Here is a 72,089-nt window from a genome sequence, read left to right as displayed (position 1 = left end):
TAGCAGCAGACTGGGAACTGGGCTTTGGTGTGGATTTGTACGGGACGTTTCCAAACCGCACAACACTGGACACACACACTGGACGGCTGGTCATCGACAACATGACCGTAGGAGACATGGGGCTGTATTCTGTGGAGATCAACGAAAGACCTCACCACAAGGTCTACGTGCTTAAAGAGATGAGTAAGTATGACTCGTCATTGTCTCCACCAGGCCGAAGACATGGGGAGAGACCAGACTATGTTTTGCACTCCGTCCGAAGATCCGAAGTCCCGTTAGTCCGAACATGCACTGCTCCCGTGCTTGCGGTTAGGTTTAGGTTTGCTCCCGTGCTTGCGGTTAGGTTTAGGTTAGGGTTAGAGATAGGGATCGGAACAATGAACCTTCTGACTAATGACACGGCACCCTGAAAAGTCCCTAATTCAGCAACAGCTTCCAACAACAACAACAACAACAACAGCTTCCAACAACAACAACAACACAAGACGCTAACTTAAGTTGTGATCATCAACAAAAAGGGAAATGAAAAACTCGTCCCACACGCACAGCTGGGCATGGATTAGTTGATGACGCGGTCGATTCCCAACGTCTTTACCAAACTACAACAGACACTACAACTACTACAACTACAACAACAGAACATGTTGATTCCCTATACATGTTGATACAACAGACACTACAACTACAACAACAGACACTACAACTACAACAACAGACACTACAACTACAACTAGAAAAAGTGCCCTTCTGGGCACAGGTCTCCACCAGGATTTCTTCAGCCTAGTGGGAATATGCGTGCACAGTTTCATCGCAATCGGACGCTGCGTTGAGGAGTTGTGGCGATTTGTACAAAGCGGGCTACTCCTGAAAACTGTAGGAGCCAATCGTGGCCAATCAGGATGGAATATGAGAAATCAAACAAACCTCCCTTGATCACATGACTATGGAGATCATGTGTACCGATTTGCGTGAAATTTGGATAAAATCTGAAGGAGTAATAATAGAAAATGTGTTTTACATATGTCGGCCTCCTGGTGGCGCTATAAAGAGCAGATGTGAAAATTTCCAGGCAAAGGTTTTTCCTTGGCCTCTAGGGAGTTGGCATACAAAGTTATCCACAGATCCGTGCAGTTAGAGGTAAAAACACTTTTCGGCCAGTTATAGCGCCACCTTGAGGCTGAGTTGAAATTGTTGATGTGGCATTTTGTCCTCGACCTAGTGGGAATGTGGGTGCACAATTTCACGGAAATCACGCGATGTGTTCATGATTTGCAGCATTTTGTTTGAAACTGAGCACTCCTGTGAACTTTGGAAGCCAATCTTAACCAATCAGGATGGAGTATGGGAAATCTGAAAGACTGGTTTCGTTGAATGGCTCTAGAGAGACTGTGTACCAATTTGCGTGATGTTTGGACAAAATCTGTAGGTGTACTGTGCAAAAACTTGTTTTGCACAAAGCGGCCTCCTGGTGGCGCTATAACAGGCCGTTCTGGAAAGTTTGGGGCAGAGGTTCATCGTTGGCATCCAGGGAGTGTGTGTGCAAAATTTGGCATCGACCGGGTTAACGGTGGCCGAGATTAGCTGCTCACAGACACACGGACGGACGGACGGACGGACGGACACACGGACGGACGGAGTGCAAAACATACTCTCCCCACATGCCTTCGGCCTGGTGGAGACAACAACAGACACTTTAGATTATACAGAGCTTAAAATGAACTGAAACAACTGTGTGGCAGTGAGTGACATGAGGTATTTATTTTTTCCTTTTTTATGCAGACACAGGCCTGTAGGTTTACTTCTGTGTCTGAATGGAACAGTCTTGGGTGCGTACACACTATTCCAACACACGCTGTACAGCGCTGGAAGTGTCATGGACGTGCTTCCAGCGTGCCTGGCTATTTGACTTCATTTCCCCTTAGGCTTTGCGGGAAGTGGGCGGTGCGCTAGAGCGGAATGCGGAAAACAACAGACTCTGCGTGTAGTTCTTTGTGTAGCTGCGGTGGGAGCGGAGCCATTTCTTGTTGCTGCGTGGAGAGTGACAAAATGGTATTGAGCTGGAGAAAGAGGGCTTTTGTCCTTGCTTTGTTGGTGGCGAGAAGAAAGAGGGAGAGGGAGAAGCGCGAGAGACTGCTTCTGGCAAGGAGATTGAGGACAATGAGGGCCGAGCAGGAGAGAGTTCGTTTGGCAGAGGAGGAGAGAGTTCGCGTGGCGGCGGAGGAGGAGAGAGCCGCCGGGGAGATTGTCCCCCAGCCCAGGAGAAGAAGGAGGCTATGGGTTGATCCCATTTTCCAACCTCGGAAACAGCTCGGGGACGGTCACCACCTTTACTGGGAGCTACGGAGGGATGAGAGTCGGTTCCACCAGGAATTCAGGATGTCTATCCCCCAGTTTGATTTCCTGCTGGCAAGAGTGACTCCAGAAATACAGAAGCAAGACACGTTCTTCAGGGAGGCTATTCCTCCGGCCGAACGTCTTGCCATCTGTTTACGGTGAGTACAGTAACTATGTTTACGATGCTTACCCACCTATTCAATTCATCGCTAGCTCTGAACCATAGCTCTAATGCGTTGGGCAACGCAATATGGACCAGAGCTAATTCATCGCTAGCTAACAAACTCCAGCCAGGTTGATTTAAATGTGTTACTGTAAACTGGAAATAACAATAGCACCAGGAATGTAAATGGATTAGAGGATGAAAGATCAGATTCTTTAATATGTGATGAGTACATAGGATATTGATGTGGAGATCATGCGGAGAGAGCACCAAACCCTTTCCAATCTATAGCTGTTCCGGCCGAGCTACACCAGGCCATTCAAAGCGCGTGCGCGCGTAACGTATACGCACACACGCATTTTTAGATCCAGTCCTATAAAGTTAAGTTAGGGCTATTTTAGAATGTGCGGGGCTCGCCTATCCGTGCGCCTGCTCACCCTGGTGCAACTGCTATCACTGCATCAATTAGAGCTTCCCAAACGCGCTGTACGTGCGCAACATTACGCACGCTTTGAAAAGCCTGGTGTAAAGCAGCGGTTCTCAAACGTGTTCATGTCATGGATCACACATTAATATGAATTTGTGCCGAGGATTCCCATGTGTAAAGATGTGTTTGTAACTTCAACATTTGTGTTTAAATGTTCCAAAAATCTACAAGCCTTGTCACAAAGCAATTAGTCCAGTAATAATGTAATTTGACCTCTAACTAATTGCGCAAAAAAAGTTGCCTGGAATTGTCTGAGGGGAAAGTGTTGAAAATGGCCTGTACAGTATAGCCACCATTGACATCCTATTATAAGGCAATATTTTCTAGATGTCCTTTTGCTTTAAGTAACATGTCACATATCAAACTAGGGGGTTTTCATGATGCTGAATCCATTCCAAGCATTAGTTTTGCATAAAACACTCATTGGGCTAAATTTGGCCATAGCAACTTGCCCAAATGTGCTGACGTCATCACATTTTGGTTGCTATGACCAAAGTTAGAGGTTGATCCTGTATTTTCCATAGATTTCCTGTACTAAATGCTTTGTGAGCTTAGTTGTAGATCGCCTCTTTTTGAATAGCCAATATAGGGTTAAAGGGGTTCAGGTGATTCTGATGCTATATAAGGTAATATAGCATCATTACAAAATGTGTTAATATAGCTTGTGTTAATATAGCTTATATTAACACAGTTTGAAAGTAAACACACTTCTCCCTTGAGAACCACCACTTTAAAAGCAGTTGTATTTGCATACAGATCCTAATCCAAACATTTGACTAGCTACTAGTCGTGGACTAGCCCATTTGCTTCTGTAATACAAACAAAAAAAAATATATCATGCAGATGCATTGTGCATAAACCGAAATATATTTAAAATAAAAGGTTTAATGTTGATTGATGATACGGGCATGGGAAAAAAAACACATTCATTCATCATTCAGTCATTTCATTCTTCTCCAGGGCCACTATTAAAGTGCCATTATGATTACACATCCTATATACGATTATTGTCCTATTTTTTTCAGATATTTTGCCACTGGGAAAGACTTCCACTCCATCTCCAAAGGCTTCCGGGTTGGCCACTCCACTGTGGCTGGCATTGTGTCCACTGTGGCAGGTGCCATCTGGGACACCATGGTTGAGGACTTCATGCCTGTGCCAAAGAAGGATGATTGGAAAGCTATATCCGATGTATTTGGTGAGAAGTGGCACTTTCCTCACTGTTTGGGTGCCATAGATGGCAAACACATTGCCATCAAGGCACCCGACAGATCTGGATCGCTCTACCATAATTACAAAGGCCACTTTTCAATTGTCCTGCTGGCTGTGGTGGATGCTCTTGGCCTGTTCCGTGTGGTGGACATAGGTGCGTATGGGGGTGGCAGTGACGGTGGAGTCCTTTCAGTGTCTCATTTTGGTCGGGCTCTGGCGGGAGGTACACTGGACCTTCCCGATGATGCCCGGCTCCAAAATGCTGAGCACCTGGGGCCACTTCCGTACGCGTTTGTGGCGGATTTGGCTTTCCCTCTGCGCCGGAACCTGCTTCGCCCATACACACGTCTGTCTCTCCACACGGACTCCCACCGCATCTACAACTACCGCCTGTCCCGTGCACGGCATGTTGTGGAGAGTGCCTTTGGTGTGCTGGCGGCGAAGTTCAGGGTGTACCGCGGAGTCATTGAGCTCCCCCCGGACCACGCTGGCAAGGTTGTGAAGGCTACCACCGTCCTCCACAACTTTATCAAATGGGGCCAGCAGGCCGCAGCCCACATGCCTCCAGTGGAGCCTCCACATGCTGCAGGGGGAGCAGTAAGGAGGCACTTGGATGGTCAAGCTGTGCAAAACACTTTCACAGAGTATTTCAACTCACCAGCCGGTGCTGTGCCGTGGCAGTATGACCGTGTGTAAGCCCCTGTGTCTTTTCTGTTTTTTTTCCTTTTCTTTCTTTCTTTTATTTATTATTATTATTTTGTCAGGAGAAGATTGTGAGTTCCGAAGAACCTGCGAGCGATGCCGTCCAGGGTCACCCATGGCGGTAAGGTCAAGGGGGAGGTTCCATTTTCTTCTTCTTTTTGTTTTTTTCCTTTTTTGTTAGGAGAAGATTGTGAGTTCCGAAGAACCTGCGAGCGATGCCGTCCAGGGTCACCCATGGCGGTAAGGTCAAGGGGGAGGTTCCATTTTCTTCTTCTTTTTGTTTTTTTTCCTTTTTTGTTAGGAGAAGATTGTGAGTTCCGAAGAACCTGCGAGCGATGCCGTCCAGGGTCACCCATGGCGGTAAGGTCAAGGGGGAGGTTCCATTTTCTTCTTCTTTTTGTTTTTTTCCTTTTTTGTTAGGAGAAGATTGTGAGTTCCAAAGAACCTGCGAGCGATGCCGTCCAGGGTCACCCATGGCGGTAAGGTCAAGGGGGAGGTTCCATTTTCTTCTCCATTTAATTTGTCTTCTCCTTGGATCGTCACCTTGATGTGGTGGAGAAGCTTGTGCGTTCCAATGAACCTGAGAGCTATGCCGCCTGGAGCTTTGCTCCTGGTAGGGTCACCCATGGCGGAAAGCTCAAGGGGGAGGTTCCAGACAAAGTGCGATCCAACGAACACCTCTACGGAGGACCAGACACATGCTGACTGTCCAGGGGCATCACAACAGCTGGGAATGAGGATCTGAAGGCTGCAGCAGCATTGAGCCCCTTATATTGTTGGACTCTATGCAACTGGATCCGGAGACCCATCTGTTAAGGACTGTGTGATGTGTCTGTGCACCCGTCTCCCCACGTAACGTAAACGCAAAGGTATCCTCCAGAAAAATCTACACATGATATCCATCATTTCACCCGACAGTGGCTGACCACAACAAAAGAAGACTTTTCTCCACACTGCTGTCCGGGTGTGGAACAGCCTACCAGACAATGGCCTTCAAGCCTTTAAACGCAGAGTTCATATAGACATCTCCTGACCCCCCTTCACACTGACTATATCTCCTGACCAGCCCTCACACTGACTGTTGAAGCTGCAGTGAACAGAGTTCATAGACATCTCCTGACCCCCCTTCACACTGACTATATCTCCTGACCAGCCCTCACACTGACTGTTGAAGCTGCAGTGAACAGAGTTCATAGACATCACCTGACCCCCCTTCACACTGACTATATCTCCTGACCAGCCCTCACACTGACTGTTGAAGCTGCAGTGAACAGAGTTCATAGACATCACCTGACCCCCCTTCACACTGACTATATCTCCTGACCAGCCCTCACAATGGCTGGTGAACTGCAGTGAACCGTATGAGTGGCCAATGGAAATATATTGTCTTACTTGACATTGAGCAGTGTCACCATGAGCAATGAACACATGTAGAAGCTACAGTTGAGTACACACTGTTCCACAATCACCCTAACCAACAAAAGGAATCGCTAGTGCAGTGACAGAAGAAACTATCATCCCAGGTAAGGTCCCTATTAAAGCAGTAGCACCATGTGATCATCTGTATTCTAAGTTTCCCCACTGTCATTGCTCAGTGCAAACATTGCTCACACTGTGAGCTTGTACATCTGCTGTATTTGCTTAATGTCCACCTATCCCTGCAGAATGTTGGAGTCAGCGGAGAAGCGGAGAAGTTGCAGGCCAAGCTGCTCAAAGAGGCGGCCTTCCTAGGGTCCAGACCACCTCATCTCTAGAGCAAAGGTCAGAAAACGATGTCTCTGTCTGTGTAGCTCTGTTACTGAAGATTGGATATAGTGCTGTGGTTGGACACTTGAGCAAAAACACCCCTCACTACATTTCGTACAGTACATAGCATCATGTGCAAAAGAAAAATCTGAAAATCTACATCCTAGACAATATTACATACACAGGCATGTCAATCCAAATAATAGTACCAGTAAAACAAAAAACGAAACAATATAAAGCAAACAAATTGGGTTTTAACAACAAAGTGCTGTACAGCAAACTCCTTCAAAATATGAACACATAAAACAATGTTTCCTCGTTAACTATTGGCTATTTTTCTGTGCCATTTTTAACTTACTTTCCATACAGTACAGCAGAGCTATTCTTCGCATAAAGGGGAGAAGAAAAAAAATCGTAAATTTCTTAGACCTTGTTTTTTTCAACATACCAAATAATGGTTTCATTGACAGTAAACTGTTAAACTTATAATAATAATGTCTGGTTAGCTGTCACTTAGCAAACTCACAACAACCACAGCCAAAATATACCAGCATTTGGCTAATGGGATGAGGTGATATCTCATTCTCATCCTGTCCAGAATTTAGATTAGAACATAGTTAAAGTTAGTTACTTTAGATTTTCGGACTCAAAAGCTGCAGGAAACACCCGCCATCACCATTAATGGTCTGGTTTTGGTGAATATAGAAATTATTCCTGCTAAGGATTTTTGATGGGAGGTAATTAATAAAAATAACTAGAAAGAGATGAATCTGCCTGTTTAGACACGTTTTTTATTAAATGGCTTCCAACGCAAAAACTATACATTTAATCAACTCAGTTATTTTTTTCCCTTAAAGCAGACAAGTCCAGCTTTTTCTGAAGGTCTTTTGTTGTCGCACTGTAACAGAGAATTTTCAATAAATCATTCAAAAACGAGATTGTGCCAACTAAAATTTATTTCACTGAATCACAAAGTCAAATCAAACAATAATTCTGGGGGTCCTTGAAAATAAAATAAAAAGTTGAGAACCACTGACAGAAACATAGGTTTTTCCAACAAACAGTGGTGTCAACGAACCATGTTCAACCCAGATTCGGCACAAACAAGGGACTAAATTATTTTCGCTCCTATGCCACCAAAATGTGGAACGCCCTACCAACAGTCATTAAGACATGCGAATCCCTCAACTCCTTCAAAACCGCTCTCAAAGGGCACTTACGGATGGCTACAATTCGAAACTGGCCCCTGTAAAATCTGAATCCCTAAAACACGGACGCATGGACAACAAAAGAGATGGTCGCGGCCACACAGCCAACTCGAGGTATGGCCACGGAGCCGACTTGGGGACCTTACGCAGCTCCTCCAAAGAGAAAAAACAAAAGAACGGAGCTCAACGCGATCCCCCCCCCCCCCAAGTTTGTGCTTGAAATGTACTGTAATTCTGCAAACTGTTAATAAATATTCCAATCAATCAATGGTTTGGCGGGGTGGGGTTGGTGGGGTCTTGGTCGCCAAATTGCGCCTCCATCAATGTTTTCATGATAGCCAGTCGCACTTTGGCCTGTGTGTGTGGTGTGAGTTTCTCCAGTTCGTGGCCCAAAAAATTCACAAAATGGTGTGTGGATGGTTTCAGGTCCCGTCCCTCCCTGAGCTCGTGCAGAACGCTCCTTTCAAACCTATTGGGCTCTGTCCCTGTCCCTGCAGCTGGCTCAGTCCCAGAGGTCTGCTGCTGCTGACTGGATCCTATTCAACAAAGGTTCAACCATTTATTACATTGAGCTGAAATGGTTTTGTATTGGATTACAGAACCATCGCATCAAATCTGGCTAGAGTAACACAATGTTAAAGTCATATATTACTTTGAGTTGTTTTTGTCTTGGCTTTGCACATGTTAATGACTTGTCTGACTATCTTACCACTGGCTGCAACCCCCATCTGACCAACAGAGGCTGGTGGTCTTGCTGGTCTGGTGCTGGATCCAGGTGGTGGTGGGACTGGCAGATCCAAGTCTAGAAGCCACGCAGGAGTCTCGGCTGTAGCTCTGCTTTGACAGGCCACTATGAAGTAAGATGTAATCTGTCATATAGAGCTTGAGTTTTTTGGGTTTTTTTTTGTCAATGATAATGAGTTTTCTAAATATCTTACCATTCCCAGTAGCTGATGGCAGCACAGCAGTCTGAACAGCCGCACTGAGTGGTGGCGGTGGCCTCTCCACAGTGGACAATGTGGTCGAGCAGACCACACTGGACGACATCCCTTTCCCTCTCCCTTTCCCTTTCCCTCTCCCTCTCCCTCTCCCTCTTGTAGGTATGCTGCCTCTGGCAGCTGGGCTGGTCTGACTGGCCGCTGTGAAGTAAGAATTTATCATAATATGATGTACACCTTGAATTGTTATTGTGTTTGATTTGTAAATGTCAATGACTTGTCTGTACCACATTCAGCAGGCTGTGGAGCACGCTCCCTGGCTGGCGCTGACAGGATGTAGTCAGTGGGCTCGTCCTCTATTGGGTAATGTTGCAAACATGTCATTAGACCTTTTCTATTGGGTTTGTAAACGCTAAAGCTACATTTTGGATACATTGGTGGAATCTTTTTTGCTATGTTGATTGTGTGAAAGGTTTGCATTTGAGACCTCTTTCTGTAAATGGGGAGATGATTCTTGGTTCTCTAGCAACAGAGGAACTTTAACTCTCAAATGTTTGGAGTTCCGTCATGGCTATGTTACTGCACAACCTAAAACTCTAGCAAAGTGTAATTTAGTTTGGATATGTCATCACAATATGTTACCTGGTAGATTCAGGTATTCAAGCTCAATGACCTGTTCATCCCCCAGGTCAAACGCAGCTCCTTGGTGGTGGTGATGAGTGGGCTCTGAAATTGTATGTTGCCGATTAGTCTAAAGTAAGGTTTCATGTGTTACCATGTAGAGCGTCTGAGGAGCTGCTGCTGGCTTCCTTCTATGAAGTAAGGTTCAAACATTTTTTTGTATTTGTTCTAGTAAACGGTAGTTCTGATTAATATGCATATCTTAATCTTACCCCTTTCAACAGCAAAATGGTCCTGCCTGGAGCCTTGTGAAAGCTGAGTGTCATCTATTAAGTAAGAGTCAACATGTTAGTGTGTATAGCGTTATGGCTTGATGTTGACATTGTATATAGTTAAGTCTTCCTATTACTAATATGCATCATTAATTCTGTCACCATAGTAGGGGTGGGATCTGGACCGGTGGAGCTGCACACTTCTTTCTATGAAGTTATTTTCAAACATATATTGAGTCCAACATGGATTGGTGGTGTGCTTGTAAACGGTTATGATTAACATGCATTTATTACCTCTTTCAGCAGAAGACACCGGGCCATGCAGCTGATATGGCCCTAATGGCAGCAGTCTGTTGACTATTAGCAAATGGGAAAGAAATGGGTGGTTAAGAGTTTCTAAGTTACAAAAGCATGGTGTACCCATTAAAAAAAACACATTTCCGCAAATGTCGACATTGATAAGGTAAAATCAGGGCTATTAAAAGTGTACAGATGTGTGGAACTCAATCAGTATCATACTGTAGGATTAGTTCCTGTCCAGACCTTACAAAGGTCTTCAGGAATTTCAAGTGCACAATACTGCATGTTAACTTTAAATTCTCCAGCTCAGAAAAGAAACACCATGGTGGTAGGCTCAGGATGTTGGAGATGAGGGGATGCTACTGGTTTTGATAGAACTGTCTTATGTCAAAATCACATCCGCAGGGTGAATGTCTGCATGTAGAGCAGGGGTTACCACACTTCAAAATGACCAGCTCAACACGATCTACCCACCCAAAACATGACCTATCTTTATTATATTTATATTACATATATTTCTTCTAATAAAATATGTACTTTGATGTGCAACACTGTTGAAAAGAAAGTATTGGATGGTGGGTTTGAGCTTACTTAGCTAATCATTTTAATGTCAATCAATGAAGACACCTTAATTCAAGTAGCACATTCCAAAATATATATTATGAAGGCCTTTATAGTTGAAATATTTTAAGGTTTACCGTCCTGAGCAGCCTTTGATCTACTGGTAGATTGCGATCTACATTTTGGGCACTCCTGGTGTAAAAGAGTGGGTTTTTTTCCCATCTTTTTAGTTCTTGTTTCCAGTGTAATTGGTGTGCATATTGTTTTTGCACAGAGAAAATAAGGGAATGTTGAAAACATGAAGATATTTTATTGTATGTGCAAGGACAAATAATGGACCAGAGGGACTTCCATATGCAAGCATATGGACTGAATAGAAAAGCAAAACACTGTAATGTGTCATGCATTTATCTGTTCTATTTCCAAATAAAAATGTGAATTACTAAAAGAAAACAGTTCAAAATATGTGTTAAGTGTTTCATTTCTTGACACTCATAAGTAATATGCATCTTATTCTTACCACGGACAGCGTGATGGCTGGGACCTGCTGTGGCTTCCTGCTGATTCTGACTTTCATCTGAGAAAAGTTCCAAACATATTTTCTTGTGTACAATGCTTTAAGGGTTAGTGTTGAATTTGGAAACAGTCATGAGTGATATGCATTATTACCTGCACGTTCAGTAATTGCAGGTACCGGCAAGTGCTCCTGGCTGCTGTGCTGCGGATTGTTTTCTATGAAGGTTGAAAGAGTTATTGTAGAACTTTGGCCTGGTGTCTGCCACCTTTGGAAACAGCCCCAATAATAATTCTCTTACCAGTTGGAGATGGGTAGTTGGAGTCAGTTTTTCTCTCTTTCACGTGGGGCTCCAGAAATAACATGATGTCATAGAGGGCCCATTTGTGGGTGTCCCTCCCTTCACTGCCACTTTTTTTCTCCCGGAGGTTTTTCCTTGCCCTCATGAACTGAGCCCGGAGGTTGTTCCACTTTTCTCTGCACGTTTGTGCTGAAGTATAACAAATGGACACACAGGAAATGAGCTTTGTTGGGGCCTTTTTATAGATATGTACACTACACGCTGTTTACTCTGTATCAACAGGAATACAAGCAGAGTGGGCACCTTGATCAATATATAGGCTATTTTGTCAAATTCAGAAGAAGAAAATATCTATATATTAGGAAGATTACCTTAAGTAATGTAAAGGGTACATGACTTGGACATAGCCTAACTTGTACATCATTATCATCCTATATATATGATATATTATATGTATTATTATTTGCCCATTCTTCTGGTTAAATGGTATGGATGGATTTAATTTCTTTCTGATTCTATTAGATTTGAGACTCTCTTTATTTGTGGAAGAGCCATACGTGTAGGCATGGAGATGTCCTTAACAAAATACTTAAATCCTATATGAATAATGAATTATATTTGTGTCATTATATAGGCTACATACATTATGTAGCCTATAGTTTATTTGTTCATTCATTGTTCATCATCTGCGGTGATACAACAGCGGCATTGAAACAGCCAAGTGTTCTATCACGCGTGTAGGTAGGCTACAGGCCTAATGATATATGACAAAACTATTTTGAACTTTTCTTTAGGTCTATTGCGGGATTTTCCATGACACAAGCCTCCAATGAAGAATATCAATAACATTGTGTATTTCCACTATGTATGTCGCCAAATGCTAGAAATATTACACCTTATGAAGTTATGTATGCACTTCACTTCTATTTTGGAACAAATAGCAGAGGTGCCCACACTCTTGCTTGGTGCTCACCTATATATTCTATTACCCATATACGTGTAACGTTAGGCTCCATTTATCCTATATTTGACTTACCATCCACACCTAGGCAGACACCCATAGTGCGATATATAGCGTCGCGTTTTATTTTGTCATGATAGCCTGGGTCTTGTTTGACATATAGAGCGGGGTACTGGCTTGCCAAATGAATCAACCGTTCACTGAAAGACGCCATCCTCTTCTGAACAAACAAACCAACACACAGATCAGTGCTTAAATCTGGTACTGATTGTATAAATGACTGGAGACAGCCGTGCGTAATTTCATCATCATCATCATCATAACCTTTATTTAAGCGTGGAGTACAATTGAGGGGCAGGCCCTCATTTTCAATGTAGCCGAAATACAAAACACAACATTCAATACAGCAATATAAAATATATGAAATGGAAAACAGAAAGTATTCAAAAGTGAAAGAACTATAATAGATAGATGAGAATTAATCAAAACAGTTACATTGTTGAACAAAGGTGCTAGAAATCATTTCCCTGAATGTACCTATAGGGAAGGTATTTTTAGGGACTGCGATATCTTATTTGAGGTCTCCAAGTTGCGCACGGGTGACAGCTGTCACTCTCCAGTCGACTTTTCTGCGGAACTCTGGAGACTACAACTAAACTCCGCCTATTGGGATACAAAACAGCCCTTCTCTCCTATTTGTTGGTGGTCAAACCCCACCCTCTGTGCTGTGTGCATCACAGTGCATGTTGTGTGGAAGTAGCGCCTACAAGCAGCTGTACAGCAATTTCACGTGTTGCGACTGCCCCCCACACCCACACACAACACAAAGTTGTGTCCAACCACGTGACTCCCATCAGGAATGCATTGGAGCGGCCATGACACTTACAGATGCTGTACAGCGCTGGATCCAAATTGCTGGAAAGGTGTGTAGGCACCCTTGGGTGCCTACACACCTTTCCAGCACATGCTGTACAGCGCTGGATGGAATCTGTAAGTGTCATGGCCGCCCCAATGCAATCCTAATGGAAGTCATATGGTTTGTAGTCCACATTTTGGACTACAAGCAGCTGTATGGCATTTTCCTGTGTTTCGACTGCGCCCCTCCCCCGCACACAACACAATGTTGTGTCCAACCATGTGACTCCCATCTATTCCAACAGATTCCATCCAGCGCTGTACAGCATCTGTAAGTGTCATGGCCGCTCCAATGCATTCCTGATGGGAGTCACATGGTTTGACACAACATTGTGTTGTGTGCGGGGGAGGGGGGCAGTCGAAACACAGGAAAATGCCATACAGCTGCTTGTAGTCCAAAATGTGGACTACAAACCATATGACTTCCATTAGGATTGCATTGGGGCGGCCATGACACTTACAGATTCCATACAGCGCTGTACAGCATGTGCTGGAAAGGTGTGTATGCACCCTTAGGGTGCCTACACACCTTTCCAGCAATTTGGATCCAGCGCTGTACAGCATCTGTAAGTGTCATGGCCGCTCCAATGCATTCCTGATGGGAGTCACGTGGTTGGACACAACTTTGTGTTGTGTGTGGGTGTGGGGGGCAGTCGCAACACGTGAAATTGCTGTACAGCTGCTTGTAGGCGCTACTTCCACACAACATGCACTGTGATGCACACAGCACAGAGGGTGGGGTTTGACCACCAACAAATAGGAGAGAAGGGCTGTTTTGTATCCCAATAGGCGGAGTTTAGTTGTAGTCTCCAGAGTTCCGCAGAAAAGTCGACTGGAGAGTGACAGCTGTCACCCGTGCGCAACTTGGAGACCTCAAATAAGATATCGCAGTCCCTAAAAATACCTTCCCTATAGGTACATTCAGGGAAATGATTTCTAGCACCTTTGTTCAACAATGTAACTGTTTTGATTAATTCTCATCTATCTATTATAGTTCTTTCACTTTTGAATACTTTCTGTTTTCCATTTCATATATTTTATATTGCTGTATTGAATGTTGTGTTTTGTATTTCGGCTACATTGAAAATGAGGGCCTGCCCCTCAATTGTAGGCTACTCCACGCTTAAATAAAGGTTATGATGATGATGATGGTACAATCAGTACCAGATTTAAGCACTGATCGGTGTGTTGGTTTGTTTGTTCAGAAGAGGATGGCGTCCTTCAATGCACGTTTGATTCATTTGGCAAGCCAGTACCCAGGTTTATATGTAAAACAACATCGATTGTATTATGATAAAATCAAACGCGACGCCACATACATTGGACATAAGGTGTAATATTTCTAGCATTTGGCGACATACATAGTGGAAATACACAATGTTATTGATATTCTTCATTGGAGGCTTGTGTCATGGAAAATCACCGCAGACTGCAGCATATACGCAATAGAATGAATGAACAAATAAACTATAGGCTGCTACATAATGTAGGCTAGCCTACTTGACACAAATATAATTCATTATTCATATAGGATTAAAGTATTTTGTTAAGGACATCTCCATGCCTACACGTATGGCTCTTCCACAAATAAAGAGGGTCTCAAATCTAATAGAATCAGAAAGAAATTAAATCCAATTTCCATTCTCTACGGGCTTTTCAAAGCACATGCGCATTTACATCACCTATCAAAGTTATATAGCGACTCCACTAGGAGCGTATATATATATATAGGATGATAATGATGTACAATTTAGGCTATGTCCAAGTCATGTAGCCTACCCTTTACATTACTTACGGTAATTTTCCTAATATAGCCTATAGATATTATCTTCTTCTGAATTTTGGACAAAATAGCCTATATATTGATCAAGGTGCCCACTCTGCTTGTATTTTTTTTTTTACCTTATTTACAGATTGCTATTGAACACAGTGCCCTTTCAGTTCACAACGAACACATTACATTGTTTCAGCATCTTGTTTCAACATTTCAGCATGATCAATGATAAACAGTAAAGAATTGTTTCAGCAGTAATAACATAATTGTGGGCGGCGGAATTATTAGCTCTTAAAAGAGCCGTTGTGTTGGCACTGACAGTGCTGTCTGCCTCGGCAGCTATGGGCATCGCCATCTCGGCGGGCGCCGGGGCCGGTGTGGCGGCGGCCGTCAGCGGGGTCTTGACAGCGGGCGCTGGAGTCTGTGTGGCCGTTGGTGTGGCCACTGGGAGCGGGGTCGCGGCGGCGGCGGCGCCGCCGAAGTGGAGCATGGACTGGACGAATCTCTTCTTGGCTGGAGGAGGCTTCATCATATAGTAGTCGAATGGAAATAAAGCCTGTATTGTACTGAAATGCAACATTTATACTCTCTACCTGGCAGCAGAACAAAAGCCACCTTATTAGCATTTGAATTAATTATTAATTCCTCTCGCGAAGTTTCCGCGGCTGGTGTAGTGTATATACAGTGCATCCGAAAGTATTCACACCCCTTCACTTTTACCACATTTTGTTTTGTTACAGCCTCATTTCAAAATGGATTAAATTCGTTTTTTTCCTCATCAATCTACACACAATACCCCATAATGATGAAGTGAAAAAAGCTTTTTCAAATATTTAGTTAATTTATTAAAAATAAGAAACAGAAAAAACACATGTAGCCTATTGATTGATTGATTGATTGAAATATTTATTAACAGTTTGCAGAATTACAGTACATTTCAAGCACAAACTCAATACAAAAGCTGTTAACTGTGAGTGGACGACCCAATTAAGCATTACACTTGTTTCCAATAGGGTCCACAATGTTCAAATCATCAAAACATTTAGAGACGTACAGATAGACAATAGACAAATAGACACTTCTATATAGACAAGGAACAGATCATAATGGAGGTAAAGAGGGAAAATAAACATATACAGTGAGGGAAAAAGGGGGGGGGGGAATCGCGTTGAGCTCCGTTCATTTGATTTTTTCTTTGGAGGAGCTGCGTTAGGTCCCCAAGTCGGCTCCGTGGCCATACCTCGAGTTGGCTGTGTGGCCGCGACCATCTCTTTTGTTGTCCATGCGTCCGTGTTTTTGGGATTCAGATTTTACAGGGGCCAGTTTCGAATTGTAGCCATCCGTAAGTGCCCTTTGAGAGCGGTTTTGAAGGAGTCGAGGGATTCGCATGTCTTAATGACTGTTGGTAGGGCGTTCCACATTTTGGTGGCATAGGAGCGAAAAGAATTTAGTCCCTTGTTTGTGCCGAATCTGGGTTGAACATGGTTCGTTGCACTCCCTCTGGTGTTGTGGGTGTGGACTTCGTTAACATTAAGGAAGTAACTAGACATGTACATGGGTATCTTGGTGGTGTATCGAATCTTGTGGACCAGTCCCATTGCAAGATGCTGTACTCTGTCGTCGACCCTAAGCCATTCCAACCTGTCGAAGTGGGCAGGGGTGAGGTGGGTTCTGGGGGCGAGGCCAAGTAGGAGCCTGACCAGTTTGTTTTGGGAAGTCTGGAGCCTAGTTTTAAGGGCCTTTGAGGTGCTGTGGTACCAGGAGGTGCATGCATAGTCAAAGAAACCTTGTACAAGGGCTCCTGTTAATGTCTTCAAGGTGTTTTTGTCAACCAGTGAGGAGATCCTGTAAAGGAATCTTATACATAAGTGCACACTCTTGACTTAGTACTAAGTTGAGGCACCTTTGGCAGCAATTACAGCCGACTTTTTGGGAATGATCCTACAAGCTTAGCACAATTTGGGGTATTTCCCCCTTCTTCTCTGAAGATCCTCTCGAGCTTTGTCAGGTTAGACGGGGAGCGTCGCTGCACAGCTATTTTCAGGTCCTTCCAGAGATGCTCAATGGGGTTGAAGTCTGGGCTCTGGCTGGGTCACTCAAGGAGGATGCACAGGCATGAAGTCCTCAACCTTGGTGTCCCAGATGGCAGCTGCCACAGTGGACACAATGCCAGCCACAGTGGAGTGGCCAACCCGGAAGCCTTTGGAGATGGAGTGATAGTCTTTCTCAGTGGCAAGATATCTGAAAAAATAGGACAATAATCGTATATAGGATGTGTAATCATAATGGCACTGTAATAGTGGCCCTGGAGAAGAATGAAATGTGAATGATGAATGAATTTGTTTTTTTCCCATGCCCGTATCACCAACATTAAACCTTTTATTTTATATATATATATCGGTTTATGCACAATGCATCTGCAATATATGATAGTTTTTTTGTATTACAGAAGCAAATGGGCTTGTCCACGACAGTCAAATGTTTGGATTAGGATCTGTATGCGAATACAACTGCTTTTAAAGTGATTTCTGTAACATTTAAACCACACAAATGTAACACTAGAACGGCGGAGCGGTCCTACTGACCGAAAAATGCGCAAATGGCTTCTCCCCCCAATTCCTCACCCATTCTCCTGCAGCAGTTCACACCTTGCATTGTTCCAGATAATGAGTCATTTGCATTCTACTTCCACAAGTGGCCTGTAACTTATACATTACGAATGTAATGATAGTTAGACTAAAATAGACTAAATGTTGTTTTATAGTTCTATTTGAACGAATCATTGGAGCGAGAATGCTTGCCGATGTGTTCTTTTTTTCTCTCTCCCTCTCACTGAGAGAGAGTCAAAGAGTTACAAACACATCTTTAGGCTTTACATATGGGGACCCTCGGTACAAATTCATAGTAATGTGTGATCCATGACATGAACACGTTTGAGAACCGCTGCTTTACATTAACAATAATTATATAAAAAGCCAGTTGAACAGCCGAGCTACACCAGGCTTTTCAAAGCGTGCGTAATGTTCTCTCTCTCGCGCTCTCTCCAACATGCATGATCTCCACATTAATAGCCGATGTACTAATCACATGTGATCTTTCATCCTCTCACCCATTTACATTCCTGTTGCTATTGTTATTTCCAGTTTACAGTAACACATTTAAATCAACCTGGCATTCCTTGCTGCATATCTTAGTTGATTGGTGAGTTTGAGTTTGTTAGCCAGCGATGAATTAGCTCTGATCCATATTGCGTTGCCCAACGCATTAGAGCTGTGTGGGTGGGCTGGGGCACAATCTCCCCGGCTCCCCGGCTCTCTTCTCCTCCGCCATGCGAACTCTCTCCTGCTCATTCACCTCAATCTCCTGGTCAGAAGCACTCTCTCCCGCTTCTCCCTCTCCTCGCCACCAACAATTCCAGGACAAAAGCCCTCTTTCTCCAGTAATACTCTCCAACAATACATCGCTACTACCACCACCATAGAGTATGCTTCACAAAAAACTACACGCAAAGAAACGTGGGTCTGTTGATTTCCGCATTCCGCTCTAGCGCACCGCCCACTTCCCCCAAAGCCTAAGGGGAAATGAAGTCAAATAGGGAGGCACGCTGGAAGCACGTCCATGACACTTCCAGCGCTGTACAGCATCTGTTGGAAAGGTGTGTACGTGCGTACACACTTTTCCAATGAGCAGGAGAGAGTTCGCATGGCGGAGGAGAAGAGAGCCGGGGAGCCGGGGAGATTGTGCCCCAGCCCACCCACACAGCTCTAATGCGTTGGGCAACGCAATATGGATCAGAGCTAATTCATCGCTGGCTAACAAACTCAAACTCACCAATCAACTAAGATATGCAGCAAGGAATGCCAGGTTGATTTAAATGTGTTACTGTAAACTGGAAATAAATATTTCAATCAATCAATCAATCAATAGGCTACATGTGTTTTTTCTGTTTCTTATTTTTAATAAATTAACTAAATATTTGAAAAAGCTTTTTTCACTTCATCATTATGGGGTATTGTGTGTAGATTGATGAGGAAAAAAACGAATTTAATCCATTTTGAAATGAGGCTGTAACAAAACAAAATGTGGTAAAAGTGAAGGGGTGTGAATACTTTCGGATGCACTGTATATACACTACACCAGCCGCGGAAACTTCGCGAGAGGAATTAATAATTAATTCAAATGCTAATAAGGTGGCTTTTGTTCTGCTGCCAGGTAGAGAGTATAAATGTTGCATTTCAGTACAATACAGGCTTTATTTCCATTCGACTACTATATGATGAAGCCTCCTCCAGCCAAGAAGAGATTCGTCCAGTCCATGCTCCACTTCGGCGGCGCCGCCGCCGCCGCGACCCCGCTCCCAGTGGCCACACCAACGGCCACACAGACTCCAGCGCCCGCTGTCAAGACCCCGCTGACGGCCGCCGCCACACCGGCCCCGGCGCCCGCCGAGATGGCGATGCCCATAGCTGCCGAGGCAGACAGCACTGTCAGTGCCAACACAACGGCTCTTTTAAGAGCTAATAATTCCGCCGCCCACAATTATGTTATTACTGCTGAAACAATTCTTTACTGTTTATCATTGATCATGCTGAAATGTTGAAACAAGATGCTGAAACAATGTAATGTGTTCGTTGTGAACTGAAAGGGCACTGTGTTCAATAGCAATCTGTAAATAAGGTAAAAAAAAAAATACAAGCAGAGTGGGCACCTTGATCAATATATAGGCTATTTTGTCCAAAATTCAGAAGAAGATAATATCTATAGGCTATATTAGGAAAATTACCGTAAGTAATGTAAAGGGTACATGACTTGGACATAGCCTAAATTGTACATCATTATCATCCTATATATATATATACGCTCCTAGTGGAGTCGCTATATAACTTTGATAGGTGATGTAAATGCGCATGTGCTTTGAAAAGCCCGTAGAGAATGGAAATTGGATTTAATTTCTTTCTGATTCTATTAGATTTGAGACCCTCTTTATTTGTGGAAGAGCCATACGTGTAGGCATGGAGATGTCCTTAACAAAATACTTTAATCCTATATGAATAATCTGTTGGAAAGGTGTGTACGCACCCGTGCGTACACACCTTTCCAACAGATTCCATCCAGCGCTGTACAGCATCTGTAAGTGTCATGGCCGCTCCAATGCATTCCTGATGGGAGTCACATGGTTGGACACAACATTGTGTTGTGTGCGGGGGAGGGGGGCAGTCGAAACACAGGAAAATGCCATACAGCTGCTTGTAGTCCAAAATGTGGACTACAAACCATATGACTTCCATTAGGATTGCATTGGGGCGGCCATGACACTTACAGATTCCATCCAGCGCTGTACAGCATGTGCTGGAAAGGTGTGTAGGCACCCTTACTCAGTACAGTAAAGTACTCGGCCTGAACAAAGATATTTTTTTTAGATAAAAAAATCGGTATCGTAAAAAAAAATGCTATATTGTGAGTATGTCGTTATCGTTATAAAACAAATTCTATATTGTGAAATGAGATTTTGTCATATCGCCCAGCCCTTGATTCAGTCCAAAAAACCCACTTTTTCTAGTTATGGATCTGTCACTATATTGTCTTTCCTTTCTTGTGTTTTTTATTTTTTATTTTATTGATTTATTAGAGAATGTCACAGGACACCTCAGAATCAGTCTCAAGACTAAATAAACAACTACACTTTAGAAACGAGCCCAAATAAACAACTACACTTTAGAAACAAGCCCAAATAAACAACTACACTTTAGAAACAAGCCCAAATAAGCAACTACACTTTAGAAACAAGACCAAATAAACAACTACACTTTAGAAACAAGACCAAATAAACAACTACACTTTAGAAACAAGACCAAATAAACAACTACACTTTAGAAACAAGCCCAAATAAGCAACTACACTTTAGAAACAAGACCAAATAAACAACTACACTTTAGAAACAAGACCATATAAGCAATTACACTTTAGAAACAAGACCAAATAAGCTACTACACTTTAGAAACAAGACCAAATAAACAACTACACTTTAGAAACAAGCCCAAATAAACACTACACTTTAGAAACAAGCCCAAATAAACAACTACACTTTAGAAACAAGCCCAAATAAACAATTACACTTTAGAAACAAGACCAAATAAACAACTACACTTTAGAAACAAGCCCAAATAAACAATTACACTTTAGAAACAAGACCAAATAAACAACTACACTTTAGAAACAAGACCAAATAAACAACTACACTTTAGAAACAAGACCAAATAAGCAACTACACTTTAGAAACAAGACCAAATAAGCTACTACACTTTAGAAACAAGCCCAAATAAACAACTACACTTTAGAAACAAGACCAAATAAACAACTACACTTTAGAAACAAGACCAAATAAACAACTACACTTTAGAAACAAGCCCAACTAAGCAACTACACGTTAGAAACAAGTGTCGTATCTGGACAATAATTCTATAACTATAATCATATTATAATCAAACTACATGTCTGGGCTAAAGTCAATTGTCTGTATGTCTGTCTGAAAGCAGCCACAGTCGAGTAGCCTACTCTGCATTGTGACAGTTAGTCTCAGAGGCCTGTCTTTGATATCCAAAGTCAAGGTGTCGTTGGCCTGTTTTACATGCCTTTTGTTAGCATGCTATTGTTTCAACCAAGAGGTCAATTGATTAAATCTCAGACGTCACTCTGTATGCATCTCAATGCCATTTGTATGTAAAGTTTCAAACCCTCCCAGAGACCCCAATGTTTGATGTGAGACTGCATATACTCATCTGGAAATGCAATGTTAGGGGGGCTGGTTGGGGCAGGCTGACGAGGGTCAGTCTGTTGGTAGCTCCCGTGGCACAGCATGGCCACGGGGAAACTCTGCTGTTCTTGGTTTTGGTCTGCAATAAATACATCCATGGATCTTCAGTTCACATCTCTCTGCGTGTTTTTCCATCCGATCGTCTGAGGCTTTGATGCCGAATACTCTTCGTCCTCTTTTGTCTATTTTGTCTAAGTTGTCGTTAGTGTATGGTTATTATAATTTATACGACACAAGCCCAAATAAGCAACTACACTTTAGAAACAAGACCAAATAAACAACTACACTTTAGAAACAAGCCCAAATAAGCAACTACACTTTAGAAACAAGACCAAATAAACAACTACACTTTAGAAACAAGACCAAATAAGCTACTACACTTTAGAAACAAGACCAAATAAGGTACTACACTTTAGAAACAAGACCAAATAAACAACTACACTTTAGAAACAAGACCAAATAAGCTACTACACTTTAGAAACAAGACCAAATAAACAACTACACTTCAGAAACAAGACCAAATAAGCAACTACACTTTAGAAACAAGACCAAATAAACAACTACACTTTAGAAACAAGCCCAAATAAATAACTAGGGGCCTACACTTTGGAAAGAAGCCCCCTAAAAACGCTACCCGCTACTACGAAATAAAGGGGCGTCGGTTCCCTCCAGGGGGGGAGGGGGGTAGTGCGAGGGGATACTTTATTTCAATTGTAATGGAAACTGTATATTTGTTGATGTGGTGTAGTATCGGGCTGGGATAAAGATGTCATCGAGATCCGGCTCATACCGCCTCCCTCTGGCCATCCGGGGCGCCTGATGGAGGGGAAAGGAACTGGTCTCTATTAGGGCTGACCTCGATTAGTCGAATAGTCGACTAATCGATCGGAACGGGTCTCAGTCGACTGACCACCTCATAGTCGACTAAAAAAAAAAAAAAAAAAAAAAAAACTTTTTTTTTTTTTTTTTTTTTTTGCCCCAAAAAAATGTATATAAAAATACAATATTTACAAAAATATACAAAAATATTGTATTATTCCACTAGGTCTGTGGGGGACATAAACACATTTGAACATTCTGACTGTTCAAATCTCCAATGTGCATCTGGAGTGTGTCTGCCTGTGTGGCAATGTGCCACTGCCTGTGACTTGAATCGCACAGTGTGCTGGCCTGATAGACTCCAGAATCTCAATCTCACCTGCTGTGCTCAATCTGGCTAATGACAAGCCTCTCAGTTGTTAAAAAGAAAGATTTGAACAGTCAGAATGTTCAAATGTGTTTATGTCCCCCACAGACCTAGTGGAATAATACAATATTTTTGTATATTTTTGTAAATATTGTATTTTTATATAAAAAAAAATTGGGGCAAAAAAAAAAAAAAAAAAAAAAACGTTTTTTTTTTTTTTTTTTTTTTTCTTTTTTGCCTAGTCGACTATTAGTCGACTAACAGCTAATTTATTCATCTATCAGTCGACTATACAAATCCTTAGTCGGGGACAGCCCTAGTCTCTATACTGCCTCCCTCTGGCCAGCCGGGGCGCCTGATGGAGGGGAAAGGAATAACTGCTTGGAATAACGTGTTCGCGTTCCTTCCACGAGCTGCGTTTCCAACTGGGGAAACTCCCTCTCCTGTCGGGTGAAAAGAAGGGGCTTTGGACTCCTCATGCATAGAAGGAAGCATGAGGTCAGTTCAGGGTCAGCATGGGGCATGTTAACATCTCGTCTTCAGTCAGTTGCCTCAGCTTGTGTATGCGCATGTGCGCGTGTGTGTGCGAGTGTGTGCATGTGCACATGTGCATGTGTTCATAATAGATGTGTGGTGCATTAACCCATTCTGACCTGAGATCAGATTCTATAAATGTCTTCTACATCCTGACAGTTTTCTGAAAAAGCTATGTTTCTATGTCGGTCGTTCTTCGATTTTTCAAAAATAGCAGACCTACAAGCTCGTAGACCTGCTATGTTTCAATTGCTGAATTATAACATAATGTTTAAAACACCAAAAGGGCCCAGAATGGGTTAATTCTTCATGTCTTCATTCTGTGTCCTCAACAGAGAGAGTCACACATCCAGAGCTATCCATCGTGGCACCATGTGACTCCAACTCCAGCAGCTGCACGCTGCAGTGCAGCGTATTGGGAGACGTCACAGAGTGGGGCGTGGTCGTCTATCGATGGAGGTTCCACGGTGAGAAATGGACTCGACCCAAACCCAACGAGACCAGGATCTACAACGATGAGGAATGGATCGGACCCGACTCCCGGACGGTGACGATCAGCAACGACGAGAAATGGAGAAAAGCTAAAAGAATATCCTGTGCGATAAAGAACCGCTTCAGTGTGGAGCAGAGCGAGGCTGTAGACAACCCGCTTTACAGAGGTACGAATAGTTTAGTGTGTGTGTGTGTGTGTGTGTGTGTGTGTGTGTGTGTGTGTGTGTGTGTGTGTGTGTGTGTGTGCGTGCGCGTGCGCGTGCGCGTGTGCAAGGGTTATTTCCGATTTTTGGCTTTTACTTTATATCCCATAGCCTGGATGTATGTAATCCCATTGCCCAGGGGTTCTGTCCATCTCTTCTCCCATTTGCCAGCCATGCCAGTGGTTATGAAATTGCGGTTTGGGGACCCCCAAGGGGTCCTTGAGGGGTTGCTAGGGGGACTATCATTATTGAATCCTATTGTCTGGGCTTCAAACAGCCATAACTCCAGTTTGCAGCATGCTAAAGGTCCCAAACCTGGTGGGTGGGTTAGTAGGAATTATTGTTTTTTAAAGTGGAAAGCCGTACGGACTTCCACTTTCATGAAACTATAATTCCTACTTCCGGTTTGTCGGATTGACTTGAAACTCCTCCCACAACTCTATGAGGGGGGGTGGAGCAAGATGGTGCAACCAGGACGTGAATCTGTTCACTTCCTGTTTTACTAGGAAGCATTCGCAGGGGAATTAATTTTTTTTCAGAGATTTTCTTTTCTATTTATGTTTTATATTTCTGTCTTTCAGCTCCTAAAGGACCACCAGGCAGATTAAGACGTGGGTTTATTGTTACTCTCTCCATGTACGCAGTAGCACTGGCAACTTTAATCTGGAACAAGAAACCTTGTGAGTCTTTCATTTATTTTTAACTATATTTATTTACAATCTATATTGATATAAATCCATCCATCTCTGTGTCATTATGTGAAGACGAGAATGATCCTATAGAGTCTCCTCAGTCCTCACTGACAAATCACTGTCTCACATCTCACTGACCAATCACTGTCTCACATCTCACTGACCAATCACTGTCTCACATCTCACTGACCAATCACTGTGTCACATCTCACTGACCAATCACTGTGTCACATCTCACTGACCAATCACTGTCTCACATCTCAGCTTTGACAGGAGAAGAGAAGGAAAGACGAGGGAGGAAGAGGGCCGCCAAACTGAGAGGTAAGGAAATGGTCTCTTCACCCGTCACATCACTGACTATGAAAAGCAGCTTCAACACAACATGAACAGCACATATCTGAGTGTAGATTTGGGCACACAGTCTGAGGTCGTGTTTGAAAACGTCTTCGCTCCGCTCTACAATGTAGACATCGAAAGAACAGACATCCACAGCCATCATGAGGTCAGACAGATGGAGTTGAAGAAGGCAAGAGACGAAATCCAACTGGTTCAGATGTTCAAAGACCTTTCTGGACGAATCATAAGAACAGTGCTGACCGTTGGCTGTGCAGGAATTGGGAAAACGATCCTCGTACACAAATTTATGTTCGACTGGGCCAAGAAATGTTTCCCCCAAGACCCACACCTCGTGTTCCCGCTCAAGTTTCGCCAGTTAAATATGCTCAAGGGACAGAAGTTTACTTTGGCACAGCTAATTCACCGCTGCATCGTGGAAACCAGATTTATCGAGGAAGACGTTCTTAATCATATCTTCACTAAATTGCAGAAGTCAAGAAACTACAACGACGTCCCCTTTAAAGTCATGTTTGTTCTGGATGGTTATGATGAAAAAAAAATCAAGTTTGATTTCAAAACAGAAATTGGCCTCATGAATGTCAACAACTCTTACCCAGTGGAAGATCTCCTTTTAAACCTCATCAAGGGAGAGCTCCTCCCCTCTGCTCGCATCTGGATAACCTCGCGACCTGTAGCAGCCAATTAGATCCCTAAGGAGTTTGTAAACAGGATGACAGAAGTACGAGGGTTCATCAGAGATGACCAGAAGAAGGAGTTCTTCCAGAAGACGTTCAGTGATGAGACCCAGGCCAGCTCAATCCTCTCACAGATCAAAGAATCAAAGATCCTCCTCACCATGTGTGAAATCCCAGTCTTCTGTTGGATCCTTGCTACCTTTGTGAAGAACATGGTGAAGAACATGGGGACGACAGTCAGGCTGCCCAAAACCCTGGTTGAGCTGTTCTGCCACTTCCTGATGGGTGAGATACTGCGGGAGAATCCTGCACTAGGCGAGGCAGACAGCGGGAAGCTCATAAAGGATGCAGGGAAAGTTCTTCTGAAGCTGGGCAAGCTGGCGTTTCACCAACTGGTCAAAGGCAACATCATTTTCTATAAGGAGGACCTGAAGGCGTGTGGTCTTGATGTGAACAAGGACTTGAACAACCTGGGCTTTTGCACAACCTTCTTAAAAAAAGACGGTTTGTTCTTCCACAAAACGGTCTACTGCTTCATTCATCTGAGCTTCCAGGAGTTTCTGGCTGCAGTCTACCTGTCCCACTGTTTCACTCAGAGGAACAAGAGGCAAATGTTCACAAAGAGAAACAAGAACATTGAGGTCCTGAAAGCATTCCTGATAGACAGCCGTTTCGACAGTGACAGTTCCCTGTCTGACTTCCTGAAGACTGCTATGAAGAAAACCCTGCAGAGTGAGAGTGGACAACTGGACCTCTTTGTCCGCTTCCTTCATGGTCTCTCACTGCAGTCCAACCAGAGTCTGTTAGGAGGTCTGCTGGGTAAGACAGAGAACAGTCCAGAGGAGATCCAGAGAGTCATCGACAACCTGAAGGAGATGAATGATCGTGATGCCTCTCCTGACAGATGTATCAACATCTTCCACTGTCTGATGGAGATGAACGACCTGTCAGTCAGTCGGGGGATCCAACAGTACCTGGAGTCAGAGAGCAGCTCAGGGAAGGAACTCACTGTGCCCCAGTGTTCAGCTCTGGCCGTCATGCTGCAGATGTCAGAGGAGGTTCTGGAGGAGTTGGACCTGCAGAAATACAACACATCAAAGGAGGGGCGACGGAGACTGATCCCAGCTGTGAAGAACTGCAAATCAGCCAGGTTAATAGTGTGGATGTTAACATGTTAGATCACTATATACTTAATTCAGAGAGAGAGAGACCCCCGCCTCACTTCATATTTATATATATATATATATACTAGCCCTTACCCTATCCCCCCCTTGTGGCCGCGGGGGGTACTGCGCCCTGGGTGCATTTTCGCATTTTTAATTCACTAATAAATTTATTATTAATTCATAATTTGTTAAATTGGAAAAAAATATTATTATGGTGAATGTTATTATGGTGCCTGTGTGAAAAGTGGGAGCGATTGGTGCAGGTGGTGAGGAGATACGGCAGTCACAGTGACACACAGACAGACACACATTCAGACAGACATTGGCTTAATTATAGTATGATATGATATGATGATTAGTATTGCAATCCAATTCAAGTGTGATTTGTGTTTAGTATACTAGCCCTTACCCGTTGTGAGACATTTGCCAACCCCCCCCCCCCCCTTGTGGCCGCAGGGGGTACTGCGCCCGGGTGCGTTTTCACATTTTTTATTCACTAATAAATTCATTATTAATCATTAATGTGTCAAATCGAAAAAAGGGCTTCGTTAAGACCTCGATATTATTATGGTCAATGCCTGTGTGAAAAGTGATTGGGAGTGATTGGTGCAGGCGGTGAGGAGCTACGGCAGTCACAGTGACACACACTCAGACATTGACTGAATTATAGTATGATATGATGATAGTATGATTTAGTGATATCAGGGTGATTTTGCCATGGCATGCGATCGTACAGACTGTTCATCTGTTGACAGAACATTTCTTCACTTCACTGCCATAGAGTGGAACAACAGCAGCGAGTTGGGATCGTTTAAATTATTTAATGTTTGTATTACAATCAAATGACAACAGTGGAAAGTTATGAGCACATTTAAATTAAATATGTGTTTCTCACTGCCGCTATTTGCTTAGCTAGAAAAGTATCCAAACACACACACATTTCAGACAGCACCACAGGGAACCTCCTTGACAGTGAACGTGGTCTGTTCTGTTTTGATCATCTCTGATTTTACATTTAATTTGTAATTACAGACTTGTTGACTGTGACCTCGGAGAGGAACACGTTGAAGTTGTGGCTTCAGCTCTCGGCTCCAATCCGTCCCATTTGAGAGAACTGGACCTGAGTGGAAACGTCTTGAAGGATTCTGAACTGGATCTCATCTGTGCTGCACTGAAGAGCCCAAACTGTTGTCTGGAGACTCTCAGGTCAGATTCATTTAACATTTCTATTTGTATTTGGTTAAGTAAAGTTCTGTTATAGTAAGTGATTATAATGTAGTTATGATGGTGGTAGTATTTGAAGAGTGTGGATGAGGTTAATATCATGGTAACTCACACTGACCATAATATTGATAAGATACAGTGACTAATGTATGTAGTCTTTATGCTGAGATACCACATTTAAAACCTAAACACCTCTGAGTGGTTCAATGTGTTATGTTGTCAGAGTGTCATCCCCTAGTTTTGAATATTTATATTAACTATTCTGCTGCTATCTACGTTTATAAAAGTAGCGAGGCTAACGGTACCTAATGGTGCTAACTACGCGTACAGTATGTGTGGAGACAACTGTATACTCCATAAATATGAAAGCGTAGTAGCACAGCTTACTTTATAATTAACCCATTTTGGGCGGGTACCGCTTTTGGTGTTTTAACTAAGCATTATGTCATACTTTAGCTATTGAAAAATAGCAGATCTACAAGCTCATAGAGTTCCACTGAGTGGCGCGCTACGAGCTTGTAGGTCTGCTATTTTTGAAAAATCGTGAAAAGGCAACACAAATCTTTGAATATATATATTGTTTCAGAAGACTTTTTTTTATTTCGACGTCAGGCCTAAATGGGTTAAACATTATGTTATAATTTAGCTATTGAAAAATAGCAGATCTACAAGCTCATAGCGCGCCACAGAGTGGCGTGCTACGAGCTTGTAGGTCTGCTATTTTTGAAAAATCGTTAAAATATTGCGCAAATCATTGAATATATATTTCCGAGCAAACATTTTTAACTAAAATATTTGCTTCTGGGGGGTCCCTGGAACTACATATTTTCAGATGGGGGTGTTACGACTGGGGTCGTATTCTTATACTTATTCTTATACTGTGATGTGGTCCTATATGCTGTGACATGTCTTTCTGCCCTGGTGTGGAGTGGTGCGCGCGCCCCCCGTGCATCGCCCAGATGAAGATGGCATAGTGGGCCTGGGCGTGATTGAGGATGCAGAGCGCGGTGGACAGCTGTGATTGGCGGAGGAGGCCTGAGTCCCACAAGACACCTCAGTCAGTGGCTAACGAGGGTGGCCTTTCCCCTACATAAGAGAGGAGCAGAGGAGAGTGCGGCACGCAGGGGACAGACCTGTCTTCCTCGGCTCCCAACCGGCCACCGCCCTTCCTTATGTTTTGCTACTCTGAGTTTTGTTGCGTTGTGTCCAAACCTTTATCGGAGATTTTGAGTTAAAGTCCTGTTTTTCGTTAAGGAGGTAAGCCCCATGTGTTTTGTTTTGTTAGGGAAGATTATTTTGTTTCTAGTTATTTTCTTATTTAATTTATCCGTTGCCCTAAACCCCTTTACCTCTGTTGTAAATATCATTTCCGTTAATAAACCTATATTTGCTTTTCAACCTTTGTTCGAGTGGCTGCTTGGGAGTTGGGGAAGGCGGGAGCGTCATATTTCGTGTTGGGTACCAGATCCCCTAGACTGGTGCATAACAGGGGGGTCCGTGGCCCAATAGAGAGAATTCTTGGGGTCCTTGACATGAAAAAGGTTGAGCACCACTGACATAGAAACATGGGTTTTTCAGAAAAATGTTAGGATTTAGAAGCCTTTTTTTAATCGACCTCAATCCAAAATGGGCCAATAGCGTATCTGTGCTTGCTCAGTATGAAGAAAGTGTCCAGAGATATGAGGGACTGAGACAGACTATCCTTCAGTAGACAGGCTTTTATTTACGTTCACATCGGCAGAGTAGAGAGAGAAAGACGGACGGACTTGTAGACTCGTGTGTGTGTGTGTGTGTGTGTGTGTGTGTGTGTGTGTGTGTGTGTGTGTGTGTGTGTGTGTGTGTGTGTGTGTGTGTGTGTTTGTTGTGTGTTCGTTCTACAAGTGAAAGCAACAGAGGGGTATTATTAGACAAAGTCTGATTAAATAAATAAAAAGCTGCTGTAAAACATGTACATATAAAAACCCAGACTATTTTATTATCAGAATTGGATCACCCTCCCTTGGACTCTAAATACTATTAGCTCACCCTCCCTTAGACTCTAAATACTATTAGCTCACCCTCCTTTAGACTCTAAATACTATTAGCTCACCCTCCCTTAGACTCTAAATACTATTAGCTCACCCTCCCTTAGACTCTAAATACTATTAGCTCACCCTCCCTTAGACTCTAAATACTATTAGCTCACCCTCCCTTAGATTCCGGTTTTCATACATAAATGCAGCTCAAAGTGCTTCACAGGGCAGGACACAAAACAAAACTCAACTAAAAGCAAGGGTGAAGAGGTGAGTCTTGAGTTGAGATTAAAAAATGTCTACAGAGGGTGCGTGTCTGAGCTCGAATGGAAGTTTATTCCAGGCTGTTGGGCCATAGAAGCAAAAAGCTGCCTCACCATACTTTTTTGTGCACATTCTTTTAGGCACTTCAAGTAGGCCAGCATTGGAGGACCTGAGGGGGCGGCTAGGGACATATCTAGGTAGGCAGTCATGGAGGTACGGAGGTGCAAGACCATTGAGAGCTTTATAGACAAGTAACAGAATTTTAAAGTCAATCCTGAAAACAACCGGAAGCCAGTGCAGTGATGCCAAAACTGGAGTAATATGTTCTCTCATCTTAGTTCTAGTTAAAACTCTAGCTGCTGCATTTTGGACAAGTTGTAATCTGTCAGTCGTTTTCTTAGGGAGTCCTGAAAAGAGTGCATTGCAGTAGTCAAGCCGAGAAAAAACAAAGGCGTGGATTAGCGTTTTTGCATCGTCCAAGGACAAATAGGCTCTGATTCGTGCAATATTTCTAAGGTGAAAAAAGGCAATCTTGGTAACATGATTAATGTGTGAATTAAAATTCAATTCAGAATCAATAATAACCCCCAGGTTATTTACTGTACTGTTACTTTCTACAGTCAGGTTGCCAAGTCTGCTAATTATTGATTATTTTTGCTCGCTAGAACCGATTATGAGAACTTCTGTCTTATCCTCATTTAGCTTGAGAAAGTTCTCACTCATCCAACATTTGATGCTAGACAGACAGGTCAACAGCGGGTCTAAAGCACAGGGATTGTCTGGGGCCACAGAAATATATAGTTGGGTATCATCAGCATAGAAATGAAAATTGACTCCGTGATTGGTAATGAGTTCACCCAATGGCAGAATGTACAAGGAGAACAGCAGAGGACCAAGAATCGAGCCTTGTGGGACACCAGAACTGATGTCATGTTTGTCTGAGTCAAACTCGGCTAGATTGACAAAGTAACTTCTGTTTGAAAGGTAGGAGGAGAACCAGGACAGGGCCGTACCAGACAGGCCTATCCAGTGCTCCAGACGCTGTATTAAAATTGAATGATCAATCGTGTCAAATGCAGCCATTAAATCTAGAAGTAAGAGAGCGGATACATGTTTCTAGTCAGCAGACACCCTAAGATCATTCATTACTTTTACAAGTGCTGTTTCTGTGCTGTGACTTTTCCTAAAGCCAGATTGGAATTTGTTGTGCACATTATTGTTCTGTAGAAATACATCCAATTGATGAGAGATGCATTTTTCTAAAACCTTGCCCAGAAAGGGTAGATTTGAAATGGGTCGATAGTTACCCAAAACAGAGGGATCCAGATTATGTTTCTTTAGTAGGGGCCTAACTACGGCCGTCTTCAGTGAGTCTGGGAAGACGCCTGATTGTATAGAGCTGTTTACAATTTTTAGGATATCTCCAATCACACTGTCTAAGACCTCTTTGAGAAAGGTGGTGGGAATTGTATCCAATGAACAGGAGGAAGATGTCATCTGTGATATGGTTTTGCGGAGTTCGTCTTCATCAATTGCGCAAAACGATAATAGGCTCCCCCTGGAGAGATCTACCCTGGGACCGTTAGCTGCTGTTTGAAGGTTTGCACTAGCAACAGCACCATTCAAAATATCAGCTCTAATGTTAAAGATTTTGTTATCAAAAAAGCATGCAAACTCATTACACTTAGCTTTAGAGGCCGGGAATGACTGCTTGTAGGACTGGGGGGGGGGGGGGGGGGGGGTTTAAAAGTCGATCAATGGTAGAGAATAGGACTCTGGCATTTTTCTTGTTCTCGTTAATAATGCCAGAGAAATATGCCTGCCTTGCTAGACGCAGGGCTTTGTTATAGGCGACTGTTGACTTTTTAAGAATCTCTAGGTGGGTGGTGAGTTCATTTTTTCTCCAAGCTCGCTCAGCTCTACGACATTCTTGCTTCAGTGAGCGTGTATGCTCATTTAACCAGTGCGTCACTCTGGTGTTATGTTTCTTTTTTGTTTTCAAAGGAGCCACTATATCAAGAGCTGACTCTAGTTTAAGATTATATTTGAACCATATCATTTACTGGGGGAGTATCGGGCAGGGGGGGGCCCAGATGACGAGGGAACTCGTCAGCTGCAGAAGAGCTAAAAAAACGCTTTGTTATGGTATATTCAGTGATGTTTTCCTCTAGATCAGAGACAGTCATATTAAAACACAGCAAATAGTGGTCTGATAGCTCAGGCCTTTCAATAGTCCTTTCCACAGTGATGTTCATCCCTCTAGAAATCACCAGGTCCAGAGTGTGCCCATGTTTATGTGTAGGCCCAACAACATGTTGGATAAACTCAAAGGAGTGCAATAACTCTAAGAAACCCATAGCCACAGCATCTGTAGCATCATCCAGGTGCAGATTAAGATCACCTGAGATAAGAGTTCTGTCATAGTTAGTGGAGCAGATAGATAAAAGTTCTGATATTTCTGTTAGAAATATTGCTTTACTGCATTTTGGCGGGCGATAAATGCTAATCATTGGCATAGAGGATTTACCAAGTAATATAGTGGCCTGGTATTCAAAGGATGTAAAGCTGCCCAGGGTCAGAGCCTTGAATTTTAATGTGTCTGAAACAATTATTGCCAGTCCACCTTTCTTAGCCTCGCGAACAGAGTGAATGAAACTGTAGTTTGGGGGACAGGCTGGCGCTAGGAGAAAAGCTCCATCCGAGCCAAGCCATGTCTCTGTTAGAAAGATTATATCTAGCTTCTCTTTACAGATTATATCATTTACAGAGGAGGACTTATTTGTTAGTGACCTGATGTTAAACAAGGCAAGGTTAAGCTTGTTATCACATTTAGTGGGAGGAGTCTTGGGTCTACAGGGAATATGAATGAGATTTGATGGGGTGACTGTGCGAGGGATGAAATTAACTGAAGGTAGTCTTGGTGGTGACTGATTAACTGTGGTGGGGGCCATTGGGATGGATAATAAGTTTGAGCACCTGTAAGGTGCAGGTGCATTAGTCAAATTTATCTTTAAAATATCAGATTTGGTGCTTCTGTTTGAAATACGGACCGGTATAGGCCGAGGGGAGACAGTAAGAGGAACAGATAAAACAGACGTTGAGACAGGTGTCATTTTACCGTCCGGCTACATGGGGGCAGGCACAGCACATGAAACTGAGGTGAAACAACACTGACCGGGGGTCAGGATATCACGGTGTAGGAAGGAAGCAGGACGGTCACAACAGGAGTACTGGAAACTGGGCTTTATTAACAGAAAACTGAATCACAGGATTCGATAAGAGTGCCTCACAGGGCCAGCAAACACAGGTCAAAACACACGCGACGTGTCAAGGAAACAATTAAGGAGGGGGCGGCGGTGAGTCATTGATGGCTGGAAGCAGACTGCTGAGCGCGGGCCCCCCACAGTCAGGACACGGAGGACGAGGCGAGGACCGCTACCACCAAACGAGGACCCAGCAGCCCGTCAGCATCTCATCATCGCCGACCCGGGAGGGGGGGAACTAACGCAGGGGAAAAAGAAAAGGGTGAGAGACAAGACCAAAACAACAGCACACACACACACACAAAACCCGTTCCAGTAATACAAAAAAGTCTCAACGAAAAGTGCACCCCTCAGGGCCAAAACAGCATGATAAAATTTGAAACAGACCCCACTGGGCTACAAAAGGAATACTAACAAGAAAAATAAAAAGACGACCACAGGGGTCCCAGAACCCACTCCAACGGGTCCAAAACGAGGCCCACTAACCCCAAGGGTAAAAACAAAACAACCCCCTCGGGGCAAACTAACGAGGGAGAAAAAAAAAAGAACATTGCATAAACTAAATACGCCTCGCCGGTCTAACCGGGCAGCGGGTGATCACATGGCCAGCAAGACCGCAGTAGAAGCAAAGACCTTCCCTGAGTCACTGGTTCTTCTTTTCTTCCGAGGCGAGCTGGCTTCTCTCCCCCGGCTGGTGATCCTCCGGAAGCCGCTGGCTGCTGTCCACCTCCTCTCTCTCCTTTTCTCCCGAGGCGAGCTGACTTATCTCCCCCGGTTGGGGATCCTCCGGAAGCCGCTGGCTGCTGTCCACCTTCTCTCTCTCTACGGGACCTAGCGTTTCCGACTCTGGCTCGGTCTGGGACCCGGTACTGAGTGAGGAAGCCAGCGTCTGTGTGCCCACCTCCCTGGTGAGCACCCGGCGCTCTACGGTGATTCTCCGCAACATGTTCATGATAACCATAAGGGCACTGGCGATTCTGGCCTCAGACCTTGCCATCCCCTCCACAGAAAATTGCTCCAACCCACCCTCCTGGTGGTTTTCGCGGCCCTCTACTCCCGGCGCGTTCCCTGCAGGCTCCATAGAACTTAATTTTTTTGGTTGAGTCTTACTATCACGGTGTAGGAAGGAAGCAGGACGGTCACAACAGGAGTACTGGAAACTGGGCTTTATTAACAGAAAACTGAATCACAGGATTCGATAAGAGTGCCTCACAGGGCCAGCAAACACAGGTCAAAACACACGCGACGTGTCAAGGAAACAATTAAGACTCAACACAGAATAGCACAGGAGCAACATATAAATACCAACAAGCCGTGATGGCAATATTGTCCGCAGCTGAGTTCACAGGTGTTAGTCTAACAGGGGGGCGGGGAAACACACAGGGGTGGAAGGGCAAACATAAGGACGGCGGTCCAGGCGTGGTACGTCCTAGGACAGGACGTGACACAGGATTCCAGCTGACCAGTTAGTGTGTGGGACCCCAAGTCAGGCGTGTGTGTCTAGAATGCGTTGTACATGAAATGATAGGGAATGATTCCCCAGTGTGCTAGGGTGCAAGCCATCCCGGCTGTAAAATGCGTGGCGAGACCAAAACAGGTGAAAATTGTGGATGTACGTTATATTGCACGAGGAGCAGACAGACTGGAGCCAATAGTGTAAGTCCAGCAGCCTACCGAAGCGGCTTTCCCCAGCATGCAGTGGCGGAAAAGGACCCGATATAAAAATGTTTTACCACAGCTGAGCAGGAGGTCGAGAATGATTTTGAAGTTCTTATGGGTCTCGACGGATGGTTTGTCATTTACGCCGACATGCAGGACGATCTTGGTGATGGAAGGTGGAAGCGATGCCAAGATGACGGGGAGTCGGTTGACGAAAAATTGCGTATTTGCGCCAGGATAGCAGTAAATTAAACCGTTCGTCAAACGCAAATTCCTGGTAATAGAATCGCCAATCACCAGCACCGAAGGGGGAGGGGGGGACCCTGGGTGCCGGAGACTGGATCGCCCGGGGGGACCGGGTCTAGGGGTCTTGTTCGTAGACAACGGGACTTTGGACGAGGGCTGGTTACTTTTTACCCCTGCCATGCTCCCAGCGGTGGGCTGAGAGGCAGCAGCAGACCGAGCCTGCAGCAGAGGGACAGTGGACGGAGGAGCGGGGGTAAAATGGACAGAAGCAGGGCGGATACCAGTACGTCCGCGGCGGTCAGGGACTACCACCTCCACCTTGTTATAAAGTGAGGGGTCAACATCCCCAACATGTCTGGGGCACGTAGTGCGTCCGCGGCGGTCAGGGACTCTCACCTCCACCTCATTGTGAGGCGAGGGGTCAACATCCCCAACTTTTCTGTAATGTGTACCCCGGCGCTTGCTACAGACGGTGGCTGACACCTCACTATAGGAGAGCGAAGGGTCGAACTCTCTCGGTAGAGCGGGTGGAGATGCAGTTCTACCCCGGCGTCTACTCCTCTTTGCCCTGGGGGTGGACTGGAGAGAGCTCAGTAGCTCAAAGCTGTTGCCCAGATGAATAGGTGGTGAGACAACCAGCGAGGTGTTTCTACACCGTTTGAGCTTGGAGCGGGATGGAATCCAGGCGTCCGATGTAGCCATACCGGCGGTAGTAGCAGACTGTTTCGGCATGGCACCGAGAGTAGGTCAGTCCTCCACCGAGATGATGCCACCGGCTCCGGGCAGTGGATCCACACCCGGAGGCTCCTTCGGCAGGTCCACGGGTTGGTGGCCAGACGTGGCGTGCACCGGAGAGGTCAACAATGAAACAGCGACAGCCAGGGAGTCCAGAAAAACCTCGTCCACTTTTATCTGGCGGAGGAGTGAGATATGGACCTCCAATTCTTTTATTTTCTGCCCCTGGCTGAGACAGCTTTCACAGTCGGGATGGGAGGTAAGTGGTGGCATGATAGCCACAAACACTCAGCAGCAATCTGATTGTTAAAATAGTCCACTGTGTTAAAAGCGGATAGTTATAGCAGCCATATCACACAAAAACTGTAGGTTAAGACTGCCTTAAAAGTATAAAAAAATGGGTTAATAATGTGATAGCTGTCGGAGCTTGTCACAAGCGCTGTCACAGACGCTGACACGTAGACAGTATGAATTCAAACACTGAGAACCAAACTATATCTGTCATAGACAGTACTTACCCCTTTTAGTAGATGAAACATCACGCTTGTTTGAAGTGGGGGGCACTCTTATCATACATCACATTCCGTGGTAAGCCAATAAAATCATCACAAATGTCATTCTGGCCAGTCACTTTTGGCATCTTCACTTTTCTGCCGTCACTTATGTAAATGTCCATAACAAATGCTACGTTAACCATTTGTTGTTTATAAGTCACTGTTTACTTGTTAATAAATACATTATGAATGGTTTATAAATCTTTTACCATACTGTTCCCACTTTAAACGAAGTACCTCCAAAATGCTTATTCAAGTGTTAATACATGCATTGTTAACCATCTGTTCATGTTAATAGATACATTATTAATGCTTTGTAAATGTTCTACCATGCTGTTCCCACTTTAAACGAAGTGCCTCCAAAATGCTTATTCAAGTGTTAATACATGCATTGTTAACCATCTGTTCATGTTGTTTAGTTGTTAATAAATACATTATTAATGCTTTGTAAATGTTCTACCATGCTGTTCCCACTTTAAACGAAGTACCTCCAAAAGTGGTAATTAATAGCGTTATAACTGCATAGGAAACAGCTAATAAATGCATTATAATTTCAGTTAGAATGTTAATAACTGTCTTATAAGAATATTTTAAACAGTTAACCCCAAAGGGGGGGTAAGTATCTGGGTAATTGTTATTAAGTATGGGAAGTATTGGGATTACATTACAGTGAATGTCTCATAAATACATTATAAATAGTTAATAAGTGTTTGTTAAATTCCTTACAGATGTATATTAACAAATAATAACGTAAAAAGTGTCTTATAAAGTGTCTTATAAATAACCCATTGACAGTTAATTAATGTCTTATAAATATCTTATTAACAGTTAATACATGTTTTCAATTCCTTACAAATGTATATAAACAAATAATAAGGTTAATAAGTGTCTTATAAATAACCCATTAACAGTTAATTAATGTCTTATAAGTATCTTATTAACAGTTAATAAATATGTTTGTTACATGTATAATAACAAATAATAAGGTTAATAAGTGTATTATAACTGACTTATAAAGTGTCTTATAAATAACCCATTGACAGTTAATTAATGTCTTATAAATATCTTATTAACAGTTAATACATGTTTTCAATTCCTTACAAATGTATATAAACAAATAATAAGGTTAATAAGTGTCTTATAAATAACCCATTAACAGTTAGTTATTGTCTTATAAATGTCTTATTAACAGGTAATAAGTGCTTATAACAAGGACCTTAGTTTAAAGTGTTACCGGCTATTCTTTATTCAATTGTATGTGTGACACTTACAAGTGTATGTGCACAATTGTTGTTTTGTTTTTATTTAATGTTATGTATTTGTATTGAGAGAGGCCAATTCCAGTTATGTTTTGTGTTCAAACTATAGTAATAGTAGTTACTGAGTCACGCCACCAGGGGGAGATCGCCCTATGGTGAGCATGGTTTGTGTAGTATATGGACCACGGAGGCTTCCGTTCTTCAGACAGATTTGCATCCTGCTTTGATGAACTCAACATATAAATCTCCTGTCTATGGCTGCGTCCAAATTCATTCCCTATGCCCCATATAGTGCACTACTTTGGCGTTCCGCCATTTTGTTCTAGTGTCCGAATGTGTAGTGAGCATTTTTGCACCCTAACATAGTGGACTGAAGTATCCCACAATGCACCGGGAATTGTAGGGAGCCGATGGTCACTACAAAAACACAGCGAAGCAAATATGCCCCATAATGCATTGCTCAAGCTCGCTCTTGAGCGCACATGCACGCGTTTGCGCACGTGCGCTGCTTCTGCATGCATGCGCTCATTGCGCTCCAACTCAGAAGAGGCAGAAGTTGAACCAGTGAAAGAACTCAACACAAATGTACTTTTTAAACTTTCGTTTTCCCTTCCCTGGCGGATCTCGAAGCTACAGATCTCGAGACAAATGATCTGTGCATTTATTTGAAATTGTTTTATTTTATTTATAATAAATTACTCATTTGCAATAGTATTACTGATCCATTGTATCACCCAGGCCCAGCGCATGACGTTAGGAGAGGAATCAGTTGCTTGCTGTAGAATATATTTGTGAGATTCTTTATCACAAACGTAGGCTAAATGCATGCATGTGAGACACATTAATTGTGTCCGAACATATGTTTTATTAATATTCATTAATTCCTGCCATGAAAAAATATGCTATCTAACATTATTTCATTGAATTGCGATAAATACATTAAAACTTCATTATGTAGGCAGTCATTTATTGGACTGCTGTTTCTGTTAACACCAAACGTCCGTATTATTATTGTGAGCAGAGCTTGTAGATCGGCTACTTTTGGTAATTCTTTACCAAAAGCTACTTTTGGTAATTCTTTACCAAAAGTAGGCCTACTCGATACAAGCTCACAACACGGACGTCGCGTTGCTTATAGATCGACTAACCTAATGGGGATTTCATGCAAATAAAATGTACATGAACCTGCGGACCTACAGCGCCCTCTACCGATATTGACGTCAGAGTCGGTGCTCCCCATACAGGGAGTATTGTCCGAAATCATCACTATAGAGTCCACTAGAGTCTGGATCCCCGTATGGGGGGTAGGAGTAGGGAACAACCCTAGCAATTCGGATGCAGCCTATATTTCCCCAAATATAACACACACACACACAGGTTAGTAAAGTGTGCAAAAGCATCATAACTTATATCAAAGGACTCATAAGCCTTTCCTTTATTGTTTGGTCTAAGACTGATACAGAAATGTGTTTTGGTTTAGTTTGAGACTTGGGAAATGTACAAGTGAATGAGTGACTGATTCTAAAATGGAGGTCTTGTTTATTTTCTGTAAAAAACGGAGCTCCTCACTGATAATATGTATCTCAACACCACAGTTTAGCATAGGGTTGGGTGTGATAATGTACAAATGTTTTGTGATAGTTTGAGAACAAGTGTTTTGATTAATTCAGTGCATTGTGTGATTTATAAAAAACGATCTGTATGCAGTAAAGAACAGACTGATAAAAGTAAACAATACAAGGTTTAAACAGTATTACAGTATTAACTGGATAACCAAATGAACCCTTATGGTCTGTTACCCTGAGAGTGTAGCAAATAGACCCTTAGGCTACACGTCCATTTGGTTCCATGTAATGTAGGTGATTTGTTCAAGGGGTATAAATTGGCAGATTGACTGAACAGGCAATTTATTTTTCAAGGGTCAACCATCTGTTTTTTTTTACTTTTGTGTTGAGGAAAGGTGTGGAGGACAGGACAGCCAGCGTGCACGCAGACGTCGTCCCATCCACAGGGGCAGAGGTCCACTTCTGTTTACTTTACTGCCAGCCAGGGCAATGCCAGCATGTATGAAGGAGGGTAGGTGTCTGCCATTTACATTCAGTACCACAGAGTACTACTACATACACACGTGTTCAAGGGTCCTTGAGCAAGACACTGAACCCCAAATTGCTCCTTATAAGGGTGGTTGCCACCAATGTCGGAGTGATTTTTTTAGAATATAAAAAGGTCCTTCTCCATTATTTGATTAATCCAACAAACAAACAAAAAGGTAATGGATAGAACAATGGCTAGTGAAATAGTGTCAGTCCTAGTCGGGGTAACGGAGTGGCATGTTTCCATGTAGATGGAGGCAGCGGACCTACGAAGCTGGATAGAGAAACTGCAGGCCCGCCTCAGGCCTGTGGCCCGGACTCGCCCCAGGCCCGCCTCAGGCCTGTGGCCCGGACTCGCCCCAGGCCCGCCTCAGGCCTGTGGCCCGGACTCGCCCCAGCAGCTGCAGGTTGTCCTGGAGTCCGTTGTGATGAAGAAACAAGGACTGTGTGAGATGCTGCAGTCCTGGAATAGCAGGTTACCTTTATACATATTGTTTCTTCTTTTTTGTAATTAACCCATTTTGACCGGAGATCAGATTTAAAAAATGTCTTCTACATCCTGACAGTTAAAAAAAATAGCAGCCTTACAAGCTCGTAGCGCGCCACTCGGTGGCAGTCTGTCTGTCTGTGTCTGTCTGTCTGTCTGTCTGTGTGATTTTTTTAAAATAGAAGACCTACAAGCTCGTAGCGCGCCACCGAGTGGCGCGCTACAAGCTTGTAGGTCTGCTATCTGTCTGTCTGTGTGTGCGTCTGTCTGTCTGTGTGTGTGATTTTTTTTAAATAGCAGACCTACACGCTCATAGCGCGCCACCGAGTGGCGCGCTACGAGCTTGTAGGTCTGCTATTTTTGAAGAACGACTGACATTTTTTAGAATCTGATCTCAGGTCAGAATGGGTTAATCAGACCAGTGGGTGTCCAGTGGAAACCTCGTATGAATCTGATCTCAGGTCAGAATGGGTTAATCAGACCAGTGTGTGTCCAGTGGAAACCTCGTATGAATCTGATCTCAGGTCAGAATGGGTTAAGAGTTTTTGATTCATGATAAGAATGCATTTTAGGTTGCACTTTTCAACCTATAGCCCAATCTGAGTCTATAGCTCTTATTTGAGTGAGACAAGCATTGCTCTCAGACCAAACAGCCACATGGCAGAGGTCAGGACCACTCAAATGAGAAAACTCATGTACACCGGGGATCAGGTGTCTTTCACAAGTGCACTCAAAGACAGTCAGCGATAATGTGAGAAGTCATGTCATCAAAGAGGAACATTGTTAATGGAAAATTACGCTTGAGTAGCAGACTAAACTGATTTCAGAGTAGAATAATGCATATAGTAATGCAACAATCACTCATTCGGTTCATGAGTGCTTCGCTAGCAGGCACAGAAGAGTAATAATCAGGATTTGCGCAAAGTTCACTAGCGTGTAATTGTATAACCTACCTGAAGCCAGCAATTCATAGTTTCTTCTTAGAGGATGCCACATGAACATAAATAAAAACGGATATATTACTGGGAGTAATGCATTGCCAATTCACCTAATAAGAAAAGGATAAATGGTTCTGATTAGTCCGTCTAACTCCTTGTGCTCAGGGTGTGTTGCTGTATGGGCCTCCAGGCACAGGGAAGACCCTGCTGGCCAGAGCTGTGGCCCACCACACCGACTGCACCTTCATCAGGGTCTCTGGCTCTGAATTGGTTCAGAAGTTCATCGGAGAGGGTGAGTTCTGAGATTTTAGTTTATTCTAAACTGTCCTCTAGAATAGATCATGGGTCTTCAACAGAGGGTTCTCAGAATTACTACAGGGGCAGGCGCCAAATCTTTGTGTGATGGGAACGTTTTAGCCAAAAATAACCGATCTACAAGCTCACAATGGCGTTGTAGCTTGAAATGAAGCTATCTCACACAATTGTATACAATGTAGTGGGGGTGCCTGCTTCTATCTGAGCTAGGGGGTCCGTTGCTTGAAATGCATTGAAGACCCCTGCTCTAAAATTGACTCTTATCTGAACAAAATGCCTTGTTGTTCCAGGTGCCCGAATGGTGCGCGAGCTGTTCGTCATGGCCAGGGAGCACGCTCCTTCAATCATCTTCATGGACGAGATCGACTCCATTGGCTCATCGCGCCTGGAGGGTGGCTCTGGAGGAGACAGCGAGGTGCAGAGGACAATGTTGGAGCTGCTCAATCAACTGGACGGCTTTGAGGCCACCAAAAACATTAAGGTAGAACACACACATTAGGATCTAACGCTGGGGATTTCAAAGTGTGAGGTGCCAGAAAATTGAAAGAGGCACAGAGAGATGTGAGGTGAAAGTCAACGGGAAGATACTGTAGTTGCGACTGGAGATTCATGCAATAACATTTGTCTAAAATCTAGCAAGGAAACACAGTAGCAGGCATTACTTTTGGTTTCTATTAACTAATCGTACTGTGTGCATGTGTAAACTTGAACGTGGCAGTGGCAAAACACATAACTATCAGCTGAAAGTGATTCATTCTGTTCACAAGTAAGACCTGACTCACTCTAAAACTGGTTGGCCTTTCAAGCGTGGAGTACCAGACTCAATTAGTGGAATTATTTGCATTTCAGTGTGATAAATATTTTCTGACTTTTACTTAAACTCCCTCATTTAAAGTGTTCACTATACTGCACCAGCGTGTTCAGATAATTCTTAACTTACACCTGTTTATCTCTTCAAGGTCATCATGGCCACCAACCGTATTGACATCCTGGACTCTGCTCTGCTCAGGCCAGGCAGGATCGACAGAAAGATTGAGTTTCCCCCTCCCAATGAGGAGGTTTGTACCACCCGGCACTTGGACTTCCTATAGTTATCCTCCCATGTTTGTGTACCCCATACATTTATCATGTATTCTACTTTTCACTGTCCACCCCTTCAGGCCCGTCTGGACATCCTGAAGATTCACTCGAGGAAGATGAATCTGACACGTGGCATCAATCTGAGGAAGATCGCCGAGCTCATGCCCGGAGCCTCTGGAGCGGAAGTCAAGGTATGGTAGGGGGGGGGCAGGACTCCAATCCAATCCAATCCACTTTATTTATATAGCACGTTTTAAAACTCAGAGTTTACAAAGTGCTGTACAGGAGAATAAAATAAAATAAAAACAAGTGCACTAAAGCTACCACACAGAAAAACAACAGCGAGAAAACAAAGTACAAACAGTGACAACAACTGAGACACATTACAGAAAACAACAGGAAAACAACAGCATCACAGTGAGACGAAACATATACAAGGACCAAAGGAACTCAAGCGGGGTTAAAAGCCAAGGTATAGAGGTGGGTCTTCAGGCGGGATTTAAAGGTCTCGATGGAGGGGGCCAATTTGACGTGGGAGGGGAGTGCGTTCCATAGTTTAGGGGCTACAACAGAAAAGGCTCGGTCGCCTCTGGACTTTACTCCGTTTAACCACTTGAACCCCAGTTAGCTTTTTCACCACCTTTAACGCAATGAAGGCAGTAATCATGTAGTCATTGCAACCTGATGGCTGCCGTATTGTACCCAAGGAAAACGCATCAGCTTGATGGCTTACAGATCATTCTCCTGAAACTGTTACGTATTTGATTCAGTTTGGCAGTGCAATATGGTGTAGCAGAAGAACACAGCAGGCCATATTTCATTGTTTACATGGTGGATTTTGTGTTGGCAGGGTGTGTGCACAGAGTCGGGGATGTACGCTCTGAGAGAGAGGAGAGTGCACGTCACCCAGGAGGACTTTGAGATGGCCGTGGCAAAGGTTTGTTAACGACACATTATAGGACTGTGACTTGAACAGATTTGGTTTCCCACAGGAACACACAAAACCATTATTCTACTTTTGGTTGGGAGCAGACAGCACCGTCATTGTCAGATCAAAAATGACATTTAATTAATAACATATGCTTACACATAATTGGGATTAACCATACATGCATTGTCCTGCAGCAAACCGGGAATGCATTCAGATTTCAACACTGCTTAGATCAGGGGTCGGCAACCCAAGATGTTGAATGAGCCATTTTCGACCAAAAAAAATAATTCAAAATCTATCTGGAGCCGCAAAAATGTAAGCCTTAAAATGCTTATATAATGAAGACAAAAGGGCTGCAAGTGGATATTAGCCTATCTATCAAAATAAAAAGTGCGCTATGGTTTAACTTTCATTACGGGCACGTTCGGAAATAGCGCACTGAGCGCACTGTGCAATGCAAACTAATATAGGCGAGTGCGCTTCCGTAATTGTCTGGAAGAGCATTCCATGTTTTCCACACAAGTGTGTCGTGTTTTGGGAGGTTTACAATATCGGTATTTGCCTGTATGCTTATTAATCTGCAGTGACAAACTATCAAACAATAAAAAAGTAACGTTGAAAGACATTTCCAGGGAAAGCATGCTAAGTTTGCATGAATGAGAGAAAGAGGGCTGTTGCAGTCGCAGAACTGCTGAAGAAAGCAGAAGGGAGCAAAGTCAGCAAACTAACTTTTAAGAAGTGGATCGCAGCTTACTCCACCACTCATGCTGGCTGCTGCTATAGTTTCGTTGCAACACGGGAGATAATACGTCTATATGACTCCTTCAACGTCTATATGACTCCTTCATATACTGTAGTCACCGTCTGAACGGCTTGCCACGTTTTATTTATTGTTTGATAAGTTTGTCACTGCAGATTTAGCCATGGTGCGTCATGGCAACTGCAGCCTGTTTTACGCAATCGCTACATTTACATTGTAAACGTGTACATAAACATTCAGATTCCAAATATAAAGTACTCGCCACGTGTGCCACTGGTGTTAAAATGTTGCTGGTACAGCGATTAGCATTGCTGCATCCCGCGTTGTTTAATAAAAAGCATTTTTATCCGAGCTGTTATTTTGCCATTGGCTTTCAACTACGCGCCCCCAACCGGTGTGCAACTGTGGATTTCCCAACCCCGTTTGAGAAAAGTAGCCGGGGCGCTCGGATAAAAATGCTTTTTATTAAACAACGCGGGATGCAGCAATGCTAATCACTGTACCAGCAAATTTCTAACCCCCGTGGCACATGTGGCGAGGACCTTATATTTGAAATCGGAATGTTTATATACACGTTTGGACTGCGATTGCGAAAACAGGCTGCTGTTGCGTCATGGGCTACTGCAGATCAAGCATACAGGAAATCCATCTGCATTGGCTGTGAAGGCATAAGCGTCTGTCCACGAATTGTTAAATCCTCTGTTTTCGTCTGCTATCTTTCTTTTTCTCCCTGTAGAAGCCATAGCGTAGCAGGCACCAGCCTCACACACCCACCGGTTTGTTTATAATAGTGTCTGGCGCGCAGCATGCGTCGCATGCTATGACGCAAATTTTAGTTGACATTATTGAAACTTAATATTTATTCTACACATTTTTACAAATTTGGGAAACTTAAGAATGTTTCTGTCACGTTTTGCCTCCTACAGAAACCATAAATGAAAAATAAAAATGTGAAAAAATAAACTTTATACATTTTCATCGATTTTTTTGTAATGCTACAGAGAGCCACCAGGGGAGTGCTCAAGAGCCGCATGCGGCTCTAGAGCCGCCGGTTGCCGACCCCTGGCTTAGATGATGTGAATTAAGCTCTGTCATTTCTTGCATAGGGCCATAGGCTGGATATATAGCCAGAGCTTCAAGTTGTGATTTTGATGAGATGGTCTGGTGATGCAAGATTAGTCTACATATGACCGTAATAGGCAGGCCGTCATCACAGCCTACATATTTTACAGGCGCCTACTTTGCAGACGGAACTGACATTGCTATGAATACCATATATAACCCATGTCAACAAAGGTGTTTGTAGCGTAATGCTTCTAAACTAAACTGGTGTATTTGAATGTGGTTTTCACCAGGTGATGCAGAAGGACAGCGAGAAGAATATGTCCATCAAGAAGCTGTGGAAGTAACGTCCCTTGGTTTGCTGCACCCTCCCAGTGCAGACACTTCCCATGCAAACTCACATGTATATTTATTTTCTTTTTTCTTCTTTTTGTTTAAGATTTGGTTTGTAATTGTTACCGAAAAGTCATTCTAAATAAATTTCTCCCAACTAAGATCCCGGATGGTGGGACTTTTCTTTTCTAATAACTTGATGAATACAAATTGAAAATGTAGTTTTCTTGTTCACTTTATTTGTGGGACATTTGCTGAATCAGATGTGATGATACAGATTCACATACAGTAAGCACAAATATTCCTGGCATGGAACGCTGGATAGTATGCACATTTATTCACCTTATAGTACAGATCTATCCTGTGACATGTTCAAATTCTTTCTTTACTTGAGACACACTGATGTTCCTGTATATATTGTACTAGATATTTTTAAGCTTGTAGCGTTGGCTTGCATGCAGGTATTGCATGCCCTTTCAGTTACATTGCCAGGTACGACTGTTACGGTTTAGATACATTTACTGTAGCATTTACAATGTGTGTATGTATCTATTACTCAAAGGTGTTCCTTTATGGCAGTGGTTCTCAACTCTTTTTATGTCAAGGATCCCCTAATTAATGTGGTATTATCCTGTGGACCCCTACAAGATTTAAACTGTTCTTGATGTTAACTAATGTATCTGGGGACCTCCTGGAACCCCCTCAAGGACCCCTGCTTTGAGAAACACTGCTTTATGGTACTACAAAACATCACACAGATGTTCATTCAGGGAATGGGTGTAGTAGTATGGCAGTGAACACTGGATGGTCCAAATAATCTGTCGGGTTCCTGACAGGAGCCTCGACACTTCACCTCACAAGGGCCATGTGGTGGTCCTACTACGTAGTTGGGGTTCATCATGTCCACCAATCTAGGTCCTGACCCAAGAGATGGGCACCCACTGGGGCACGGCTTCCACCCTCTCCAGCATGGCCTGGAGTTCCGCTAAGGCACTGAGTGGGTCCTCCTTGACCAGGATGCGGTCCACCCAGTGGCCGTAGCGCTCGTCTATCTGCTCCGATGACTGTCTCATCTCCTGGAGATCCTCCCCCTGCTCACAAACAAGCATGCAGTCACATTGACTTGTTGGAATACTGTTCCAAATGCTACTTTAAGACCTGAGGCTGATTCTACAAATGCCTTCTAAATCTGTACTTCTCGTACTTTTAAGATTTTTCAAAAATGACAAATGCAGATGTACAAGCTCGCAGCGTGGTACAAAGTGACTCGATGTGAGCTTGTAGATCCGGAAGGAGCGAGTGCATTCTCCGGCAACGGCATCAGCCGGAACGCTGCCGGGGGAAGGCCCGGCAGCGTCCGGGGGATTATGTCCCTCCACTGCCGGTAACAACCGCGGTGGTGCCGGGAGAAGGGGCGGGGAAACTTTAGACACTACTGTTTGCAGGGCTTGCAGTTAGGGTTAGGTTTGGGGTAGTGTCAGACTGATGCCGCCGAGAAACACTCATCTGCCGGAGGGGGTTCCGCCGCTGATGCCATGCGTTGCATCGTGCTTGCGGTTGGGTTTAGGGTTTGGGGTAGAGTGTCGGAGGACCTGCTATTTCTGAATAGCCAATGTCTAAAGTCTAAAATGACACCGACACTTTCCCAGTTTTTAAGATACATGCCATTCTCTTTAATAGTCTCTTTGGTGCTGTAATGCAAACTAATGTGATTTGACGTAGTATTGATAACTAGTTTATTTAAATCTACTATTTTATAGTAGATTTTATGAGTGTTATTAAAGAAAAAGTTCTACAAGCTATTTTTGCAAAGATTTAATCTAGAGAATGACATGCCAAAATACTAGGGATGCCAAGGAGTCTTGACTGTTTGTTCTTATAAATATCTTTAACAACTGAGACTAAATAATAACTATAGCATAATACCCCTGTTCTAACTTACCGTGATGGAAGAATTTAGTGAAGAGGATGAAGCGGCCCGTCTGCATTGGCTGTCCTGGAGCCGAGGCTTCACAAAGATAACATATGGCTTGAACTCAGCAGTACGGAGTGTCTTTAACGCCTGTTAAGAGTGGGAAATAGCCAACATTTATGGCAAAAATAGCCCATCTACCAGCCCACAATGCTATTTTCACTATTGGAAAATGTAAGCTTATAATGACATGCCCAAAATAGGGAAATGGAGTTATACCAGATCTGTTTTAAAGGTCATTAAAAAAAACACCTATTTGGCATAGGCCTAGGCTAAATCATGTAAACTAAAACAAGACGGCTATGAATAGGTGTTATAGAGGCAGGTGTGCACTGCCAATATGACCCAAATTATTAGTTTCTTATTATTGTCAACTAATAATGCCAAAGTCAGGCTAGCCCTTTAGATTATTTTTTACTTTGCATGGCAAAGTAAGTCTTATGGTTTAGTCACCATTTAAGGTGATTCTGATTCCGTTGCTGTCCAGCAGAAACCTTGCATCTCCGTATTTCAACACTTGTTTTTTCGTAAATGAATGCCCTACTTCACTTCAAAAGTGTCACACACAATCTACAAGCTCAGAGTCACAACGCATCGCGAGCTTATAATAATGAAAAAAGGGAACGGTTTTGGATATGCAAGGTTTCCACCTGACAGCAACAATTGACGGCGTTTAAATGTCAAAATGTTACATGATACTCACCTCTGGCTGCACGTCCACCAGACACACCTTGTTTCGATCTAAAACACTGCGGATGGAATCCAGACTGGTGCCGTACAGGTTGTCCTTATATTCCCCATACTCAATGAATCTGGAAAGACAATTAAAATCACCAATCTTCATGAGAATAGTTTCTTTTGAGCTTTTCCTATTATTGCAAGTTATTTTATTTTAATATCCACACTACAGTCAGTCCATGTGCTCCATCTCTCCTCGAATTAGAAAAAAATATAGAATATAGATTGGAAAGAAGAGATTAGCTGTTTTACAAACTCAGTGTTGTGAGCTTGTAGATCTGCTTTTATCATGCCCAGAATAGAGACGCTGGGGTTCATGCGGTTAAATGTCCCTGTCGTACTCGTGTCCAGTTGGAGGACTCACTTATTATTGTGGATGTCTGCATCAAAGGCTGCTTTAGTAATGAAGTGATACTCTACTGCTTCTCTCTCCTGACTCTTCCTGGGCCGAGTGGTATCTGTGGGTCAAAACATGGAAAGGAAATAAGGAACAAATTAAGCAATGTATAGTTCTGCATGGATGCGTGAATGATTGCCTGCATATTGTTCCTGTGCACAACAATAAAATAAACCTGGGTGTGCATTTTGATCCATCCTTCTCATATGCAGCAATATGTCCAGGAAGCACTTTTGATCCATGTGTACTGTAAGGGTAGGCCTTATTTTCAGGTCATTTGAACAGTGCTATATGCCTACCGTATTTCTCCTTTGAAAGGCAGAAAATAACAACATAGGCCTACATATTGCTGTGCTATTTCTAGTGTGTTCATTGTTGGTTTATGTAAGTATGAGAGGGCTCATATATTTATTTATATTAGCTCATGGCTTCTGAACCGGTACCCCAAACAAGCTCTGAATCGAAGAGCTTGAGATCACACAATCTCGTTGGCCACGACAATAGATGCCTGAACAACCACTTTACCCACATGTAGTTGACATTAGCTTGCCCCTGATTGCTGACACAATGCATTGAGGTACTCATACTTTGACATGATACTGACACTCTTGTTCAGTCTATTAGCCGAGGCTGTTACCCATATTAATTTTCAGTACAGTCAACAAGATATGTACATGCTGTGACTATATATAGTGCCGACATTAAGGAATGTAGGGCTTCAAAGCAATCACAGCCATAGTAGATGCACCAATAGCTCTATGACACCAGTATGACCATAGGACAATGGAGAGCTGTTTTAAAAAAGCCAGGCAGAATAGCTTGAAATGACAGGACTCACGAGGCACAGCCACTCCATATCGTCGAGGGTTCTCAGCGATCACCTTCTGTTTGAGTTCATTGAGCCTGGCGCCTAGGGAACCTATCAACACACACACACACACACACACACACACACACACACACACACACACACACACACACACACAGTATCGGACTGAAGTGCATTTTGTAACCAGATAGCACAAATAAGCATAAACAACATATACTCTTAAATTATATAAATACAGTTAACCACTTAAGTACTTAATGTACTTTGTTGAATAACTAATAGCAGCAGCAAATCAGTGACTGTACTCCGAGTCTCTACTGAGCTTCTTACTCCATCCAAAAGCGAAATTCCAGCCATCCTAATTCATTTAGGAATATCTTTGGACATTTTAGGAATTGTGTGAAGTTTTTCACTTATGGCACACACAAAATTGGGATACGAGGTTAAAAGTGGTTAAGTTACAGTATGCATCATATAACCTGTTTTAATGTAATGAGCAAAGCTGGACCAACCTATCAACACTATGAGCCGGGGCTTGTCATTCGAACTAGGCTGATATCGTGTCACTTCCTCATAGATCAGGAAGTCTGTCTGTGTGGCGACTGGAGTACCAGGTTCTCCTGGTGAACCCTGGCGGTCTTTCTTGAGACGGAAACTTCTGCGCAGGCCAGCTATGAGGCAAGACAGACAGACAGACAGACACAGGTGAGATGGACAGACTTAAACCCTTAGTAATGTGTCATTATTATCACACTGCCACTTTGAAATTTGAACCAAAACAAAAATAATGAAAATAGTTCAAAATACTAGTAAACTTATTTCAAAAGTCAGCAAAAAGAAATATTGGAAAAACATTCAAGCACACATTAATTGTAATAAATCCTAATAATACTCCTGCCAGACAATAAAAGCCACAAGAAATAAAACACAAACAGACTGAATGACACCAATAGAAGTCAGTAAGGGTACCTGCGTAAAAATCCCATGAGAAAGCACAGGAGACACGGGCCGCCTTACTCTTAGGAGAAACTACAACTAGCATTAGACCATTTATTCAAAACAGCCCAATGTAAATTCAATAAATCTCAGCAAATTGAAGCAGGTAAGCTTGGTAGCCATGCGTTAAATTGCTGTGTCGGCAATGCAAGAAACGCTTTGCCCGACAACAAAGCATGTCGCATGAAGATACGATCACTTGTGAAGCACAGCAAAAGCTAAATGAAGCTGCTATGAAGAACATTCAAGGGTTACAATATTTTGAAAAAGAACACACCAACAAGCAAGCGCACTGTAATTATTACCAAAACTAAAGGGGCTACAAACCACATCCATAATACCTTTTAGTTTTGATTCAACGAATCGACGTTTCAAACATAACTGTAAAAGTCAAAGGGAAACTTTGCAGGAAACTCCCAGAATCCACAGCATTGCCCTTTGAATAGAAAAAGGGGGTATGGGCAAACACCGTAGCTGCCCCTGCATTGATCCAGGCTTTAAAACCACACTCAGTGGTTTCATATAGTGATATTGAAAGTGACATGTTGATTCAAAGTACTGACAACTGACTCCAAGACCTACTGTCCACAACTGATTCCACACAAAACACTACTTTGGATAAAACAAAACCGCAAGAAAGAGATGATTCCTCCTGAAGCAATTGCCCACAATTCACAAACTCAAGAATCTTAAGCCACTTAGCAAGGTATTGCTTATCGTCTCTGTTGGGCAGAAACCTTGTATGTCCAAAACCACTAAGCCAATAAAACCAACAAAGACTTAGCCAACTCCATCCTGGCATCCATAATTTGGGGATGTCATAGGGGAAAATCTTTTTTTCTTCCAAAATTAGGGAAACTAATAATAAAGCATTAAAAAGATTAAATGTTGAGATTGTCTTTTCTATTATATTGTTAGCCATTTTGTTACTAGTGTTACTACTTCTCTCTATCCTTATATGTATTTCTGCTTCATCGATGCTGTGCTGCTGCTATGACAACTGCATTGAAGTTAATATATTATGTATTTTTGCTTTATCGATGCTGTGCTGCTGCTATGACAACTGCATTGAAGTTAATATATTATGTATTTTTGCTTTATCGATGCTGTGCTGCTTCTATGACAACTGCATTTAAGTTAATATATTATGTATTTTTGCTTTATCGATGCTGTGCTGCTGCTATGACAACTGCATTGAAGTTAATATATTATGTATTTTTGCTTTATCGTTGCTGTGCTGCTGCTATGACAACTGCATTTAAGTTAATATATTATGTATTTTTGCTTTATCGATGCTGTGCTGCTGCTATGACAACTGCATTGAAGTTAATATATTATGTATTTTTGCTTTATCGTTGCTGTGCTGCTGCTATGACAACTGCATTGAAGTTAATATAAGGTCTGGCCGTCCGTCCGTCCGTCTATGTAGACACCAGGTTTCTGCCCGACAGCGACAGAATACATTGTTGACATGATGTAGAGGTGAGCTAAGCTGTGGCTGGGCCGGTGATGGTTCTACAATGCTGTTGCATCCTCATGCCTCCTCACCTATGTCCTGTCCACTCAGAGAGCCCTCACTGTCACAGTCTTCTGTAGGGAGGCAAGCAGGGAGAGAGAGAGACAGGGTAAGAGGTGGAGGGAGGGAGGGAGGGATGCTTAGTGAAGTCTGTCAGCCAAGGGTCTGAGGAGGAGGGGACGATAGAACGGAACAGGCAAGTGATTTGTGGGTAGTGAAGTGCATATGAAGTCAAGTCAAGGGAGGGTTAACAATGGTAATGTTGTGTGTGTGTGTGTGTGTGTGTGTGTGTGTGTGTGTGTGTGTGTGCAGAGAGAGAGAGAGGGGGGGGAGGGGGAGAGAGAGAAAGAACAGAAAGGGTTTTAACCACTTAAGCCCTATTTTATAATTTGGCTGTACGAAAATGGCCAATATTTCGTAGATTGGCAATTTATTTTCTATCCATTTTTACATTTAAAAGTTTTGATTTCTTTCTTCTAATAAATATGTCCAAAATCGGGACACCAGGGCTAATGTGGTTAAAAGAGTTTCACTTGATAAACCATCAAAGCACAGCCTGTGTGCTGAGACCTTCAGGAGCACCTACCTCTCTCTGTCCGATCATCTGAGGTTAGCAGTGAAGGAGGTAATGAAGAACAGCAGAGTATGACAAACATTATGCTGTAGTAGTGAGTAATGTTAAAAACAAATGCACATGCATTTAATGCATCATTTTTTTACAGTATTGAATAGCAAAAGGTCAGTTGAGCTACACAGATATGAACAGTTGACAGTTGTTTTGGCTACAACAATAGAGTGTATGCGTGTGACATCATCATACCCGGAAGTTATGCAGGAATGCCTGAGTGGCAAAAAACGACATACATCCAAACAGAAGAGTCCTATCTGATTGCATTAAACGACATTAAACAACGTTAAACACACTTTGCCACTCGATTTGCCACTCACTTTATGCATGCGCATACGCTCTATATGGAATTATGAAAGTAACAGGTTTAGGCCACCAGATTTACAAGCCAAAGAATCGCATTTGTTTGTATGTTCTAAACTGAACATGGTGGAACTCCTTTTATTGTATATTTATTTTTCTATTATTTGTATTTATGATGTTGTGTTTTTATTGTGATATGGATTCCCCTGAGTCTGAAATAAAGATTGAATTGATTTGAATACCAGGCAAAATGGTAGATTATACATATTGAGAGATGAATTCCACATCTCCTGATCTCATGTTTTGCAAATGCATGCTGGGCTGTAAACAGCTTTGTGAACATCCATACAGTATGGAGTACAGTGTAATTGGTATAGCCCAAAATACTACTAATGTTAGTGAGAATTACCAGGGTGAAAACAGCTTACATGTGGGTGTTTTTGGAGATACAGGGGCTGGGAAAGTCCCCATTTTCATTCTGTACCTCAGGCGCCTGTGGAAAAATAAAAAGGAAGGCATCACTATCATTTTTATTTTTTTAATCAAAAGCTGGGGGGGCTTTCCGGACGCCATCCTCATGGCCACTGTCCACTTGGAGAGCTGAAGGTTAACGCAACAGTACTATAAATGTGCACAACACTGAAACTCAGACATGAAAACTATTCTTTTAATTAACATAAATTTGTTGACTGAAAATGCTTGCCCTGCGTTGCCAGGGTTATTACAATGATGAACAGTGTGTTCAGGTTTGGGTACCGCAGCATTGCACCCTCTCTCCCCTCTACCCACTCTCAATCTGGCACCCTTCCCTTCTTCCTCCATCTCACTCCCCCGTCTCTCCACCCTCTCTCTCTCTCACTGATTGAGCTCTAGTCTGACCTAACGACAGCCATTTGCACTGGCGTCAACCGTTGCCTGACAATGCAGATTTGCATGATGTCGTCAGTGCAGTGACATTGATTCAAGTCGAGTCGAAATTATTATTTATAATGCACAATTTAAAAACGACCACAGCTGGATTTTGCCTATTAACCCATTCTGACCTGAGATCAGATTCTAAAAGTGTCTTTGATTTTTCAAAAATAGCAGACCTACAAGCTCGTATCGCGCCACTCGGTGGCGCGATATGAGCTTGTAGATCTGCTATTTTTCAATAGCTAAAGCATGACATGATGCCAACACCAAAATGGGTTCCCGTTCAGAATGGGTTAATATGGACGTATATTAATAGGCAAAATCCAGCCATCCGCGTGCCACGTACATAGAACTTGAACTGGTTACACTGACTAGATGTAGTTCTTTGTGTGAAACGGCAGAGGAGATCTTTGCTGACCTCTCTTGGAACTGTGTGGAAGGGATGAGGGCAGCACGCAGGTTAGAGTCACCCACTCTCTTGGCTTGCCACCAGGTGGCGTCATCATGGCTCACGACCTGCAAGACGTCTCCCCTCTTGAAAGGAAGACCCGCCTCCTGACAGGGCGTGGCCTTGTCCTCGAATGGCGTGTAGTCAAACAAAGCCCGTAGGTAAACCTGGAGGGGCATGCATGGATTAAAGCAAAGTCAAATCTCATGACTGAAACAGTGTCCCACACTACTGCCGCCATTTCCTAAACAATTAACACAATATGTCAATTAAATTATGTTTTAGTGATATTGTTCCTGCTGTTACATACTGTCAATCAGGTGAAGAAATCACAGACTGAGGCTTTAATGTTTGTTTTTATATGAAATATCCGAGATGATTAGGGTTTTATGGAAGATGTTTCTGTACAAAATGCTAGTCTGACCGGCACATCAAATGCTCTAATCTTAAAATAAGCAAACGTAGTCTATTCTACAAGCTCTCATTGAGAGCTTGTAGAATAGACTACTTTTGAGAGCTTGTAGAATAGACTACTTTTGCTTATTCGCTTATGCTTAAATAGAAGAAATGCTGGCATTTCCAGAGTCCAAATGACAGCAATCAGTCGTAGCGACTGAGAACTTTAATCCATGGGCATGTGAAGAGAATTACTCGGCTAGCTAAAAACATTGTGATCCAATCGCTGCCCGTTAATACTCATTACTCATAGGAGATCATCAGTTGGTAAAACTGTAAGAACCAAAGTTAATTTGTCCGAGAGGAGAATTACATGGTTACAGATTCTGATTTATTGGCAGAATTTCTACAATGGCATGTGAATGAGCCATTAAGTCTTCGCATTCAAGATCACAGACTTTATTTGAAATAAAAAGTGAATAAAAGGTTGCACACTCATAGGCACGATGTAGGATAATTAAAAACTAAAATGATTGTGGCATTGTGTCAGGGAGGTGGCTCTGTATCGTTTATGATATGTAGTTATATTAGATAACTAAATGTTACCTGTGTTTGAAGAACAAATTAGGCGGCTAATCTGTAAGTATCTTTGGAAAACTACACTAGGAAATCATGTGATTCAGTGTCCCCACTGAAGTGCTTATTATTTAGTTTAATTGAAGGAACAACTGTGAACTACAATGCTACTCAAATCTTACACAAAGGGGAAAAGATCACACTCGTGAAGTAAGCGCATGTATTGATGAAGTCATGGCCACCCACTATCAACTACATGACATAGTACATAGTTAATGTATTTTGCCATTGACTTGGACTCAAACGTTTATACAGAATAAAAAGGTTATTATAGACTTGGCTGCCACATGACGACGTCACAGGGGGCACACACAAAGCCACGAGTAATCAGCGTCACATCGTGTTGTAACTCAATATTAATTCATATTAATTCAATATTAACATTCAATATTATGTGGGCTGGTGGCACCAGGAGGCAGCTGCATGTAGTCGTCATTTCTAATAGATTTGTAGGAGGCATTTTATTTTCTTACACTTTGGATACTTTTTCAGCATCAGTTTGGTCATACGAGTAAAATGCCAATACTATTTATTGTTGGTACACAGTTCTTACAGTATATTACGTGATTAAAATCTATGGGAGTTTGAATGGGAAAAACCCTTCCGTGATCCAGGACGCATGGTTTTGACATCCAGGACTACGGGCTACGGCACTCAACATAAACCGCTCTCACGCTTCACTGCAATGCACTGTGAGTTTGTAGATTGGCTATCTTTGAATCAAAATGTGGTTACCCAGCTTTCTTTTAGTTTGTCTTCTTCCATGATGGCTGGGATGATTTTGAGGGTGATGGAGCCTTGGGCTTGGGACTGGTAAAAATAAATAGAGAGAGATATCATTATCTGTCATCGGCTAGCCATGAATAATTGCATTGAGAAAGAAAAGAAAACAAAACATTGATATTACCATGCGAGTAAACCAATTTATATGCTGCCTTTACCAGAATCTGACTGATTTCATCAGGTCTTTTGTGTATTATCAGATTTCCATTGACCTCTCGAAGTTCATCCCCAACATGGACCAGGCCTGGCGGGAAAAACACAAGCAATCACCCACGCACGCACACACACACATACTCTATGAGAGTGCAAAAAGCACACTTTAGTAACAGAATCTCACAAGATGCAATCCCGTGGCACTAATCTCAAAGATTTCATCTCTGTTGACAGTTGTGGTGGTGTGAACTACCATTTTAGCTGAGGCCACAGCATCATCTCTCCTATCACTTCATCAGTAATTGATAACAAGTCCTGTTGGGTAGGAGGAATCACACCATCTCAAAGCTATTGTTTACACTTTCGAGCATTCAATTTGCTGTGAAATGAATCGAGCCTCCAAGAGCAGAGATGAATTAACTGCTGGTGTAAAGGTCGCACACATACAAACGTCTTGTGTCAATGTCATCATTCATGACGTGACACGGTGTGTTGTGTTGCTCTCACCACTGCGGTCGGCGGACCCTCCCCTCATGATCCTGGCCACGATCACAGCACCTGTTGCGTCGTCTCTTCGGATCGTTGCCCCCTGGAAGATTAAAGAGGGTTTTTTTTTTTTCAAAGGCGATCTACGCTTGCTTCAGCTGTATCAAACCATTGTCCTCTAGTCTAGCGCAGTGGTTTTCAACCAGTGGTCCGGAGACCAGGTGGTCCCCATGCTAAATGATGGAGAGTCGGTAACTAAATGGACCCTTATAATAGGTCTTTAACTCTTGAGAGCGTAAAATTAAACCAAATGGACCCTTAACCAAATGGACCCTTATGGCTTTCGCCTTTATTTTATTTATATATTTAAGAGGGATAGTAGGCTGACAGGAAATGGGGAGAGAAATGGGGGGGGGGGTGACCTGCAGTAAAGGCCGTTCGGGATCGGGCAGCACACTGCCAGACTGGATTACCACTGCAGCCAAGGTGCCCAGACGGCTACACCAGAATTAGTTTTATTTTGATAAAAGTTTGCCTGTTTCCTGTTATTTTGCTTTTAAATACGTTTGCTAGTCAAATAAATGAAGTCCCTCATATTTGTATGTAAATTCATAATTCTACATTTATTAAAACATGGCACTTAATTTAATGTACAGTACATGACTGGCTGTCCAACTCCGATCTGTGTTGTGTATATATGTTGTTTTAGTTTTCTAGTAATCAGCGATCACGTGCAACTACACTAAACCCAAAAGCAAAGCTTTGTACAAGAACTAATAGCTTGCAGTCCATGGGCAGGTAGGCTATATGAAATACCAGATATACAGTACTGTACCTACAGTATACAAACAAAGTGCAGTTGTACAAAAAAACACACACCTTTTTCCTCCACACCAACAGCAACAATCATGCACGTGCACATACACAGACACACACCACACACACACACACGACTTCACTTAAATATTATCATGGTCTCACCAGCGGCTCCTTGTTCTTGACGAGGCGAACTATCTTCACAGACTCCTCCTCCAGGTCGTCATCTAGGTCATCAGGCAGCGGCGGCAGGACGGGGTCAAAGTTCTTCTGGGCTACCGTGTCATGAGCCGACAGCACCGCCTGAAGGACAGACACACACACACACACACACACACACACACACACACACACACACACACACACACACACACACACACACAATACTGCAATATTACACAAACATTATACCGTTGACTCCACTACATTTCTAGGAAGGGACTCTTGGGACTAAAATGTACAAAATATCTTATGAATTAACCACTTAAGCCCTGTTCATATATAGAGAAAATCTGAACGCTCACAACAAATCTGCTATGTTTACTATTTTTCACAATTTCTAAAAGGTTTGGACAATTTCTAAAAATGTACTTTGTAATTTGTACTTTTGAGTATTGAGTATTTACTTGAGTATATACTTTGTCCACCACTGGTTTATACATGTGCTGATACTGTGTGTACACATGCACACATAAACAGACAACTCGGTCAGCACAGGCACACACGCAAACAAATGCAAGTGCATTTTGTTTGTGACGCTAGACTAGGAAAAGCAGTGGGATTACCAAAATCAGCAGGGATCATCCCGGGATCTGCCATTTAGATTTGGACATATCTCGTGTGAAAAGTGGGTATTAAGGCCCGAGGATAACTCAAATAGCCAGCAGTCTGCTGTCACACAGTCATGTCAATTGTAATTCAGTCAGGACAACTCAAGAATGAATGGAATATATATATATGTATTGAATATAAAATGAGCGATATATTTATTATGGTTTGGCGTCGTTGGCGATGAATTGGATCTGCTTTGTAGGTACTCAGATCAAGCGCATCATCGGCCCCGACCACTGGGACTCCGAATCCCCCCAAAACAGCAGAATGATGCCCAATGCACGGCAGGGCAGCAGTTTCCTGACTGAACTTGCTCTGCGCATTTATTTATTTAATTATTTATAATCATAAGTGCCAACTTTGTTAGCTAATTGTTGTTTGCAAATCATGTCCTACTAATGTTTATCATTATTATCGTCTCATACATGCTGTAGGTAGAGGCTTCGTCTAAGCAATTTGGACTTCTTGCCTCCTCCAGGCACTTTTCCCCGCCTATATTTTGTGTACTGTTTTTTTGTGTGCTAAATGAATCAAATCATTAAAAGGAAAGGCCATGGGGTCACCATTATCAGTGGGTTCATGTCTGTCCTTATTGCGCGCATAAGGTTTCGTGGAAATCCGTTTATTAATTATTGTTTAGGTGGCATAAAGGTGCACATCAAATTCCACAGCAATACAGACAGTATTGTAGTTACAGTAGTTATGATAGTAGCATGATACTGACCATGACAATGACATGATGCTGACCATAACACTGACATGATACTGAATCACGTAGTAACAGTCATGTTTAATGTAAAATCTGATATTTGGATTTTGTTGTAAAATTTGTGCAAATGGACATTTTAGCCGGATGGTGGCGCTTAAGAGGAAAGGCCATGCAGTCACCAAGATTAGTAGGGTTCATCTGGGCTTCATGAAAGTGTATAGATAATTATACAGCAATCCAGACAGTATTTTTTGAGATACAGTCCATGTTGGGTGGATGGACTGTGTGACCTGACATAACCATCCATAAGCACAAAATAGAGAAATAGATGAAGGAAAGAGTTGAGAAAGAAGAAGAAGAACACCATCCCAGAGGCTAATTTCACAAACGAGTCTCACTAATTAGGAAATGACTGTGTAAGTGTCTCAAACTGGCATCCACTTCCCACTTGCCCCGTCAGGCCCAGGCCAGAAACCATTAAAATGAGCATAATCTCTTGATAACTATAATTAGGGACTAGGAGTGTCTGCACCTTGACAGACCATGAAGGCTTTACACAGAGCCCAGCACCACGTCTGGCTGCTGATATGTAATGGATGATCGTCTCAAAAGAGGGTGGGGAAACCCACTGGCTTAGGAAAGGGAGACAAGGGCTCAAACAACCGGAATAAGTGGCGCTGTCTGATTAGAAAGCTATGGGAAGTGGCGTGTGAACAGTTGCAAACGCACACACAAAACACACACACACACACCCAAAAGCTTAACTTAAAGAATATTAACTTAAAAAGAAAACTTAAAAAAAAAAAACTTAAAAAAAAAAAACTTAAAGAATTACGCAATTTATTCTAATTGTTGTTATTGCAATTTACGAGCTGCGTTCGCTTCCCGCGTCTTACTTGTAGAATTTGTGAATTGTGTGTGTGTGTGTGATATAGGGATGGGCAATTAATCTGTCATCACATAGCTATCGGACGATATTGGCCTTAAAATGCAATATCAGGGCCCAGGCCGTAGCGTAACGGTCTGGGCACCGGACTGGTGATCCAGTCGCGGTGTGCCGCGGGTTCGACTCCCGGACCCGACACGGCCTTTACCGCATGTCATCCCCCCATCTCTCTCCCGTTTCCTGTCAGCCTACTTTCTATCCCTTAAAAAAATCAATAAAGGCGTAAGCCGCAAAAAAATATCTTAAAAAAAAAAAAAAAAATGCAATATCAGTATCGAATCGATATCAAAATAATGTGCTGAACTATGGAAGCATATCTCCGGCAATGTGTTGAATTTTGATTGATTGGCATTTGTGATGAAAATTTCAGTTCAGTTGCTAGTTTAAAGTCTTCTATCACTTATCATGATATGCATTTTTGTTTTTAAATTGATGATAAAGTAGCAGTGAAAAGAACACGCCCTCGCTGACCTTCCAGCCAATAACATTAGTTTCCGGTTTGTTTTTGAGATCCAAGTTCCAAGATGGTGGATTTGAATTAGCTGGAAAAAGTGGCTTCAAAATAGTACATTGAGGTGAGGGGTACTCAGTGTATGTTTGGTTGTGAGCAGTACATTGAGATGAGGGGTACTCAGTGTATGTTTGGTTGTGAGCAGTACATTGAGGTGAGGGGTACTCAGTGTATGTTTGGTTGTGAGCAGTACCTTGAGATGAGGGGTACTCAGTGTATGTTTGGTTGTGAGCAGTACCTTGAGATGAGGGGTACTCAGTGTATGTTTGGTTGTGAGCAGTACATTGAGGTGAGGGGTACTCAGTGTATGTTTGGTTGTGAGCAGTACATTGAGATGAGGGGTACTCAGTGTATGTTTGGTTGTGAGCAGTACCTTGAGATGAGGGGTACTCAGTGTATGTTTGGTTGTGAGCAGTACATTGAGGTGAGGGGTACTCAGTGTATGTTTGGTTGTGAGCAGTACATTGAGGTGAGGGGTACTCAGTGTATGTTTGGTTGTGAGCAGTACATTGAGGTGAGGGGTACTCAGTGTATGTTTGGTTGTGAGCAGTACCTTGAGATGAGGGGTACTCAGTGTATGTTTGGTTGTGAGCAGTACCTTGAGATGAGGGGTACTCAGTGTATGTTTGGTTGTGAGCAGTACATTGAGGTGAGGGGTACTCAGTGTATGTTTGGTTGTGAGCAGTACATTGAGGTGAGGGGTACTCAGTGTATGTTTGGTTGTGAGCAGTACATTGAGGTGAGGGGTACTCAGTGTATGTTTGGTTGTGAGCAGTACCTTGAGATGAGGGGTACTCAGTGTATGTTTGGTTGTGAGCAGTACATTGAGGTGAGGGGTACTCAGTGTATGTTTGGTTGTGAGCAGTACCTTGAGATGAGGGGTACTCAGTGTATGTTTGGTTGTGAGCAGTACATTGAGGTGAGGGGTACTCAGTGTATGTTTGGTTGTGAGCAGTACATTGAGGTGAGGGGTACTCAGTGTATGTTTGGTTGTGAGCAGTACCTTGAGATGAGGGGTACTCAGTGTATGTTTGGTTGTGAGCAGTACATTGAGGTGAGGGGTACTCAGTGTATGTTTGGTTGTGAGCAGTACATTGAGGTGAGGGGTACTCAGTGTATGTTTGGTTGTGAGCAGTACCTTGAGATGAGGGGTACTCAGTGTATGTTTGGTTGTGAGCAGTACCTTGAGATGAGGGGTACTCAGCAGCAACAGCAGTTCTCTCTCATCACCTTCCATTGGCCCACTCTGGAGCTCCTCTGCCAACTGGTGATTGGAGCAACAGCATCACACAAATGGCTCATGTGTATACAAGCATACTGTAACTCAAATATATGAAAATATATTACAGCAATGCCTTGGAATTGCACTTACATCTTCCACCAGGCATGAGGCGCTGTGTAGAACCGGGGTAGGACTCTGCTTCTCATACTGCTTTAGCTTCTCATGGATCTGTGACCCAACACACGCACGCACACACACTGAAATGTTGAAACCTTTGTTTTTAAATGCTATGGTCATTGTACATGCAGTACGTGCTTTAGCAAAAAGGTGCCTTGTTGAGTATGACCACCTTTCCACATGATTTCATCATGATCTTCCAAAGTTCTATTTTCCAACTCGCACCGATCTGCACATCATGAAACTCGTCGTAACAATCCAAACATTCGTCGCTGTCAGGCAGAAACCTACAAACTGTTTCCCCCCCCCCGTAAAGTAATGCCCTATTCATTGCACAACAGTGTCACACAAAAGTAGCAAATCACAATTGCAGATCTGCTATTTTTAGTGTGTTTGTGGGTTTTAGAAGTATTTAACTAATGTAAAATATTAACAAGGGTAAAAAAATAATGGACTACATTGGATCCATTGATCCAAGTTTCTTTTTACCATTTTCTGAAAAGCAACCCTTTTGGACATACAAGGTTTCCACCCACGCCAGCGACCCTTTTTTAAATGTGATTTCGTAAATGAATGAGTACAAGAGTACAATACAAGAGTGTCGCACAAATAGTAGCGCAAATAGCAGATCTATACGCTCACAGCGCCTCGCGGTGTGATCCGTTGTGAGCCTGTAGATCGGCTATGTCCATTGTTTTACAATAATAATACAAATAAAACAATTTGGGGATTTACAAGGTTTCCACCCGACATGGACTGCATAGTAGACGCCGCTTGTACCTTCATGAGATAAGCGAGGCTCTTCTCACTGAAGACATCCTTGAGGAAGAGCAGGTCCTCTTTGTGGTTGGCATCAGGGTGCAGCTGAGAGGTGAGCAGAGCCAGAGTCTCATGAAGACCTAAGATCAACACAGACCACAGCAGTGGTGGAAAAAGGACTCACATTTTTTACTTAAGTAAAAGTAGCAATACAGTAATGTAGAAGAGCTCTGTTACAAGTAAAAGACCGGAATTCAACATTTACCTGAGTAAAAGTACAAAGGCATTTGCCACAAGTAGAAAGTAATCATTATGCAAAATGTCCCAATTAAAATTCACACATTTTCAAATGTACACAATGTATTAAAACAATATTTTGAAGTGAGCTTGTAGATCAGCTATTTTCAAATGGCCAAAATGTATAGGGCTGAAATGGGTAATGTCCGTTTTGTGAAAGTATTCTTGGTGTGATGCATTGTGGGCTAGTAGAGCGCTATTGTTTTAAAACGTGCCCAAAAGAGGGATATGCCACGTTGAAAGTTGTTAATGCTTGTCCACCGTCTTTATGTGCACTCAACTCAAACTTTATTGTCACATCATCACAGGGGTAAAAAAGAAAGTGGGTGAAATTCGTGGTCCTACAAGCTCCATCAGTTGCACTTTCAAGAGAAATAGAGAAGGAAAAAAACTGAAAAACAGGTCAGATATCAACATGGCCAAGGAAAACGGAACAAAAAGCGAGAGCTCATACGGAAGCAGCATTCCCTCGATGGTGCTATATATATACACATTTCCTCCACACCGTAAATACACATTTACTAATCATAAACACACTCTAGAAGCATCTCAATTATGCATGACTGTTGTTGTTCATGTAACACATGCATCATGCATGCATACACCCATTTATAATGCAGAGAGGCTAAACAAACGTTGGATTGGACATGGTGCTTTAATTTACCTGTGCTTGCAGACAGTATGGGCATGGCTTCAATCATTCACAGTGAGCTGAAGGGACCAGATGGGAGGAACATGGGGGTGGGGGACAACGATGACAACTCCTCTCCTCCCGCTGCTCCTGTCCTCGGTTATGACAAGGCTGTGCACAAACACACAAACAGCCAAGAGGAAATTATAATGTTGGTAATACAATTCTAAACAATCTCTATTACAATAGCTATTAAATAACCATGTTGTGATTTAGGTTGACCTTCTATACGGTCTCTAGATCTTCATCTTCATATTGCACATACAGTGAGTCTCTCTGATACTGTAGTGGACAGTCATCGTATCATGGTTATCAAAATAATCAAAGTGTTTCACCACTGAGTCAGGCAGCTGAGGTTATAATTCATGACAGTCCCTATTTGGGATAAATCTTAAAAAAAAATCATCATTTTTATTTTAATAATAAACTTCTAGATTTTATGTAGGAAGTCTAAGACTAAGAACAAAACACTTTTGGTTACATAATTCTGCGACATAAAAGACAACATCAACAATGAACAGATCTTAAATTGTTGCCGTCAGCCGTCTACACAGGCAAAGACTTAACGATATTTAACAAACACAAAGATCTATTGCACCGGTAATGAAATCCGACATGTGGTGGAAGAAGAAGCAATTTAGAAACACGCTGTTGTAGTGCTGCACGATTCTTGCTCAAATGTGAATCTCAATTTTCCTCCACAAGAATTGTGACCACGATTCTCATTTTTTCCATGAAAGTATTCATAAGAATAAACATAATAGTAACTAAAATGAAATGGACAGCCAACTAGTGCTGCACAATTCTTCACGATTCTCCACAAAATGAGATTGCATAGGTGTCTGAATCTGAAACCTTATTCAAGAAACTCACAGGGGGGTCCATAGGGCAGAACACATAAAACATAAAAACACTAAAGTAAACAAACTATGAATAAAATAAACAAAGCATAAACAAACAAACAAACTTATCTCTGTACATACAGGCTAGAACGCCAGTGGCTCCACAGCTTAGACGATAGTCTGACAGAGCTCTTAGCAGGGTTAGAAAGTGATGCAATGATGCTGTTCTCAGAGTCTGTTAACCTGCACATAAATCTATACATCAGGTTTCGTAGCACAGCAGGGCTACAGTAAGTGGGTACATTTATTTCTACAAACATTTGTCTGGCACTACAGCATCTTGGGGCTTTGAGCAGCAGTCTCATGCAGTCATTATATGCCACTGTCATTTTTTGCAGGCTGCCCTTTTTGTAGTGTCGCCACAAGTGGGCAGTGTACAGCGGAGTACAATAAGCTTTAAAAACTGTTGCTCTGTTAAAAGGCCTTTATTTAAAGCCAAAAGTATTGGCTTTAAGCGATGTGTTTTGAGCTTGTTGATCTGCTGCTTTTTAATTTGAAACTTTTGAATCCTGAAAAGAATAGCAGTTTTGGGCGTATGAGGTTCCCTCCCCCCCCCCCCCCCCCCCCCCCCCCGACAGAGACGATATCATTCCTCGTTTAAATTACTAAAAGCTGGATCTACAATTTCAAAGGTCACTGCCGGGGGCAGTGATGAATCTGCAGCTAATCTGAATATCTGGAAAATGTGGAATATGCAATTTGGAGCACCACCACATGGAGAGTAATGAGTTACCAGTTGCATGTGTGTGTGTGTGTGTGTGTGTGTGTGTGTGTGTGTGTGTGTGTGTGTGTGTGTGTGTGTGTGTGTGTGTGTGTGTGTGTGTGTGTGTGTGTGTGTGTAAATTGGAGATGATTGTAGATATAGGCACTGTACTGTAAGGTACTGTGCTGTACAGTACACAAACACTGTTACACAGTGTATCCACCCCATTATCTAATATCAAACGATTCAAGAGCTTAGCAGCTGATAGCAAGGGGTCACCACCAGTAGCAAATCTCCTCCTTATGCCCGTGGCGACTGAGCAATCAGATCTGTCATCCAACAAATCAGTCATTCTTTGGCAGATTAACATCAACTGTACCTAGAGACACAAACATAAGCGCCACACAACAAAAAACTATCAAGGACATGCCTGTTTAATCTGTGGGACAGGATGATACCTTTCAGACTCTATCTTCTCCATACACACTAAGGCCATACGTTAGCATGGCAGAGAGAGGCCTGGTGCTTAGTGCTTACAGTGGTTACATCTGTTTTATTTAAAACGTCACACCCCACCCCACCAGAGCCAGAGTGTGTCCATGTGTTTGGACAAACCGTTCTCTCACAGTCACAATTCACTGAGACTCTACTACTCACTGCAGGTTCATGTGGATAAAAGCCTAGCCCATTTAGGACTGACCAGATTCTACAAAATGTCTTCTCTAAATCATATTTCATGTCAAGGACCCCAAAACTCATATGTAATCGGCAGCCGACCCCCATCTGAACTTATGTTGTCTCCCAGGGACAAGATTTGAGTTAAAAACATTCGCTGTGAAAGAATTATCAAAGATTTGAGTTAAAAACATTCGCTGTGAAAGAATTATCAAATATTTGAGTTAAAAACATTCGCTGTGAAAGAATTATCAAAGATTTGAGTTAAAAACATTCGCTGTGAAATAATTATCAAAGATTTGAGTTAAAAACATTCGCTGTGAAAGAATTATCAAAGATTTGTGCCACATTTTCACAATTTAAAAAATGAAATCTATAAGCTTCTATGAGCTTGTAGATCTGTTATTTTTCAATAGCTAAAGTATAACATAATGCTTAAAACACCAAAACGGGGTTCCCGCCCAGAATGAGCTAGAATACATTTGGTTGCAGCACAAAAAGAAAACGTTTTCTGACCACCAGCGATGATGACCTTGTGCTAGGGATTCAGAGTTGCATTGTCTTCACAGCACAGTTGAGGGCATCAAATGGCATATTATATTGGATATTGATATATCAATTATATCAATATATCAAAACGGTGAAATTAGACAAGACATCGTTGGAGATTTTGCATATCGTAATGTAGTGATCTACCAATTTGTAGATTGTAACAGTACAGGTAGTACATTCAAAGGTTATGCTAAAACCTTTGTGAGCTTGTACATCACTATTTAAAATTTTGAGATTAAAAAAAGAAGAAAAATATAATCTTCACAATATTGATGAGGTATTTGGTCAAACATTTTGATATTTTAGACTTTTGGGGACGTTTGATATTTAAAATATATATAGTTTATCTTTTGGCATCTATTGTTTTGTCTTTTGACCACAGATATGCTCTAAAAGTGTGAAAAACATTTTTCATTTTGGCGACCCACCAAAAGTGCAAGTCGACTCATCATGTTAATGACTCGACAGCCAGTGTAAAATATTGAACCACATGGCTATGCTGGTGTGTGGCCCAGGTTGCAGCCTTGGCCAAGTCATGATCCATGTGTCCGTGCTTCAGAATGCTGATTGATGGCACACATTGCCTTGATGCCTACCAAAGTAACAACTCACAACAACAAAAACATATCTAGCTAGCCTGCTGCAATACTGTACAGTATGTGCCGAACAACACAACGATAATATCTTTGACCAAAAATAACAAGTTTATTTTCGTACTAAATAAACTCAATCAAATGCTTCCTCGAGAAGTGTGACGCACAATATGAAAGAAACATATTAATATATAAACAGATTAGACTATTGTCATTAGCATGCTACAGCACATTATGGGTGGGATAATTAACTCAGTGAGACATAACTCTTGCTAAGTAAGTAACAGTTCATCAACTCTCTCTCTCTCTCTCTCTCTCTCTCTCTCTCTCTCTGTGATGTGAACACCCAGGATTGACCATATGGTGAAGAATATGAGAATGCTCATGGCGTCATCTGGTCTCCTTGATCCACGACCACACTGGCTTATGGGTCGCTGCTGTATCGCTGAGGATTTCAATTAACACAATGCTGGATTAGATTACTAGACTGTCTAGAATAGAACATAATACAGCGAATGCACCAGTGATAGATACTAGTAGGCTAAGGACTGGTCTATTCACACAGATCAAGTCTGTTTTGACCCTTTTGGACCCCTCTTTTTTCTGGCAGTTTTCTTTAGTTCAGAATCTCAAAGATTGAGAAATAAAGTCCTAATTGTGAGGAAAAAATAAACAAGAAAACAGTAGGCGACAAGGGTGTACTACTCTGATAGCGTTCCTCAAGCAATTGTGGATTGTATATTTCATATTCTGTCATGTTTATGCATCACAAAGCCAAAGTGTGCAACGCAGTAAGGCATGCTGTATTTGCCAGTGTGATCAGCATAGGCAACGCACACCACCTGTTTTATCAGCCTCTTTCTCTGCCACACCAAGCCCAGGGGAGAGAGAGACAAGAGGAAGGTCGTGTGCACACACAGCCATTGCCATCTGTCCACTAGTAACCTGTATGCATCGCAAGTGCCTCTGTGTCCGTGTGTGTCCTTGTGTGTCCGTGTGTGTCCGTGTGTGTGTGTGTGTGCTGGAACGTGATATTAAATGTGATACCATCTACCACCTATGGTGCCATGCACCCACATGTCTGGTCTGACCTGTACTAAAAACGTGTGGATATGGCAGTTTTCAGGCCAAGCATGTTCCCTACAAATGTCTTCAGATAATCTATGGCAACATCAACAATGCATGTGTATATTTCTTACTTGGAACTCTTCATAATAATAGTGTGAATATGCAAATTTCAGATGGCAGAACTGGAGACCTGCAGACTAGAGGTCTGGCTCTCCAGGAAGATTAGGCAATAGTGATTTAATTACACTACATTTAAGGATCCTCTTTCCAAAATCCTCTTTCCAAAATCCATCTCAACATGCAAAAATGCTATCTCAAAGACAAAATGCTAATTCTACAGAAGGACGTATTCAACTTGAACTATGATACAGCCAACTTGTAGGATTTCATTATAGATTTCACTTGGGCTAAAAGGATAAAAAACGGGAAAAAAAAAAAACACTATTTCCGTGCTTAGACATACACAGAGACAGACATAGAGACAGACACATATACATACAGACACACATTGCTGCGTAATGGAGCGGCTAGCACCACTCAGAAATGCAGTGATGGAAAGCAAAAATAAATGAAAAGAAACCATAAAAGTCAGAAGCCAGACAAGCGTATAAGAGGCTTAAGCTTAATTTATACTCGATAGCACGGCGGTGTCACATGCCAAAAATAACTTATTTTCCTGCTAAGAGTGCTACGGAGCATAAATTAGGCTTAGAGAAACATTACCACAAAACTTTACCATGGTTCTCACGCAGAAGCAGCAGGTTGTGTGGAGACCCAACTGACTACTAAGGTTGGGCGATATGCCAATTTTTTTCAACCGCCAATCGTCTGACCAATATTCGCCGATTGACGATGTATTCGTGTCATAAAAGTAAAGTGAGAACAGCTCACTGCAGGTCGCAAAAAAGCCAGATCTACAAGCTCTCAAGGCGCCGCGTCCTGCCTGTTTTCGCAGCTCCGTTCGCTAGGCGTTGAGAGCTTGTAGATCAGTCTGTTTCTGCAGACTGCAGCGCAGCCAGGCAGGGTAACTAGCTCCCTTCCCTCCCCGCACGTCGGAGGCTCGGAGCGGAGCCCACAAGCTGCTGCGGCCGCCCCGGGCTGATCCACACAGGCTCTCAAGGCATCGCGTCCTGCCTCTTTTTGCAGTGCCGTTCGCTACGCGTTGAGAGCTTGTAGATCTGTCTATTTTTGCAGCGCTGGTGTCGGGGTTCGTTCACGTTGTCAATAAAAATAACTTGGATTACAGGCGGAGATGAAGTTCAATCAGTGGGTTGCACCAGTATTGGCTACACGCTAAGCTAATGCTAAGCTAAGCGCTATTATGATCCCCGAGCCTATACACTAACACTAGTAGAAAGTTTTTTTTATTTCCCCCCCCGCCACTCACGGGTGGCGCATTGGGATTGTGATGAGACACGAGACAGCAGTGTGCATTCTGTTGTGACTGTATATTATTAAACTGCATGGGTCTGGACTCCGGAGCTTAAACAACATGTAGGCTACATCCTCCCAGCTCCCAGCCTTTACTTTGGCTGGCGGCTGCCGTAAGTGCCGTGCCCCGGTGCCCGATGCTGGCTGCTGACAGTGCTGAGTGCGGGGACAGTGGGAGGCTGGGAGCATACCATTATAACGGGGGATTTTCACCCGGCCGCTGTTACTACATGTTGCTCACACTTTACATGTTAATTGGGCTAAATCGTCCCGAGAAATCGCCTAATAAAAATATTCGGCGATTGGATTCGTATATTCGCGATTGACGATGTATTCGTATCGTCACCCAACCCTACTGACTACACTGCATTTGTGACGTTAAGAGATTCATTCTGGCTCATGGCCACAGGGGGCCGTGCCATCTGGCACATTGTCATAAATCATCTGCTAAATCTGTATTTTACTGGCCAACTATGATGATTCTAGAATACAGCAGCGCCTCCAGACTACTAGCTGGCTAACTGCCCAGATGGTTTGTGGAGTAGAATAGACAACCTCATCAGATGGATGGAGGCACTGGCAGGTTCCTCATGAGCGTGGATAATTGTGAATGGATCAGGTCCCAAAGGAGCTCTGGGTCCATCGCCCTAAATAAAACTAATTTGTGCATAATTTCTAAGAATTCCCCACACTTTTCACACTGTAATTGTTTGTGAATTGTGTCGATTGGTCAGAAAGCACATTGCAGGCTATAACCCTAAATCTCTCAAGAGTTGTTTTACGGGTACATTTCTACACTTGAAACTCTCCCAAAAGTCCCAATGAACGCTTTCTCGTGCCTACGTACGCATCTAGTGCACTGTCAAATCTTCAATCTGTGTCCATTTGGTTGCATTTGTATACCGGTACTCTTCATATGAAATGTGAACACTCATGATTGTACGCCTGTACGGTGTAGGATTCCCTTTTTCCCTTGGGTCTTTGATCCATGACGGGGGTCCTTTGCTGCGTATGATTTCTGTCTCTCGTCCATCAGTCAGACCTGCCCTCCAATAACAAAAAGCCAGCGCTATAAACCCACTGTCAGCCTCCCTCCAGTGTCACCACCATAAAACAAGGCTCTGTGCTGCTCCGCACTTAAGCGTGACCTGCAGTGACCACCGAAGGGCTGTCACGATTACACATTTAAGTTGACGATTAATTGTCACACAAATAATTGTGATTAAAATTTGAATTGTGTTTTTGGCCTTGGAAATTGTAACGTTTGACATTTCTGTTTGCCTTTTAGGCTTCATAATAAAAAGGTGCACAGGGCAGATATGACAAATAACTGAAATACCTAGCCATTTTTATACATTTTACACTTAAAAAAGGTTATAAAAAATAACGTAAACTAGCTGATCTACAAGCGATCTAATAGCGCTGATCTGCCATTTGTGCTTTTTTATGTATGAACATCTTTCAACATGGAAAATACTGACATTTACGACAAAATAATTGCGATTATCTCAGATGATTGCGATTAGACGATTATTGTGACCCCTCCCTACCGACCAGCCTCATTCATATGCCCGCCTCAGTGTGGGAGGTCACAGAGGATGCTGAGTGTCAGACCTGATCTATTCATTCATATTACTAAAGATGTGATTCTCACATTCATTCGCCTGC

The 72,089-nt window shown here is 42.7% G+C and overlaps 4 protein-coding genes and 1 long non-coding RNA gene across 5 annotated transcripts in view; 4 read left to right on the top strand and 1 right to left on the bottom strand.

Moving 5' to 3' along the window:
• LOC310874104 (protein NLRC3-like) overlaps window positions 1-29,372 on the top strand; it is a gene marked incomplete at its 3' end in the record, with an annotated part of 86,680 nt that extends 57,308 nt beyond the window's left edge. Inside the window, exons 2-4 of the mRNA XM_083786779.1 lie at window positions 27,020-27,111; window positions 28,160-28,317; window positions 29,281-29,372. Coding sequence (XP_083642905.1) covers window positions 27,020-27,111; window positions 28,160-28,317; window positions 29,281-29,372 — 342 coding nt within the window. The remainder of the gene's footprint in view (window positions 1-27,019; window positions 27,112-28,159; window positions 28,318-29,280) is intronic.
• Window positions 2,049-4,892, top strand: LOC310874050 (putative nuclease HARBI1; the record flags this gene model as incomplete). The annotated part of the gene is made up of 2 exons (XM_083786718.1): window positions 2,049-2,492; window positions 4,010-4,892. The coding sequence occupies exons 1-2, from the start codon at window positions 2,158-2,160 to the stop codon at window positions 4,890-4,892; spliced, it is 1,218 nt and encodes a 405-aa protein (XP_083642844.1). The 5' UTR covers window positions 2,049-2,157.
• LOC310874912 lies at window positions 6,316-8,709 on the top strand. Its single transcript, XR_014570594.1, has 4 exons — window positions 6,316-6,421; window positions 6,563-6,659; window positions 8,279-8,401; window positions 8,592-8,709. It is a non-coding gene; the product is annotated as an uncharacterized lncRNA (long non-coding RNA).
• An 11,315-nt stretch (window positions 29,373-40,687) lies between the features above and the next one.
• Window positions 40,688-46,356, top strand: LOC310874103 (26S proteasome regulatory subunit 8-like; the record flags this gene model as incomplete). The annotated part of the gene is made up of 7 exons (XM_083786778.1): window positions 40,688-40,883; window positions 42,004-42,153; window positions 42,467-42,657; window positions 43,136-43,234; window positions 43,337-43,447; window positions 44,107-44,193; window positions 46,303-46,356. 7 exons carry the CDS (start codon window positions 40,688-40,690, stop codon window positions 46,354-46,356), a joined length of 888 nt encoding a protein of 295 aa, XP_083642904.1.
• An 897-nt stretch (window positions 46,357-47,253) lies between these two features.
• On the bottom strand, window positions 47,254-64,507 carry LOC310874909 (MAGUK p55 subfamily member 3-like; the record flags this gene model as incomplete). The annotated part of the gene is made up of 19 exons (XM_083787828.1): window positions 47,254-47,433; window positions 48,285-48,404; window positions 49,018-49,126; window positions 49,417-49,510; window positions 50,288-50,368; window positions 50,791-50,949; window positions 51,248-51,313; window positions 52,823-52,864; window positions 53,377-53,394; window positions 54,150-54,214; window positions 55,055-55,251; window positions 56,852-56,926; window positions 57,058-57,143; window positions 57,560-57,641; window positions 58,520-58,657; window positions 62,535-62,615; window positions 62,724-62,801; window positions 63,531-63,649; window positions 64,471-64,507. The coding sequence occupies 19 exons, from the start codon at window positions 64,505-64,507 to the stop codon at window positions 47,254-47,256; spliced, it is 1,827 nt and encodes a 608-aa protein (XP_083643954.1).
• Window positions 64,508-72,089: the final 7,582 nt, after the last annotated feature.

This window comes from Protomyctophum parallelum, assembly GCF_964188405.1.
Source record: "Protomyctophum parallelum genome assembly, chromosome: 17".
Lineage (NCBI taxonomy): Eukaryota > Metazoa > Chordata > Actinopteri > Myctophiformes > Myctophidae > Protomyctophum > Protomyctophum parallelum.
This window is presented reverse-complemented; position numbering and strand designations above follow the sequence as displayed.